Here is a 60,948-nt window from a genome sequence, read left to right as displayed (position 1 = left end):
TGCAGACACATATAGGACTTGCATAATATTTTCCGTGTATTTTCCACTCCTTTTATAGGAACCTCATCTACCATCATCTACAGAAGGGGATTACATCAGACACAGCCCACCGTTTGAACAATGGTCTGCTATTCTCAGCAGCTCTGATGAAAGCCTGAAGTTTGACCCTGTAAATTTACACTGCGTGCTGGTGACCCCACACACCGATTGCTACCTACTACAGAGCAAACAGCCATTGTGATAGCCGGAGGTGGCACCCGACTCAACCCAGCTGTCCTCCTTGTGTTACACGCATCAATGTGACAGTCGGGAACAGATTTGTGATTTAACACGCTTCAGCATCACACGCGGTACCCCGCACAATTTTTTATGAGTTGTGCGATATTAATGAGACATCGACGGGGAAGCTGATATTTGGTTTGTGAGCCAGCGCTCTGGAGAGATTGTGCTGCAAGTCAAGAAAGTCCACCGCCAACATGGCTCAGCTGCGCTACGCCAAGGCGGTCGCTTGCGGCACCGCGCTAACAGCAGCGGGCCTGGCCGGCTACTACCTCTATACGCGGAACAACATGAAGCGGGCAAAGATGAAGGCAGAGCTGGAGGAAGATAGAGAGGCGGTGGTTGTGGAGAATGTCGGCAAGGGGACGCAGGCCATCGAGGACAGACTGAAGCAGGAAGCTGAACAGGAGACGGCAGCAAGAAATCTTGCGCAGAGGGATGATAAGAAATGCGAGTGTGACGAAAGCAGCTCCTGCACGAAAAGCTGCACCCCGGACATTGAAACCATTGAGAAGGTTTTAGAGAAATTGAATCACGCTGACGAGGAAACGAGAGAAACAATGAATAATGAAAATGACAATATAGAAAGAGACAGACCCGTTGAGGACACCATAGCAAATGTAGTTGATGAGTTCATGTTGGAGTGCAGTATGGACACGAACGCATCATCTGGGTCCTCGCTGAATGTATCAAATGAACACATTGTGGATGACCTGCAAACTGTGGACGAGAGCGTTCCCACCCCTGTCCAAGAAAGCGTAGTCTGTGCAAAGCCCCAGCCGGTTCAGGAAGCCTGCATCCCAACGAAACAGCAAACCCTCCAATCCTCACCCCCTCCCCTGGACAATGCAATCCGTAAGTCGACAAACCTGTCAACCACCAATGCGTCGATAGCAAACGGTAATGTGCTAGACAATCAGACATCCATCAAATCATCCTCTACCAATGCCAAGTCCGGAAAGAAGGGCAAGCAGTCCAACCAGACCAATGGCAAGGGGTCGGCGACGACAGGTGGCAAGGGATCGGCGACGACCGGTGGGAAAGGGTCATCGTCCTCAAAAAAGGGAAACAAGAAGAGCAATGACCTTCCAAAGATTCAGTCTGTGGACTGGGCATCGTCCGTGCTCCTGGAGGAAAAGGCCCATGGCTCCAGTGCCATGCCCCCTCTTGGAACCAATGAAAGGTGAGTGTTGAAGTGCGACTTTTCAGGTGTCCAGTGTAGTGGTAATCTCTGACACCTGTTGAAAATATAATTCCTTAATGTTTTGAAGAGAGAATATATCATAGTGAGAGAGACACAGAAAAGAAAATTATATTTGTAATGAAAGTAAGCATGAATCATGCAAATGCTGCAAATTATTCAAAAAGTTGTGAAATTAGGTACCGACAACAGTGCAGCACTTTTGATGTAAGAGAGGCATTATAACATGGGCCACTGTGGCATTCTCCTCACTTCTGTTCTAAGCTGTCTTTGTCAAGTAACGAGTCTTATGTCTCAGATTCTATTTCTATGAATGTTTTTACTGAGTGTTACTAATTTTTGTTTAGAAAAACAACAAAAACAGTGAAGTGCATTCCAATTATCTGCCTAAAACTGCCAAAGAGTTATGTTCATTTATATACATTATATAAAGTGGAAGTTACGTATCAACAATTAAAGAAATGACTTTGTATCATTCTATCTTTTCTGCCCTCATGATATACAGGTATTCAGACTGCCAGAATGTGATTTTTTTTTTCATCATTATTAAATTTCCCATCTTTGCTGAAAGCCTCACACGTATTCAGGGTGCGCGCATATACGTACGTCGCCATATTGATTATGACGTAATCGAACTTGACAACATGAACAATTCGTCGCTGATGAGCTCTGCATTTTTAATTACCCCTGTTTTGAATGGCCATTGGAAAAATAAAAACAGAATAAGGGTGGAAAGTATAGGTCTCCTCACTTCATGCATATTCATATGTTCAAAACACTACATTCGTAGTTGCAAGATCTTAATAAAATTTCCATATAAGTGTACATTTTCGTAACCCTAATTTTATGCATTAAATATGAGTTTATGCAAATTATTTATGACCTATCAATAACATGTCAATAATAATTTTTTGACAATTTTTTGTATCTATTCCTTTTAAATTTGAGTGAAAGAGGTCATGTCTACCTGTTTCATGCAGTCGGCTTCCATCCTACAGTTTTTTGCTCATTGACCCATCCTCCCGATTTAGGGGTATAATAAGGTTTCGTGAACCCTAAGGCTACTGAAATATGACCTGTTGCGTTGCCAGCGTCAGATTTTTATTATATTGAGGTGATATATTCATGATCTCGTGTCAAGTTATTGTTTCTGTTATAACGATCAAGTAGACTGCCCTTGGTATTGCATTTTTTCTCTTTGGCGGAAAAAATATTACATTCTTTCCTGACAAAATAGCCGCAGAATTTTATTTCTATCGGTGTGGCGCTCGCGCTTCCCCCTTGTGCGTAGGCGCAGCGATTTGGTCCCACGTCGTCTATTGTTCGATGCGTGAACGTGCATTTTGGGAGTTGGCGCATGCCTGTGGCCGCTGCATTATGTCGTGCTATTTTGCTGGTTTATAGGCTAGTTTGCATGCAGAATGCATGTTGTACTGCATGGTTCATTGGTCAATAAGTTTTTATTATTAAAAATAGACCAGAAAGGACTATGTTCCTATGTGTAGCCAGCTAGAGTGCTAACAATCTGACAATCGCTACATTTTAGTCAGACAGCAGTCTGTCGTTGTTATAGGTCTAGACGTAATTTAAATCGGATCATCAGTAATAAAATAGTCGCCCTACATATCAAACCTATGGTTTTAATTCGTGCATTTACACATTGGCTTTGCAATATCTTGTCTTATATTGAGTGTAGTCTGTATATAAACTAGTAATAGTATTTATTTTGATAATAATATATCTACTAGACCCTAACAACGCTGATAGATCTACGTGTAGGTTGCTACGGGCAATTTGCAACACATGTCTAATAATATACTTGCCATACATGGTGCATATCATGTGCCAAAAATGAAATAAAAAAAAAAGTACCTGGTACATAATTTCTATATCAAATAGACATGATACGTTACGTGATAATCTGTGTCTAAAGTGACAGTGCATGCGGCGGTTGTTTACTTTGTATCTTTGTTGATGAATTTGACAAAATGCACAATAGTAATGTGACGTGACCTGAAAAAGTACTGGTATTAGCTACTGCTATAGTGATGTATTGACTTTCCATCCAGTGCATGCTCATCAAAGATACTTTTTTATCAGTGTTGCTCAGAGAGATGTAATTTCCTGGTTCTTTGTTGAAAGTACAGATTTTCGCGCTGCAAAACCATGCAGTTAATGCAATGAAAGTTGGTCAAGTTTTTTTTTTCTTTTTATTCAGCGACCAAAGTAATGAAAGGTGATGGTGTTCACTATATTATATAGGGGTAGGAAAATAGTGGGGTACCCAGTGTTGAACAAAAGTTGCTTCTAGCAAGCTACTACCACACAAACAATCACAGTCAATGGGTTCAAATGATATTTGTAGCATAGTCAACTGTTCATAAGTTGTTGAGATATTACTACCACACACAAACAATCACGGAATCAATTGGTTAAAATGACATATTCATGATATTTGTAGCATAGCCAACTGTAAAAAGTTGTTGAGATACTACTACCACACAAACAATCACAGAATCAATGGGTTCAAATGACATTCATGATATTTGTAGCATAGTCAACTGTTCATACGTTGTTGAGATACTTCTGCCACACAATCATAGAATCAATGGGATCAAATGACATGACATCTGTAGCATACTCAACTGTTCATAGTTGTTGAGATGTATGTACAATATAATGTGCAGCAACAAACAAATAATTTGAACTAGGTATACTCCTTTGCCAGATGAAATTATATTGCACTGTATCTATTGATAAACAAATTAATCAAATGACAGCTACCAGTATTTTCTGCTTTCCTGTAAATTTTCTGCAGTCTCAATTTGATAGTGATGGTAGTGGTACCTACATATCACTTGTATTGTGATGACAATGATAACAGCATGGCAATAATGAAGTTATGATTTCAAAGTAGATTTCACTTGCAGAGTACAGAGTTGTGCAGTCTTGTATAGTGTCATGTGCAATCCAGTCTTTTTTAATTGAAGGAAGTTTGATTGATTGTAAGCTTGTGACGGCAGTAGCACAATATAGGAAGTAGTGTAACGAATATTGACACACTCCTTTGATCCATCCTCCCCGGCTCTGCCTGCCCGCGCCCGGCCCGGCCCGGCCGCGCCCAGCCCCGCTCCGCTACCCCGCGGGCCCGCATGAATCTGCACAACCCGTGTGGGGCGTGTGAAGCAGAGCCCGCGCGCGGTGACCATCTATTGGATTTGCCGTAAGCGTGAATCGATAGCTCTGAGCAGTAACACAAGGTCAAATGCAAGGGGCATAAATGATTAACAAAAAAACTGTAGGATGAACAGAAACCACAGATAATTGTCAGAAATGTCCTAAATGATGTCAAAAAGACGATCGCATTTCACAAGAAATTGCAACTTAAGATATGAAAAAGTCAAGAAAATGTGTTGAAATCTGATGCTAATTACGATCCTGTCTGTGTGTCCCATGGGACCGACTCATGCATGTTAGCGACACATGGTTAAAATATCGAGCATTGTGAAGTGAATGTTCAGCTAGGAACGTTCTGATTTGTTGTGAGAGATCGTGTATGTGTTGCTCCTCTGGAATTTAGTTTTAATATGTTTGATAACCACTCTGAACTTTTTTAATGACGTCAGATATTGAGTCATCATCTTCCGTTAGTGAGTAGTTTCGAACGGAGACCGAATCAAAGTATTTTTAATGTAAATGCTGAAGTGAGCCCTCTCTCGACGGATTGCACAATGGCCGCGCTCTACGTACGGCGATGAAGCGCCTATGACGACCCCACATACGTGCTCAATCACTGCTTAATTTGTATTAGGGGTCTCAATGCATTTTCAGAAAGCAACACTGAGATAAATGTGACCCGCTACAACAAAAAGGTCCTAAAGTCGCGCACTGTCGAAGCCGTGAAAATAGAGTTTGAAGTCAGAGCATTAAAATTGTTCAAAACTTACGATTTTCTGATTTTGATGTATTATTGGAGTCTAACATGTCTTCTATCATCTGTCGAAATTTTGAAGCAAAATGATCAAAGGAAATATAAAAAAATAGCGTTTTTCTGAGCCATGTTTTTTGGCATTTCAACGAAGCAGACACTGGTTCGAAATTTGGATTGAGCGCCACAGATGGGTTCCGCCCCTAACAACGACCAGAGTGATCTCATTGGTCAGTTTGCTGCTTGCTGCTAACCGAAGCGTGAAGCTCGCACACGGCCCAGTCGACTGGTGCACGTGCGGGCGGGGTGCGCTATGCTCAGCCGCTTCTCACATCCTGGTCACTGATTGGTTGGTGAGGAGACCGCCGACACTGATGTGCTTGAATGAACTCTTCGGGGGTTGCTAGGGCCTACCTTCTATTGTCCAGAGGTGAAAACTGACTTGCGTGTCCCTTGATCGTGATTGCGTCGAAAGGAAGACTTTTAGGGCGCTTTTCTCGAAACAGTGCTTTTCCAGACGTCTCGACATGCTCTCTTTTAAACATCGATATCTCCGCAGCCGATTATTTTTATAAAATGTGTTATATATCAATTTAAAGCAGAAAGATAAGGGGATTATATCATGCAATTTTCACATAATCAACCTCGCCCGACTTTTGGATCATTTTCTTGTAGCGGGTCACAAATGCATCTGTGAAGTGCCGATAACTCTTTATGCTTTTTGGGAAGATATCTCTTACCGGGCCCTGCTCTAATTTGCACAGGAGACATTTGAAACTAGAGAAGCATTCGGAGAGCGCAGACCTCTGCCAAGATGCTAATTTCCTCCACTGATCAAAATTGTTCTTCCATAGAGATCAGTGATTTCCACCCATACGTGTGCATGCTGAAAATTGCCCGAATTTCCAATACTAGTACTGTAGTATTGATCAACCCTTAGCTGCGCGGTACACCTCACCCACGCAGAAACTAGAGCACACATTTTCGTGCGCATATGAAAACCTCCAATAATGTGCAGCTTAAACTACAAAGTTCATTGACCCTACCTGCCAAAATATCGAAAATACTTAATAAAATCCAGAGAAATTACCGGATCACTACCAAAATCTAATCATATGTTCCTTGTGTCATTCTAAAAGTTTACTGAAGTTTCATCCAAATCTGTTCACAATTTTTTGAGTTATTTTGCACATGGACAAACGAGAAAAACCAACGGTAACATAAACATAACCTCCTCCCTTGGCAGAGGTAATTGTCAGAGAAAATGCAGTTCATGTACGGACATTGAAAAGCATTTATAGCCAAAATGCTGCCTCTGTTAGATGGCTAGGTAGGGTGGGTCTTGCATTGTCGCAAACATGGGCACTCTGATCATGATGGTTCAGTCTCAACTTCCCTGGTCACTCTGGCGCTGACCCATAGCGGACTTGACCTCTAATTTGTGACATCCTTCCCACTGCCGCTGGATAATAACATTATCTGGAGAGAGTGTAGAACAGGCTAATGCAGCTCATATCATGTATTGTTTAGGAAACTAAAAATCAACGCTTTGTGGACTGCAAGATGTTGACATCATCTTGAGAGCTGTAGGCATGTGTCATATCTTTCTTCTTTTGTTTGCTACCATCCTGTAAATCAAAACCACCATAGTCATGTTCAAAAAATGTTCTAAATATAAAAAGGATATTTAATGCTTTAATGTTTTGACTAGATGTTAATTTTGTGTTAATCACAGGGTTTAAGTGATGATCTTTAGATTTCCCATTTCACTACATTTGTGATAAACAAGACACGAGAGGAAGGAAAATTCATGTTAAGAAGTGATCTCCATTGGAAGCAGTCCTCCTTTTAGAACCCTCATTCCCCACCCCCACCAACCAGAAAATCATTCTCAATCAAATTAGGCATGAGGTTTGAATGTGATATCAAAATCACTGCGGCAAATTTCATTTCAAGCTAATTATGCATATATGCCAGCATGAGGCTGAAAACACCAAAAATTCACTCTCCTGCATACAGCAAAAAAGCTTAATGCGTGCATCTCGTCAAATGTGTGAATGTTGCACAAGCAGTGTAAAGCATTGATCATTGTGATATCTCTCTCACAAATCCGCCTAGGCTACATTATCAGTACAGACCCAGCGGTGTCCTTCCAATTGGGGTTTCTAATATGTAGCTAATTAACCCTTTCTCTACTTTGTTTACCGATTGGCTCGCACTCGGGAGTGCTTTCTTCAACAACTAGCGCAGATATGTGGAAGCTGTAATTATCATTGAATAGAGATTACACTGTACCTTATCCCCTAATACATATGTAGTCCTTATTGTGTCACCATTACATTCCTGTTGGACTGAGACACATTGCTACATCTGAGTGTGCTTGCTAACTTTACAACAAGGTCAAGTTTAGAGTATAAGTGAATGCTAATGAAAAGGCTGGGCAAGCGATGCAAAATGCATGGGCACATAAAGGGTTAACAGGGTTGGTGCTCATGATTATAGTGGCCAAGCTGTCTGATTGTAACATTCTAGCCATAACCTTGACAGCATCTTACCTTGTACTGCTAGACTCTAGAGAATCTGAGATCAAAAAGTTGGATTCTTGGTTATCCTGGAAGTTTGCATTGTGTATGAAAATCATATTATCGGCTGTCCTTGTTACATTGTATGTTGTTCAGCATAGTTCAGTGGACCACAAGTGAGCTACATTTATAAATGTGACTTGTAAGAATCATAATGAGAAAGGAGAACAAATGAGAAATTGTGGCTGAGCCTCTGTAACACACCCAGTCATACCATTAGTCTAACCTTCGTAGTAGTACAGTAGTCGTGTCGAAACACGTGCGCACCAGCAGTAGTGCACACTACTCATCCAGGGGAGTACAGAGTTCAAGGGTCACCATTCTGTCCTAATTTGACTTCCTACCAGACAAAGTGGAGATCATTTTGTGAATGGAAAAACACTATCAGCCTGGGCGCTCCAAGGAGACCTGGCAAGGCAATGATAAGATCTCGCGTTCAAGGGGCTAGTGGTGAATGTGGACTTTGGATCTCTCTAGCTTCTTGAACTAGTGATCAGATAACGGTCATTGTAATAGAGAAGGCAGAAAAATAAAGTAGGAGTTCTGTATGAACTTGAGGTGGAAAAAATTTGGAAAAACCTTTGATACTGTACTTACTTCAACTAATATTTCAGACAATACTTGCAGTGCTTTTTTTCATAGCTATTGATTGTCTGCTAGTGATTATATGAATCAATGTTTACAAAAAAGTAAGGAAAGTATTTTCACATTTTTCATCCTCTTGCTGGTATCACAGAGTACAAAATGCAGGATAATACCCAAGCCACAAATTATTCCTTGCTTAGCGTAAATTACATTGTTGTGTTTAAAGGACAAGTTCACCTTCATAAACATAAGGATTAAGAGAATGCAGCAATATTAGTAGAACACATCAGTGAAAGTTTGAGGAAAATTGGACAATCGACGCAAAAGTTATGAAATTTTTAAAGTCTTGTGTTGGAACCGCTGGATGAGGAGACTACTAAAGCTCGTGATGTCATATGAGTACAACAGTATAAAGAAAATGTAAAGAAAATTCAACATATTTTCACTTTTTTCGCATATCAAAAGAGCACTTGACTTGCCTCTTTCTAAAGGCAATGGGAATAATATTACCCATAACATATGTCAGTAACGAGTCAAGGGAATGTGTACTTTTTTCAAGAGATGAAATTTTGTGAAATTCTCTTTATATTTTCCTTATATTGTTGTATGCATGTGACATCATACAGTGCAGTAGTCTTCTCATCCAGCAGTGACTGCACAAAAACTTCAAAAATTCATAACTTTTGAACGGATTGTCAGATTTTCCTCAAACTTTCAATGATGTGTTCTACAAATATTGCTACATTCTTTCAATCCTTATGTTAACGAAGGTGAACTTGTCCTTTAAACCCAGTTTGCAATTTCAACTGCACATGAGGGGCAAAGTCCATTAACGTCAAACAAAAACTACTACCACACACAGGTCCTGTCTATCAAAAGGAAATGGAATAGAGGTTGCTTTTATTTGGACTCCAAAATTTGATGGATATTTCAATACAGTATGTTACATTTCCTTTTTGTGGGTTATTAGGGAGCTTTTAGATTTTAAACACGCGGACGTTCAAAGGGAAAAAAACATGGTCTGAGCGTGCGCAGTAACTTGATGTGCGCTACTGCGCACGCTCAGACCATGTTTTTTCCCCTTTGAACGTCCGCGCATCTAAAATCTAAAGCTCCCTATTATAAGGGCAATCACACTAAGTTGCTTTTAACAATTCTATTTCTTCATATGACATACTATAAACTTGTTATGCAGTCTTTTTTTGTGTGGATATGATGTAGATTTTGTTTATGATTCCTTGAAGGGTACTAGGTGTTCTTGTTTCTCTTTTTATCAAACCATTGAAAAAAATATGGATTCTTGTCTGTGAAGGAAATATTGGTACCTGCTGTAAGATCACCTGATGTGTTCACACAAGACATCTGCTTTGTATCAGTATGTAATACCCGATAGCTTTTACTACAGAAACCTGCAGGACCAATGCCTCAATAGGCGCATTGGTTGTTGATGTCCGACTTTCATGAAGATGCAGTGTGTGTACATTTCAAGGAGTGTGTACTGAAATGTGACACTCTGCTGCACATAACTTCTGGCAATTAAACCGTACATAAAAGCAATCATGTATTGATTCTGAAATGATGTGCTGCACGTTATGTGACAGCTGGTAATTCAGGAGTTAGAATTGGCATGTGATTGAAAAGGCATTTTCACATCAGCCTGATAAAAATCCAAGGTCGAGATATTTTTCGCCATCGCAAATTAGCGTGCTACACGTATTTCGTTTCCTATTCACATCAGCCCGAACATTATCAAATAGCGCGCTAGTTCGCATTAATTATCCTGCTATTTCGGAAATTTTCCGAGTTGGACTCGAGAAATTTTCTCGATCAATTCGCGCGCTAATTTGTATTCACATATCAAATAGTGCGCTATTTCGTGATCGGGTTAATTCCCCAAGTCAGAAAATAGCGTGCTATTTCGAAACATCAGGGGGGCGTTTCATCAACGAGTTTGTCAGAGATTTCACCGACAAATTTGCTATCAGCCAATCAGACCAAGGATTTCATTAGCTTTTAACAGTTGTCAGTGTAAATCCTTGCGTCTGATTGGCTGATAGCAAATTCGTCGGTGAAAACCTCCGACGAACTCGTTGATGAAACGCCCCCCAGGCTGATGTGAAAACGCCTTACGATGACTGAAGTTGGGGTGGGAAGTAGGATTTAAGTCATGTTTGTAGTAAGGGAGGAGGAAGGAACTTGTACACCTTTACCTACTTTTGCTAGTAGCCCACAATGTGTGGAGGTGTGAGTGAACAATCCATGTTAAGGGGGTGACATTGAAAGGAATGTTTACTCAGGAATCTGAGGTATTTGTAGTCGATCATGCATGAATGGTATTCATGTTTGTTCATACCCGCCTTTGAATTGTTTGCATATAGGCGTGCATGATGCTGATATGTAATGAAAGAGAAACATGTGTTTCCCGTGTCAAACTTCTATCAAATGTGCATTCAGAAAAATGACATTTTGAATTTGGTGCTTTTCACTGTTGGATTGATGTCAGTGAACAAGAAGAATGTGTGAAATATTCATACCAGTTTTTTCATATGTGTGTATGTGTTGTGTGTGTGTGTGTGTGTGTGTGTGTGTGTGTGTGTGTGTGTGTGTGTGTGTGTGTGTGTGTGTGTTTGTGTGCCTGTGTGCATGTGCATGGCATTTTATTCAACAGGTGTTTTTAGAGCAAGCAAACTTGACAAAAGCCTGTAGATTTCAGACACATTTCAGGGATGGCATATTTATTGTCTTGCACACTCAGTCCTTGGTATGGAAGAGCTATAAAATGTTTGCATGGTGTCTAGTGGGTTTTACCACAAAATGGTGAGCCAGGTTCACTCTCCACTTATGTTATCAGGTGTATGAAGCCTGTTTGGGAGTCCCTGTGTAAACTTGGTACACAGAAATTACCCCGGACCTTTTGCTTTTGTGGTGTTTGACACCGTTACGGCCTATAGCAGACAGGAATAATACATCAGTTGGAGATGTAACGAGGCTGCAAGTGCAGAGCGAGATAAAATGATCGTCGTTAACTGGTGAGAACATAATTGCTATTAGTCTTGTTTATCTTTCTTCCTTCAGACTGAATAAAATTGACGGAATCACATGGCGAGGCAGTCTAATGAGAAATCGATGTCAACATTTGCATCTGCAGTTTTGAGTCAACTGTGCTGGAAAAAGTGATTTAAAACTCAGAATACTAGTTATCCTGAGGTAATATGCAGGGAGGGTGATTTAAAACTCAGAATACTAGTTATCCTGAGGTAATATGCAGGGAGGATTTAATGAGTAGTGTTTGAACTGAAGACTTTACATTACTGGTAAATGTTACCGGAAATTCAAGAGGAACTTGTCTGACTCCGATGTCCTCTTTTGTTGTGTCCTGGTGATATTGTCTGTATAAACATCTGTTGTCTTAGTTCCAAAAATTAAATAGATTTACATCTTGGCAAAATTGAGGGACAATGTTGCAAGCTGAACACTAAAAGATGTGTGCAGTGCAATTGCTGAGGGAAATCCTTGGTAGTCCCATGGTAGTCCCAACCCAGTGTGAATATCTCCCAATCTTGATTCATATAGTGACCCTTGGTCCAACTCAAGAGAAAAAAGAAAAAAAAAATGAATAAAAAGTAAATATTCCTTCCTTGAATGCCAAATATGGTAAAAACATGGTTTGTGTTCTTGATATCTTTCATATCTCCTCATGGTAAAAAGATAAAAGGTCTATAAAGACTTGTTGCTTTCATGCAAGTCAGTGTAAAAGAACTTGGGCATCACAGCTTAAGTCTGCTATGACACATGTTATTCAGTGTTGAATTTAGGATGTAGGATCATTGCAATGTATTTTAGCCTTTGAGCTATGATTTTGCAAGTTTTTACGGAATGAACCATTCCAATTTTAAAAAAATTGAGTAACAGTAGGGTCTCTGTTCAGAGTAATGTAATGAAGTGACTATTTGTAGAACATGACATGTTATGATGTAGCAGGGAAATTCTACTCATAGAGGTCAAGTAGATAAGGGTGATAAAATCAGATAATACCTACCTGCAATCCTGTAGTCTTGATTTGTCTTTTTTGTTTAGCTTTTGTTTTTCATATTAATTCATATACTTATTAATTCATATACTTATCATATATCCTTATTCAAGTTATATGAAAATATTCCTAATTTTTTTTCTGTAGTTATTTTTAACATATTTATACAGACATGTGTGTGTGTGTGTGTATCTGTCTATTTATTTTGTTAGTTATTTCTTCATTACTTTTTTTGTGTGAGAAGTAATACAATGTATCTAAAACAATATAGCCAGACCCAGATACAATACTGTCATGCAGCATCTTATAATACCTTGCAGCTTGGTTACCATGGCGCTTTGCATCAATACCAGGGAGATGCAATGAGAGGGGAAGAGGTAGTTTGCAGACACAAACCCTTGTTGGTCGTAAAGGAGTCTGCGCCAAGACTACTATATGCACCACTTTGGCACTGTCCCATAGGCCCTGTGTTGTAGCTTCTGCAGTGCAGTGGTGCGTGTATTAGTCTTGGCACATGCAGACTCATAATACCACGAACAAGGGTTTGTGCCTGCAAACTAGGGAAGAGGTGCATTTATGCATTCTCTGGCGAGACAAGACTAATCTTATTTACCAGGCAGGAGGTGTTGACTAGTCTTCTTCAGTAGGCCCAATCTACACAACCATAACGAGACGCACAAAATATAGATTTGTCACTTTCACATGGAAATCTTATGTGACGTCTGCTTTCACTGAAAAAAGAAATATGTGAATCAACATTGCCACCATCATAGAGGCAAAATGGCGAACTGAAGTTGTTTGCATTGCATCTAGTTTACAGTCCAAGGCACTGTCCCCCCTTCCTCGGGTCATGGTCAAGTGCGTGTGTTCAGCCGGGAGTCTAGAAAGGAATTCAAAATAGAGAGTGGCATCAACTTACATGGAGCGTGCTGTAGAATGTAGCCTGAGCTATAACCTTTCTCTACGCTGAAGATTCTATGTCATGTAGTCTTGTTTACCAGAACAATAATTCCTTTGTAAATCTTGCCCTTTTATGGAGCTTTTACAACCTACACCCTTTATATTTTAACAAGAAACCTAAGCCAAGTCCACGCAGCAGTTGAATAGTCTGAGTAATAGTGGTACATGTGTATCAAGTGTTTAAAAGGAAAGAAACTTCTTTGTTGTATCAAGTGTTTGTTGTAGTCCATTAGATTAATCTCTATGCATGGCACTGACATTTCTCATGTGCACAAGTTTGTTTATTAAAGAACCAGCTATAGCTTCTTTCAAATCTCAGAACTGTACTTTGTACTTGCATGTCCAGTCAGTGAAAAAGTATGTTGATAATGGTGAACTTTGTCAATGCAAATTGCTTACAAAGAACAGATGGAACTTTTTTTTTTTCCAGTTGAGTGCTATAAAACATTAATCAGGATTTGGTCATTCCTTGGGATGCTCAGTGTTGAATGGCATGCAACCTAACCTCAATTGAATAGATTAGAAATTGAGAGAGAGAAAAATAAACCAAGAGCCACTTTACTGTCTGTAATTGCAATGATGCAATTACCCTATACAGGTTATTGTGCATTACAAACTGTGTGTAAGTATTGAGTCCTCTCTGAGGGTTGTGATAAGATTGTTTACAAATCAAATAGACTGTTCAGCTGAATACCATGCTTTTAAGTAGCTGAGGCACAAGACAAATTAAACTCTACAATAAGTGATGCAGCTTGCAGGTATTGTGGGTAGCAGATTTTAATGCAGTGTGCAAAGGCTCTGCCCTACATTGATCACATGAAAGATTGGGTTTTTTTTATCAAGAGATTCATAAATCTATGTTATGTCTCTTCAGGGAAATGATGTTAATTTGCACAAGGATGCAGAATGCTGGGAGATTTTGTAGAACTGAACTGTAAAAAAAAAAATGAATTAGATAAGTGTCAGAGATACTCTTGATATCTTGGAAGTATTTGCTCATTGAAAATTGACAGTCAAAAAACACAAGATACATTTGTATTATAGGAGTCATTTCAATCTAAGTCATATGATGACATCTCTACTCAGTCATGGTCAGTATGAGGAGGGTAGGCCTACATAATAAAGAGAGGAACTTCAACTGTCATTGGTTTTTTTTTTTTATCTTCTAACAACACCTTCATTGTCAAAAGAGAGCAAGAGGAACCTGACAGAACGATGTGATTTCCCATTTCGTAGCAGGGAGGAAATTTGCTCGTGAATATCAACGTCTTGTGTCGTTTGCCCTCTCATGATGATTATTGGATTGGATTGGCTTGCAAGGGAGTGAGTTTACCTCAGACAAGCCAGTAGGTGGAGAATGACAGACCGTCGTTCAGATGTATGTCTCCCTTGGCTAGATGGATCCCCTTAAAAAAAAAAAAAGACACACACCTCTGCGGTTCTAATTATAGGTAACCCATTTATGTTGTGAAGGGTATCCCTTTCACCCTGCTCTAGCTGTGCATGACATGGCTGATTCCATCGTTGCTTGCGGCTGTGCCGATACACACACCTATGCGCTGCTCTCGCTAACGCATGCAGGGCTCCTCCACTGCCCCGAAGGTTGCGAGCGAGTGCCGACCAAGAACCTTAAACGGGTCTGGCTGGCGAGGAACATAAATTGGCCCATCTCGCATGGCTGGACCAACGAAAGGGCATGGTCGCTGGCAAGAACATTCCGCCTCAGCTTAGCTCCTGCTCCTGCTTCCTGCTCGTACTCCTTTCTTCTCTCCACTCTTGGTATCTTCCCACCCTCATGACCCATTTCCACCCCTCCCCATCCCCCTATATCCCCCATGCCCCACCCCTCTCGTCATTGTCGGTCAACTGCTGGCGTTGCGAAAGATGATACTTATTGGTTGCTTTGAGAAAATCTGTGAACCAAATTTATTGTCTGTCAAGTCCTTTTGAAAATCTATTCTATTATAGACTTTTGCCAGGAAGCATCAATGGTAATTAAACAAAGTTAACCACATGCATCTTAAAAAACCCAAACAAACCCAAACAAAAAATACCTGCATTTTTTCTCCTTTCATGGAAGTTCCATGTGAAATTAATTCAATCAATCAGATTATGTGTATTCTTCTCAGTGTCACCAAATCCTGTTCACTTATGGGCAGTGGTTTAATTTCTCTTTGGATCAATGTTTTGATAAAGAGTGTTGTGTAGCATATCCCTCCCTTTACAAAAACTGCTCTTGTGTTTGTTCAGGATCTATGTTTAAAACTGGATCTCTCTCATTTTTACAAGTCATAAAGTATCTAGCTTCAAAATCAATGAGTAGCTTGTAGCAGCCATTGTCCATTTTGTTGTGGGCAAACTTGACAAAGATGCCTCTGACTAGTCATGTGTTTTGACTGAAATACCATGATAGTGTTTTTTTTGTTGTTGTTGTATTAGACATTTGAGAGGAATATTGGGGTACTGTATACGCTGTTATTTTCGCGTACAGATATTTTCGCGAATGAGGGGATCACAGACATCTTTGCGAGATGTTGTTTTCGCGAATTGATGCACAGATCTTCATAAGCGCACTATTACCGTAGCGCATGGTGGCATTTTTGCGTGTTGTTAAATTTGCGGCCCATGTGTGATTCGAGAAATTTGCGAAAATTAAACCCTCACAAAAATAACAGCTTATAGAGTACATGTGCTGGAATATTTTCAATTCAGTAGGAGTATTGAATAAACCCTGAACATGCACATAGCAGAAATGAATATATGAAAAAGAGAATGATATTTGATATCAGAGGAATGTAGCTGAGGCAATGCGTGTACCATCAGTATAGTTTCGCATCTCAAATTGCTCCAATGGGTCATCGCTGTTTCTTCCACTGCTCAATGCATGTTATCCTCTAGGCTGTACATCTCACTGCACACTCACTGCCATTCTCCAACTCTGGATCCACGGCATAGTCTCGCATACCTCAGACCCGTTGCCTCTGCAGCTTCACACCTTGTGGCGACCCACACAATCACATCCGTCATCATACACCAAAAAATGAAACAAAACAAAACAAAACAGTGCATTAAAGGAAAGAATGGTTGTGTGCAAAAAGCAATCATGTGAATGGAAATTTGTCTGGAGGGCAATGCCTCCTGGCAGCAAGCCAAATGAAGATGTTGTGGCAGCTGACATTAGTGCTTGTCCTGGCACACTCATTAAGCAGGGGGCACTTTCCGTTTTGAAAGTCCCTCAGAGAGAAAGGTGAGATCTGCATCATATGGTGGCATTAGGGATGCCTAAAGAGCATGAATGCCCTATTGATGATTGAATGTAACGGAAGGTTAATGATATTCTCATACCGCATACCATTGTTTGAATTCTTCATTGTGAAGATACTCAATCATGCGTCCAGAACCACACAGTGATAATCATTTGGCAAGAAGCTTTGTGGGAAATGTTTGTATGGAGAAGTGACTTGAAAAAAACAAACAATACTCGCAGCCACCAACAAACAAAACTGAACGTGTACAGGAACAGATCCTGTCTCTATTTTTATGTACCAGCTATAAAAATATAGTGCATGTATAGGAGGCTGGGAGAGGATATTTCTTCATAATGGAAGGACTGTTGCTTTTAGCGGATATCAGAGAGTACAGGTGTTTTGAGCACATTGATAAATCTACTGTTTCCTATATTTCATTGTTTTCCATCAATGGTCTGTGTATGCAGACTATGCTTTACCTGGGAAATATCTCAAGTTGATTGCTATGCCTCAGTACTGACAGGCCATGTATACCTGTAATGCCAAATTGTGCTGTGTGAAATCATCATCTGTGTCCCAGACTTGGCTCAGAAACATGGAATGACAAGAAAATGAATATCTTTGTAACAGGAATAAAGAATAAATAAATTAATTAAAAAACAAACAAAAAAACACTCATCAGCAAAATGATTGCTTTGTGGTTTAAGCATGATATGTTTGCATTTAAGATGATACTAGTAAGTATGCGTATTGACATTAAATTGTACAATGTTAATTGTACTCTTATAAACTACAAAATTGTACTAAGAATTAGTAGATGATAATTTAATTTAATTGTTGATCAATAAAGCAATGATGTACATATAAAAATAATAATGTCACCCACTCAATTGATCCATGGTATATTTAAGTCCTTTGGAACTTTGATTACCTACAAATACATGTGTGCAGTCAGTCATTGAAGACAAGAGTACTTTCCCCATGCAAGCTTTCAATGCCTGTAGTCAGCAGTAACAGTAACAGTAGCAGTAGCTGTGGCTGCTCTGGTTGTTAAGCTGCAGAGAGCCGCTCTACTGCAGCGAGCATGTTTTGTGATGGGGTGGAGGAAAAGTATGCGCCGTGAATGCATGTCCTTTAGCACTCGAGGGTCATCCCACGCAGGCGCCCCATTGCCAGAGCTCATCCTCGGCTGCGAAGAGATAACAAGGTGTACGGTGCGGTCTGGGCTGTCTTGATGATGGGGTGACTTGAAGCATGTGGGCGATGTGAAGTGTACCCGCTCCCAACCCAGTGAATCCTCAATTTGCCAATTGGTGGGGATAATTAATGTACTATTTGTTTTGGGAAAGCCACTTAAAACAAAACACACCTAACATAAAACACTGTGTTGTATCTATATACCTGCCTGCATTTGAGACAGTACTTGTGTCTCTGTACCTCATCTGAAGGAGCAAACACTTCAGAAAGTCATTTTTTTTTTTCATTGTTGTGGAAAGAACAATAGCATAAGATTTGAGCAAAAATCAATAATACATGTACTTGAGCGTGGCAAAATGAAAACTGAAGAAAGTGCAGTATATAAATGCCAGTAGAAAAGCAATTATCTTAAATACGATCTTTAAAGACCATAATGAGCCATCTTTAATGCAGCTGATGATGCTACCTTTGTGTAACTCCAGATTTTTGTGTTAGTATATTACTAATGTTACATTTATCGGAAAGAATCTATCCTTATCATATCCTTATCCTTATCTTCTTGTTTGTGATCATTGTCAACATAATATCCTGATATATTATCTATGATGAATGCCTAAGTCAAATGCTCTTTCAGATTGGTATGGAAATATTTTGATTTGAATTTCTGTTCAATTTTTGTTTGATGCACATGAAAAAAAAAAAAAAAACATGAAAAAGATGTCATGATTGCATAACTGAGGCAGCTGTTTTGAGATTCCACAGGAAGCCTTCTTGATGATTTACCATTGAACCACATACGCTGTTCACTGTACAAACTTAAACAACCAATGTATACCTGTACTTCATGTAATGTGGGATTATTTCATCATAGCTCCTGCAATGTTTATGTGTCCGACAAGTGCAAAGAAGTGCTTTAAAGGGGCATTCCGGACGATTTTCATAATTTCACATCATGTAGTACATAAATCAACAGCTTCATGTATAGATTTGTAGAATTTATTGTGGTTCTTGAGCAGTGAAACAGTACTTTCAAAAACCATAAACAAATTACACTGAACAAAGATGATGCCATAGGAGCCTCACATACCTCAGAAATGTAGCAGTGTCATTCCTTTACAATACCGCATGCTTGCAAGCTCACCTGTGTGTAATCTATGCATGCCTTCTTCTTTTGTTCTGCTTCCTTGAGCCACATCTCATGCATTCTTATGGTGAGGCTGCCATGTCATCATCCTTGTTCATTGCAATTTGTTAGAAATTCCGAAAACATTCTTATTTTTCATCCCAATCATTATAAATCCTGAAACAAGTCTGTACCCAGTATAACTAATTTATATATATTATGTAAAAATTTGAAAATCATCCGGAGGTCTCCTTTAACAACCAACTGACTGCATGTGATGGATCTTTACTGGGAGTATCTCCTTAGAGCCCTGTCAGTGTAGTGTTGTTAGTGATTACATACACACACACTGCTATACAATGTACCAAATAGAAGAGAAAGAAAGAAATATCTGTTCTTATGTGTCATTGCAAAAGTAGAAAGTTTAATTATAGCACGGTTGTTCTACATCCAAGGTCCAATAAAGGAGTTCAGCAGCGGTTAGTTTTGTGAACATTGGACTTCCTTTCAGTACAGTGGTATATCAAGTCGTGTATGAAGCATGCTTGGTAGTGTGGGGAGGTTGCATGGTGGGAAGGTTGGCCTGCTTGAATCTTCATTCTTTGACACAGAGGTACATGAGAAAACCAGGACTACTGCAGGCCTGCTAGAATTGAATTGCCTGTAACTAGTGTCAGCAATTTTTTTGCACTGAAGCAGATGCTCATTGGTAACATACAACCCCAGTTGACATTTTTAGGCTGTGCACGTATAAAGCTGTATAAAGCTGTACGCAGTTTATTATGGGGACTCCCTAATATGATACGTCCGAGTCAGGCCAGCCTTCCCATTACATGGTCACTACTGGGTCTTTAAAGATAATAACCCCATCCTTGAACATCCATCATCAAATTTTTCCCAATCATGCCATTTGGTACAAGATTTAATAGTGTAAAGCACAAACTTCCCAGAGTTTTTAATGATAACAATTCTAAGGCTTCCCAGAAATGCATAGCCTATTCCTGTCACTTTTAATCCTTGCTAAAACTGTTGAAGACTATTCACCTGGATTCAGATTCAGACGCAAAAGGCAAAGCCCTGTGGTTAATGCGGAAGCATCGCTGCTGTAAAGGTTTTATGCAGACAATAACTCAACTAACATTTTCAAGTGGTATAGAGTGCAGCTAAAGTTTTGCACGTACGCACGTGCATGCACAAGAAATTAAAGCCCCACATATGGTATTGAAAGTGAAAATAGTGTTTGGAGAAGAATGTTCAAGCAAGCTCTGTCATCGTGACTCATTGAACATCCATGTTTACATTCCTACATTACACGGGCAAGCAGAAATTATACCAAACCAGCAGAAACTTGATTAAGATCTGCGTGGTGCAAGTTATTTCTTTTTCCTGTGGTGAGATGACATACTTGTACTAATGCTGTCATGTAGGTCATGATAGTAGCCATCCTGGTTGCATATGTATGGATGAATCTTAATCCAGGGCATTTCCAAAGATATTTTACCCACTTACCAGACTGGACATGTAGGCAAGGGGCCCCAATACCTAGAAAGCAAGTGCCCATTTATATCATGTTGCCCCACACAAGTGGGCAAGTGGATTTGTCACACCTTGATAAGCCTCCATTTCATGCAAAGTGATGAGAGTGAAATTGATATTGAAAGGGGAATGAATGATGGTGATCATGGGTGTTAATGATTTCCTAGAATGATAAGTGAGGGTGGTTCAAAAACCTGCCCTGCTTATCCAGATGTTTTCTAACCAGCTTCTGAATGCTCCAGTGTACACCGTACCTGTCCCTACTACACACTATTCATCCCCACTTCCTATTCATGCTTATTCCACTGCCAACACTAGTACCCATCCACATTTCTTCCTGGTCACTGAGCCTCTTTGCCGTGTTCGGGAGATCCTGCGTGGATCAGACCGGGGATCGCTCCACATCATCAGACACTCGTGCGGAGGACATCCCGTTCCCATAGCGCGCATTCCAAGCCATCGCATGCATCCCGCGTTGCCATTTACTAAATGAGACTTATTAAAGAGTGAGGTCACGAAGAACTGTCCCAGCAGAATGGGGTTTGTTAACAGACCTCTCAATGTGCATCTACTGTCCCGCTGGGTTTGCCATTCTGGTTTCTAATAGCGGACTCATTCTGCTCGCCTGAGAGTAAAAGATGAAGTTCTAACAAACTAGCACATTTCATAGATTTATGAGAGCTGTCCCATCTATAATTGGTCTTCTGTACTGCTCAAGGACCAATGTACTGCTGTAATGTCGAACTCTTTGTGTGGTTTATATGGGGACAGTACTAGAATCAAATGTAGTAATAAGCTCATGGAAAAGACAAAGATGAAACTTGTGACTGTGTTGACAATTTGATGACATTAATTCACAAGCTCAATCCAATTCAATTCACTTTCAGTTTTATTGTAAAAGCACCAAATATAAGTCTGAATATTAACCATACTTGGTTTTCATTTGTGTAAAATTTGACAGCAAAATAAATAATTCAACTTTACAGCAGGGAGACACAGATAAGGAAATACACCAAACTGACACTTTACACCAATAATTCATATTGAACCCTCCACTAAAAAAAAAAAAAAAGAAAAAGGAGAAAATTGAGAGGCTTACAAAGCAATGTCTGAAGTACTAGCTAGAGTGGTAGTGTATTAGAGATGAATTTACATTTGTTAGGGCATTGAAGTAAAGTAGAAATGTGTAGTGCTTGGACAAAAAAAAAAAAATTAGATGAAGGACCTTCACTCAATATTTCTCGGTAGGATGATTTTCTGTTTTCTTTTTGTTTTGATTTCACCAATAAATAAATTATGTCAGCAAATTATATCAGCACAGAGAAAAAGAACAAAGTTACAGTGTTTGACATGGCCCAACAGCTAGGAGGAATAGAAGATTTTAATGTCAGAATGGATGCCTTCCTTTCAACCATTTTAAATCAAGTTTCCTAATTTTAGCTCCTTTTTGACCTTATTACAGATTCCTGTTTCTTGTATTCTTTCCTTTAAAGGGAAGGCAAACCCAAAAAGTAATGTGGTGTGAGTGAAAGCAGCAAAATTATTAAAACACATCTGTGAAAGTTTGAAGAAAATCGGACGATCCATGCAAAAGTTATGAATCTTTTAAGTTTTGGTGTTGGAACCGCTGGATGAGGAGACTACTCGAGGTTATGACGTATGAGAGGACAACAATATAAAGAAAATATAAAGAAAATTCCACAAAAATGCATTTTTTATGAAAATTACAAATTCCATAAACTTGATACTGACATATGTTAAGGGTAGCAATTATTCCCCAGGCTGCTTTCTGAAAGCGGTTAGTCAATTGCCTTTTCATAATGCTAGAAAAATCAATTTTTGTTGAATTTCCTTTATATTTTCTTTGTATTGTTGTCCACTCATACGTCATAACCTCTAGTAGTCTCCTCATCCAGAGGTTCCAACACCAAAACTTTAAAAATTCATAACTTTTGCATCGATTATCTGATTTTCCTCAAATTTTCACTGATGTGTTCTACTAATGTTGCTGCTTTCACTCAATCCACATTGCTCTTTGGGTTTACCTTCCCTTTAATGTTAATATCAAAGAAAATGCATTGCACATGTATTAAAATTGTAGCATTCTAAATCTGAAACAAAATGTTCCTGAATTTTTCCTCAGAAAGGTTAAGAGGCCTGAGAACCCCAGTATGTTGTTCTTTGATTCTATTTCAAGGACCTGGAAAGGTATTTGATGTTTAGGATTTAGACTTTGCTTTCTCCTTGTAGTGGAGAAAAATCAGCATCACAAAATTAATTCTCTGTCAATACATAGAACACTCTCGGTATCCATTAATATACATCCAGCATAATCAAATGTAATGTTTTATGACCCCGTTGGTGTACATTGGTTTCTTCTTTTCATTTTATGTGATGCAGTAACTCGGCAGGTTATGATGGTGGATCAGAGGTGAACAGTGAGGGCTCATCGATAGACAGTGGGCATGGGTCCAGAGACTCCGGGGCCAGTGCTAGCCCGGCTGCAGTGCCCCAGGTGCCCGCCATGAAGGAAGCCCCCGTGGTGTACCAGTTTGAGTTCCCAACCAAGCTGTGTGGAAGGCTCATTGGTAAAGCGGTAAGTGGTCTAGGGCCATGTTATCAGAGAGGCCAGACATAGATACAATGTAGTCTTCTGTGCATACTTACAGACATCTTCAAATAGCTATGTAGTTTGAATTGAGACTCAAATTAACAAAAGATATCTCTGATAGTATAGTTAACAATTGGCAAAAGATATCTCTGATAGTATAGTTAACAATTGGCAAATACCCCAAGAAAAAACAACAACAACAACAAATAATACAACTAAAAAAAACACCCAAAAGGATTTGCATTTTTACTAACCCTCATAATTTTGATAGGCACTCTTTTGCCATAAAATTGCAAAGATCTGCTTTGATTCTTGTGTTTTTTAGTCACAGATATTGAATTTTCAGTCATGAGGCTTACATACAGCTAAAGAACTGAAGTAATTTGTTTTCATGATCTTTCATTCAAGTTTTGTCAGTGGTAGCCATGTGCTATCAATGATGCCACCAAACTGATAGTCTTAGTAACTATGAACTGAGAAATAGTGTGCACTCATGTCTTAATTTAAGGAACAGGGTAAAGCGACTTTTCATTTTTCTTTGAATGTCAGTACTGAAGAGCATGAATATGTATGTAAAAATTTAATCACACTGTGAAATATTCTATTAATCAGATGGTGTATCTATGTTGATAGTAAATGTGTCTGGCATCTATCTACCCATCAGATTCCTTGAACATGAGTCATCTTTTAATCAAACTACTTCACATTGTGAAAACACAATCTTCATATAACACAGGTTTTTATACTACATCCCTTTCGTGGAATGCAAAATCAGAAGTGATTGAAATGAAAATTAAAAAGCAATTAAAAAAAAACACCATACGTTAGTTTCTGAACCATTGTTGTTAGCAATGCACGTAGCACAAACTCTGTACTCTAAACCAAATTGTTGTATGTTGTGTTTTTCCTCTGAAGGGCAAGAACATTCGTGAGCTGAAGGAAAAGACTGGAGCCCGCGTAGTGTTGAAGAATGTCCCATACTCAACTACTCACCAAATCTGTGTTGTGGATGGCAAGTTGTTGTTATTTATTTTTTAAAGAAGATCTCTCAATCTGTAGTGCAGAGTTTGAAATGCCTTACCACATGAATTAGATGTTGGGTTTTTTTTTTTGTTTTTTTTTTCTCTGTGTCACCACTCTTCTAACCTGTCATTGTAATAATATTCTGGTCAAACCTTTGTAAGTGATTGACACAACCTTCTGGGTGTTGCATCTCGTGAGGATGGGCTTTGTGACCATTAGATTTGTGGGGTAGATTTCTTTGCTGCTCTGTTTCTTTTTAACCTATCATGTCATGGGGAACTTTTCTTCTGATGCTATCATCCTTATTCACTTGGCATCTCTGAATTTCACTGCATATCTTATATCAGAGAAGGGTTATATGGAAACAGTGAAATTCATGAAATCTGCATTACGTATGAAATTAATAAAAAAAAAAAGGATGTCATTATTGATGTTTTGAGAAAGAAACCAGAAGTTTAATCTTGCAAGGTGTGTATGATGCTAATATAAGAGTCAGTTGTATATCTAGCACTTATAAAGCTTTTGAAAATTCTCTGATTGAAACAAACAGTAACATGAACAGCAAAGGTTGGAAATACAGGATTTTATATTCCTCGTTGACCAATCACTAAAGATGATTAGTAAAAATGAATATAAAAAGATGCAGCTCAAGACCGTTGAAATATGGTTTTTGGGATTTGATAGGTATAAATTGATATGTTTGCTGGCATTTGCAGGGATGCCAACTGTTACCTTTTTTTTGCAGTATTCAACCTGCCCGTTTCATGGAAAATACCGTTAAGCATTTTCAAATGGCAGTACTGCACATGTCGATTACAGGAAAGGTAAAAAGAACTGCTTTTTGACCAAAATACACTTTTTCGGCCATCATAATGCTGCAATGCCTTTGTTTGCAAGGTTGATATCCATACATTTGTGGCTTTTGTGACCATGGTGTAGCTTACCTACAGTGTATACGTTTGTAATCTGTGCCCTTGATTCACTGAACAGTCGCTAGCAACTCTTCCAAGCGCAAGGGAGAGAGTCCTCTTCGCTGATGTAATGAGGAAACTAAAAGGTGTGGTTTCCGTAATTGGCTCTTGGTTTCCAAACACTCATTGATACAAAATGTCTTAGATCCCACACACACATACACCACGTGGAGAGACCTCCTCAAATTACGCTCATTGGATGGCCAACACTCTGCACGTAGCCTGCCAGTCACAATGGCCAGATGAAGGCAAACAAAATTGATATATTGACTCCAAAGTTCACAGCGAGTAGTTTACATGCTCAATATTTGTGCATCTGCAGTCTGCTTTATTAAAGAGATGTCCTATTAAAGTGCTCATGGTATTGACATTATTTGGTATTAGTGATATTGGATTTCAACATAGCTAATAGCAAGCAAATGATACAAAAAGTCAATGGATATATTGCACCTTTGAATCCATTTCCTAGGGTTCATATTAAAGGGAATGTTGTTTTTTTCCCATGCAGCAACAAAGTATCAAACTTAGTCCAATTCTTAATGACTTTCACCAGCCCTTCCTCCTTGTAGTTGTTTGTATGTTACCATGGTAACCACACATTTCATTTCTAGTTTTATTTTGTTGTTGTTGTCCATGTCTGGATGCAGGTCTTAGGGGTGAGGTGGATGCGGCCCTGGTCTACATCAAGAAGAAGTTCCCCAGTGCCGACTTGAACAGGAGAGCCAACACACAGCAGCAGAGGAAGGCAAAGCCCCCAGAAATGACCCAGGTGAGTGGCCTTAACAGTTTCCCATTTCATTTCATTTTTCCCCTGCGGAAAGGGAGAGGGGGCTCAAAATGCTATAATGTGCAAATGCTGTGAGCAAATGTCTGCGATTCAGTCTTCACCCTGGTGAACATATTGCTATCAGGTGCTGTTTTCACGGCGTCTGGTCGGACTAGACTATCAATATTTTCAGTTGCATCCTGCTTTGGACAGCCTCCAAGTTTTGTTACGGCTTATTACGCGCCGCCCCGTTTTGTTACATTCAACCCGTTTTATCGCTGCATGTAAGATTCCTCATTAGCACTAGGACTGCGGTGGCAAATTTTTTGACAGTCTAAAAATCTGACACGGCATCCACGGCAATCATGTTGCATTTGCCTATCCCGTCTCAAGGCGTTGTTTCATGTCCATCCTGTTTTGTTCTTCGGTGGCCTGAAATGGAGCTGCCGGGGTTGCCGGGAACATGGTGTAAATGCAGCTTTAGGTGGATAATTCTTCAGCAGCTTGTTCCAAATGAAACAGCAGTTTATAACATGTGCAGGGCTACCATGAGATGCTGTCCTCTGTCATGCTGTGTGAAATGTGTATTAAAAAACAGAAGAGAAAAACATAAAATGAAAGTGAACACTTTGCTTCAGAAAATTCCTAGAGATGAAAAGGAAATGAGTTATCCTCTGCTAGGAGATTACTGTAAAAGTGGATATTTTCGCATGAGTAATATTTTGCACTTGGCCGGGTAAGATGAGTTTCACATGTTTTATTTTTGCTCGGGTTTTTAGTTGTGCAATATGTTTGAAAATTTACACACTGAAAATTTCCAATTGTACAGTTTGCAATGGCTGCCACCTAAGCACCAGGGATTTCTGTGCAGTGCTGGTGAGATGGTGCTTTGTGGCTAAAATGAATCATAAGGGGTTAGAGAGATACTACTTTTTAATTTTTTTTTTCTCTGATTTACACATCTGACTGACCCTCAGCTCCATCTGCCAGAGGAGGTGACCAACGCAGTGCGAATCTCCAGCGTGGTGTCCGGCGGTCACATCTTCATCCAGCAGCCGACGCACCAGACCTTCCAGGGACTGGCCGTCCAGGACAACCTCATGACCCAGATCTACCAGCAGGCTGACATGACGCCGCAGCTGCCCAGGCCCATCGAAAGTGAGTTTTCCCTTTCCACCACTGGCCTTCTTCTGAAAGACATGGGATGGGGCCACAGTTTGATGACCAGTCCAGTTGTCAGAGGCATCGTCATCTGACTTTGTAATAGCAGTTTTCCACTATGATGAGCTCAAAGAACTTTACAGCATAGTGAATTACTATGGCCTCTTGTATCCACCCACTCCCCCCCCCCCCCCCCCCCCCCCCCCCCTGGTCTTGCATCTCCTCTCCCTGGGGCAGCGTTTCAGCTAGGGAGCCATCTTTGTTGGGCACAGGTGCTAACTCCAACAGCAATAGCCTAACTTCCTTTGTGATTCCCATTTGTACAGAGCCATCTAAGTCTCCCAGATTCTGCAGGAGACTTCCTGAAAATTTGAAAGTCTCTTCCTCTCAAGATAGGATATTATAGATATCTTCCTGATACATGAATTATTAGGTTGTTTTGTGAATGATGGCAGCCCTATTCATACATCTGGGGTAGAAGAGCATTGTGGGTAACATCTTATTGTCGAATACAGGGCTGCTACCTAGGCTTGAACCCTGATCTCTCCTTTTGTACAAACCACTGAACCAGACAATGACACGACATTTGCTCCTGCTCTTGCTCCTGCGACACTCACTCCAGTGTTGTTTTATCCAAGGACCTAAGGTTAGCATTGGGGTTGTGATAGGGTGAAGGTTTAGTTTGATGTGAGGATTAGGATTAGGGTTAGGGTTATAGTTGTGGGTAGAATTTATGTTTGGCTTATCATGTAAATATTTCATGGGAGCAGTTGTCGCGGGAGCGTCATTGAATAGAACTTAGATGCCTCTGCTGTTCTGTGGCAGGCTTTTGTTCTAGCACTCCTCCAAGTGAAAAGAAGAGAATTCCACTTGCCACATTGACCAACCACTGTCTTCACTCTCCCCTGTCCGTCCAGATGGTGTCATCTGTGCAGCTCCCGTCATGGACGGCTGGTATCGCGCCCAGGTCGTTGAGGTCAGCCACGAGGCCGACGAGGTCGATGTCCGCTTCCTGGACTACGGGGGCTATGCCAGGCTGGAGGGGTACACTCTGCGCCAGATCCGCTCCGACTTCCTGGGACTCCCCTTCCAGGCCACCGAATGCTACATGAGCAACATTGCTCCCCTACCAGGTAGACTTTGCACGTGTGCCTTTAGAAATTGATTAAAACTCATGTGAAATTCTGGGAAACTAAGTGCCTGGTACACCTTCCACGAATGCCATTAGAATGTCTTTAACCCATTGAGGACAGGTTGATTTTGCTACAACGCGCATTTCCCATTGACACTTGCCCGAGTATACTCGGGACTTGTCCTCAACAGGTTAAAGGGCAGATGGAGTTTTGGGATTCAGATATTAAAACTTTATTGTTATCAGAATTTAAACTTCAGCTTTGCCAGCTGCTGCTATGCAAACTGAATTCCCAAAGTCTGTGATATTTGAACACTGTCAAAAGACAGACATTGCAAAGTAGAAAGTTTGTGGACTCAGTTCGGCAAGGGAAACTTAAGGCTAATGAGGAGATTAATCAATTCATGGACTCATATGAACAGTGATGTAGGAATTTGTGAGTGTATGTAAACTACTGACTTCAGAGGACACATGTATTAATATATGTGAACTGTTACATCAGCAGCAATAGTCAAATCTGTCTGTATACATGATCCTGACCTAGCACATTGCAATTGCAATGGGGTCTAGGGCAATTACCCCCTGGACAATTACTCCAGACCCTTCCCCTGACCCCAACCCTAATCCTGGAATTAATCCTAACGGTTTACCCTCACCCAAACTCTAACCCTAAACCTAATCCTAACCCTAATCTATTCTCTAGCCTTATCTGAACACTAACCAGTATTTATCTTGTAAGGGGTATGGGGAGGGGTAATTGTCCTGCTACGATAGCAATGCACTGTTGGAGCTGTATGGTACCTTGTCTATAGATGGTGCTTTACACACAGAATGATGTATGAGGTTTTGTAACACGGCCAATAGAATTTTTATCCATTCTCACAATCACCCTATCTCTGTTGGTTCCCCTTGAAATCTTGTGCCGTATAACAGGTGAAGTTGACTTCAACGAGACGTGCAGGGTGTACATAGAGCAGGTCGCCCAGAGCATCGGCATGATGCAGGCAAACATCACTGGCTACTCTGTGGACGGTATTCCCTTCATCGAAATCTTCTTTATCGACAGCTATGGCAAGGTGAGCTTTTTGAACAAGGTGGTCTAGCACCAGGGGAGCCTGATGAATATTTGAATATTTATATACAGTATGTCCCCCAAAAAATTGCAATTGGATTTTCATATTGATAACTTCCAATATGATTTAACCATCTAAATGCTACTTCAGGGTTTTAAAATATAACATCTCAGCTATATTATGCAGAATGCAGAAACCCCCATTTAATTTGGTTGAGTGGTCATAGAGATGTGTGAATCATTGTAACGCATGTCATCTTCCAAGTTAGGCACTTGCATGCTCTCGGAACTGCATAATGTATGAACACAATGGACAGAACTTGGAGAAAAGGGATTCCTGACATGCTCTACAAAACTACTCATATCTCTTTGACCCAGTTGCTTTGACCACTGAAGCAAATCGGATGGGGTTTTCTGTAAGTGGGTAATAAGTTATGGTTTCATACCCTGAAATTGTATTTGGATTGATTTAGTACTTGTAGAGTTATCTTTATGGAGGGTCCCGTTGTAATTTTTCTTTTGACATACTATACAATAAGTGAAAAAGTCGATAAAATGGATAAGTGGATGATATATCTTTGTTGATTGTGACATGTACAACTTTCTCTGTTGGCGTAGTTTCTTTTCACTTTTTTTGTTCATGTCAACTTAGTATGGAGGGGAGTCTCAAGTTGCACTTTTATTTTTCCTTTTAACATCTGTTCCCTTCTAATGCCATGTTTGCTATCTCTTTACTATACAGACGCAATCGCTGAACAAGCAACTAGTGAGCCAGGGTCTGGTATCCTGGTACGAGGGCACCGAGATGCTGGAGCCCGCCATGGAGACGCTGCCTATGACGAATGGCGCCCTCTGCAGCTCAGAGACTTCAGTCAGACTGAGCTAAGGGAGCCTATAGCAAGAAACTGCAAACGGGGGTTAGCCCCCACGCAGAAAATTGAAATGACAATGAAACAAATAGACTCTGTGAGATGACACGCCAGCTCTGTCAAAGAGGGCATCTTTTGATGAAGTAACCGCAAGGATGGGCCTTGGGGCCATGTGAAACACAGTGAGAGGTTGAGAAAGAAAGGTGTTTTCGGACTCGCTATTGCATCAGCTACATGCACATTGAGGGAAATGAGTGGACTGAAGGGTTTTCATTTAGGCGTGCATTTTTTTTTTTTTTTTTCTGTGTGCGTGGTTCTTGTCGGAAAGCCCTAGCAAATGCATTTGGCAAATGGTATCTGGCCATAGGTGTCGTCACAGACAAAGGCGCTGCTTCGTCTTCAGTTCTTTTAGGATATTTAGTAGATGATGCTTGCATAGAAATCATATCTACAGGTCAATCTCGATTTGTTTTGTGAACAACGTGATTGCAGAATTGCAAACAGAAGAATTTTTTCGTCGTGAATCCTCCAGCAGGGCGGCAGCAGCAGATTTGGCGACAGATGCCAGGGTAATTTCAGAACTGATGCCACAAGTTGGTATCGACTGGGCAGCAGGCGGTTGCTCCCTATGTATTTGTTGCATTTTGGGGGTGTCCGTCTCTTACACAGCAATTGGTAGATCCAGTGTCTTCAACCCCAGCATTTTTAAAGTGTCCATTGTAGGACATTGAGCGTGATGTGATTTGGGAGGAATGGCTTGTTTTGTGTTCACACTTCTGTACCAAGTGAAAATTGAGACGGTGACACCATATATGAGTAAGGATAACTATTATTAGGTCAGTTCAGCATTACTGCAGAGTCTGAACACACTGTGTTCTGCCAAGACGACAGTGTGAGACTTGCTACCTCCTTATCCTGAAAAAAAAAAATAAAGAGCTGTAAACTTTAAAGCTTGAAAAACTGCAAAGTTCAGAGATTTCCCTGAAAAATGATAAAATTAGATTTTTTTTCCCCTCTGTTTTTGGTGAGAAATCAAAAGTTTGATCAACTTCCTCCTGTCCACATTTCACATTCTGAGAATGTTTCTTACCACAAGACTTCTTGTGTCGCTGAAGACCTCTTGAATTGATCTGTTGTAACTTAATTCCTGATCCCCGACATCCTCAGAGACATCTAAGCTTCATAGCCAATTTTCTTAAAACTAGATTACTGGCAGCCGGTCAGAATATGGCATGTTGTTTGAAATCAAGTGGGGTGCATTGTATATCATTTGCAAACTCTATTTTGTCTGTAAACATTTTAAAAGGTAACAGAATGAAATTAATGCTTGGCAACTTTATGAGTATTTTGTAGTGACAGGTGATGAAAATACCACCAAACAGCTGCTTCAAACCAACCTGCCAAAATTCACATGCAACTGTAAGAGATGCAAATTTGTAAAATGTGAGGAGTGTTCTGTTCCTCAGTCCTGCCATTTCTTGACACTGCATGTAGTTGTGAATTTAGCATCCAGAAAACCGATTCATTAGGTGAGGTCTCTCCTGGACTCTGACAGCTATTGAAGGTAGAGTGCATGTTGGCAAATCGCCGGAGACGATGAGGAGTCATTTATTGCACATGGCCTCTCCGTTGGCTTGCGTCGGAAGAAGTGAAGCCGCAGTGGAGATGCTATGGAGCAGGAAGAGCTTTTGTGTCTTCTTTGTCATTAACAATGCTATCACAATAGCATCTACTGCTGTGACTTCATGGCTATGTGACTGGTGGAGAGGCTCTCTGTGCAATGTGAGGATATGAATGAATGAATGACTCGCAAGCATTGCATGCCGTTGTCCATTTGATGTGCAACAAAACAGACCTTGACAAACATGGACGCTCTTCTGCTTGCCCAGTTGGACATCAGGGCAAGAGCCCCATGCTCCTTCAGATCTGCTAAGTCTCCCTGATTTTGCAGGAGTCCCCCCTGAAAATACCACCATTTCTTCTTGACTGACAAAAGAATGTAAAGACCTTTTTGACTTTGGATTCGCCCTCACCCATTAAGATGCACTAGTATTCTTCCAATTGCTGTATGGATCAGGCATGATATTCTGTTGATTTAAGTCAGATTTCATTTTTTCCCCCTTAAAGTGTGTCCTCATTTTGCTATTCCCATGTTTTGAAATCACCTGAAAATTTTGATTTTCTTATTTTTTTTTTCAAACCTCAATATGAAGCCAGATGGATTCTCCCTGACGAAGCTGTTGGAGCACTGACAGCCCAGCTCTCAGTGGGCAAATTCCCCAATATGTTTAACTTGTCCTACTGTGAGCTGAGGTTGCCTTGGGCAAGTTGTCTGTGTAAGCACCCTAATGAAATGAAAAGCTATATTCTTGCATGACTGGACATTGGCAAAGACACTTGGACCTACCAAGTTACGAAGTACCTTATGATGTAACTGCCGGTACTCAGAAATCCCTGTATACCAAAGTGTAGAAATAGGAGATAGTGAAATGGCAGCAGATGTATAACCGTATAGAAAATGGCACTGTACACAGCATGAGGCAGTTTCTTAAGGATTTGGAAAGATTGATATTGCACAGGTTTAAATAATAGCAAGACACAGCTAATGTTTGTTTATCAGAATTTTTTGCGACATTCATAAGTTGCATTTGTTTGAGTTGGGCCCGATGTATAACATGGCCGCAGAGGTGTTGCTTCTGTAAATGCACCGTTTGTTGGACGTAGATTATGTTGAGTGCTGACAAGAGACTACACGTGTCGTAAAGGTGGGAGCTGTTTGCAGTGTCAAATCACAATTGGTATATTGGAATGCAATTCTATGTCAAAATGTAAAGTACCACAAGATTGCATTGGACTAGATGGTTGGTTAGAGGGAACAATGTCATATATATTTTTTGAATGATATGTGCAGAGAGGATCTAGGTGAGCTTGTTATGTAAAAAGAAGAGAGTTTTAAGTTTTTGGAGTGTTCAAGAGCTGTGCTGTATACTCTTGTTTTTTTGATGCTGAACTGGAGAAGCTGTAATCAGTAGGGCAGGTGTTGAGAGTGATACTGGCCTTGCTGAGGAGGTGGGCACTAGGGTTTGCATGATTTATCTACAATGGTGTATCTTCTGTGTATGATTTTTTCTTTCTTTTTGTCTTTACCACTTTGTGAATGAGGAGAGGGAAAGTTTGTCTCTCATTTGTAGGTTTATTTTTTTCATTTTTTGCATCATTAAAAAAAGAACGAAAACAAAACATGACTTACGTGTAAGAAGTGGTTTTGGTGGAAGGGTGCATGGGGCTGCTCAGAGTAATGCAAAGAACATATGTACAGGGCACCAAAGATTGTATGTCTCAGAGCGTCTATTTGATAGAATGACTAGAATGTTGGGATGGATGCATCAGGTACTCGGTGATTTCTTCAAAAATTAGAAACATTGACAACATATACATCAAGAGTTTGACCTGCCTTTTGCTGTAAACTAATGATAGTGATGGAAATTGTTCTAACTTGTAAAGATGTCCATGGTGCCGAAATCTCACCTGTTTTTCATATAAGCACAATGCCGTCTAACTGCGAGGGAAGCAGTCGTGTTTTATCCATCTTGCTCTGTCCTGCTACCTGTGATCGATATGTCAACATTCTGCATAAAATATATGTGAATTCCTCAGGGAATATTGCAAATGCCCATCAAAGAATGTAGGTCTTTCCCCACGTTGCACTGTGAGTGCCGGAAATGTCCATTTATATCCAACTTACCAAATTTGTGAAAACAAACAAAAACAAAACAACATTCAAATCTCAGAGCATGAGCCATAGCAGGATTTTTTTTTTTTTTTCTGTCTTGGGTCAAGACACAAGACAAAAGTTAAAGAGCTGAGGCAAAACAAACATATAAATTCATGAAAGATTACCACTAACTTTACTTATCAGTAAAAAAAAAAATGAAATAATTAAGGACTATCAAAACAAGAGTAACACACATAGTTCCTTATAAGTTTAGCGCTGACTTTTTGTTTGGTTTTAAAAAAAAAGAGGAAAAAACATAACCAAAAACTTGGAAGGACAAAACAAAACAGTAAAAATAAAGTTCAAACATCCTGAAAGGACAAAACAAAACAGTAAATATAAAGTTTGTCAAAGATTAACATTGTTGAAGTTTTTTTTTTTTTTTTTTTGCCCACCTTGCCATGTTGCCAACCTAAATTTATTTGTGGTTGATGGCCTCTTGGATCTGCAAAGGTCTTTTTTTGTTGTTGTTGTAGTCTGCATTGGCTTACATTTACAGTGGTGTGATTGTTTGTACATGTAGATTTGGTTTTGCATGCCTGTGTGGCAGAGGAAGGTCATTGCAGTGTCCTGTTGTCCAGGGGCCAGTTGACAAAAGGGCTTGGATGTGGGAATCTCACATTTCATTCTCATGAGTATTCCCTGCTTGTATATAGCTGATTGTCCTCGCAGACCACTGATGAAGTGTTGGGCTGTTTCTTGGCGAGATGGGAGGTTCAAATTATTCTCTCACGCGTGGGAAAGATCTGATAAATTTCTGTTTCTCTTAAAGTGGGGAACACAACACTGTCAAGACAGTAAGGGGCTCCATCTTCGTTTATTTCGCAAGTCGATATTTGAAATTTCTGAACTAGTTAGAGGATACAGCCAAGATATTAAATAATGGGAAATAAAGCTACAATGTATATTGTTGCCGAGATGGGAAATTGATCACCACACTTCTTGAAAAGGAAAGATACTTCTCATGTCAGTCGCTGGTATGTTGGATTGTAATTTCAGCCACTCGCAAACTGTCTTACCCAGGTCCAGATTTACAAAATGTGCTTGTGAAATGTGCCAGCAAAATATAGAATGTACAGGGGATGTGTTTTATCTGGGATATGTAATGTTGTATGGAATGAATGAGTACAGGTGTCCCCAAATTTTGTAGAGCTGTTTTGGTGTGGTTTGCATTCGTATTCGATCAGTATTGCACGTAGGCCCTATGTTTATCTCGAAAGACGCTGCATGGCAATTGCCAAATAAGCAGCACTTGAAGACTAGATGGCAGTTAGTGGTGTAGATGATGTTGGAAGCAGTTTCCTCCCTCTGGTTTATGTCTGCGATTGATGCCCTCGCCAAGTGAAGGAGCACATTTTGCTAATTTCAGGTGCAGCAGGTGCAGTGCCGCTGTGTGCTTGGTGTCCGAAGTTAGCGTCTCGAAATAACGGCAGCCTCGGAGATGAAAGTAATGAGTTTGGTAATCGCTGTCTGGTCCCACCCATGATGATGGTCAGTAGTGTGCCATCCCCACAAGTGAAGTTGTAAATAAGTGGAGAGATATCTTGGTGTTTGTTATCTGTCTTTTTCCCACGAGTACTTATATATACAGACATGAGTACTGACGATGTATTGGGTACGCAGTGTTAAACGATTTGAGCATGGTCTGTGCATTACATAGGGCAGTTGTATATAGGCAGTGATATGTTCCGGGAGAGTGTTTTGAGAATTTTTATATACCATAGACTTCAATTGTCTCCCAGTGAAAACTTCACAGAACAATGAGAAGAAGCTAGTTCACATATGCAACTTCAGTTAATGTTAGCCCAGCTTTATATTAAGAGAAAAAGTATTTGTTCCTCCGTCTGCAAGATGTATTCCACTGATAAATGCAATTATATTTTAAGGAGAAAAGTTTAATGGATAGGAAGAAAATGGATTCTGTTTACAGATTTGAATGCTATGTAGATGTTCATGAATATGATAGCAATATATACAATGAAATAACCAGAAGAATGTGCATCTTTCTTCCAATGACTTCGATATAAATAGACATTATCTTAATTGGTGTTTACTTTTCTGTGTGATTTGGCATAGGGGGCATGCCTTTCAGCCTGGTCAATCACAAGCGAAATGTTTTCTATCTACATTAAACACACACACACACACACACACACCCCTACCTTAATGCCTCATTGTGACCACCACCACAAAGACAGGTAGAGGTAGATACTCTACAGGTACCTAGGCCATCACAGACATGGGGGAAGCGTTAGTGGGTTTACTTGTCTCCTTAGTTTAATTTTCAGACCAAAAGGAGTTATTGCCACTAATGAAGGGCAGTGATATTTGTATAATATTGACAATCCTATCTGTTTCACATTAGTTGTACAAAAGTGAGGGATCCTCTCATTTTATCCCAAGCTTTATTCATGTGATATAGGCCCAGAGTTGGACATCCATTTTACTGTCTTATATTTGTTACTGTTTGTCATTGATTCAAAGAGCTGATCACCCATTAGATCAGAATTGATGCTGCCCAAGATCACAGAATACTTTTTGGTCTGGCCACTTGTATTGGGCATGTTAAAGGGTCATCTAGGTCTCTCATGGTAAAATGGACCACAACAAAATGCACAAAAAGTAAAACAGACACCCGAGTTTGTACCATATGATACCAACACTGTGTCCATCAATGTGCTCCTTTTTGTTATTCAGTGAAAAGTGCACAATTTCTTACTCCATTGTCATTCTACCTTCCTGCCCCCCCCCCCCCCCCACGTGTATGTATTCGCTATGGACAAACATAATAGTATGCACACATATATGATACACATGTACATGCAGATATTTACAAGGGTAAGCCTTTTATAGCTCTCATGATGAACATATATTGTACTGGGTGCAGATGACTTTTGATTAGTAAGACAGTTGAAATCAATGCAGTGTGAGAGGTAACAGTGCCAGTAAAATGAATTTGCATCAGTCCGTGGGTGTGACTTTGGCAAGCCATATGAAAATGAGAGGAAAGTTGAATATTTTTTCCTTTTTAAGGGATGATATTGTTTTGGTTGAGATGGACTTCAGGTTTCCAACTTTTTTTGTGTGTGAGATAATGAGAAACCTCTTATGAAATATGAAAGAGTATACAATTCTAAAAAGAAATCAAATTTTGTTTGATGAAAATACTTGCTTTTTGAATGTCTGAAATATCCAAAAACGAGGTTTTTATAAAAGATGGGACCCATCTTTAATCAGGACCATTTTATTTTGTGTTATTTTTGGATATCTTGACCATTTCAAAACAGATTTTCATCAGATAAACCTTGAATTCCTCACAGAATTTTTGTAATTATTATTTTGAAAGGGTTAGAGAGCTAAACCAGAAAGCTGCCCATAACCATGATTCCAAACGACATCTGCACTCATTTTTAAGTCACAACCCCCTCTTTTTTTTTTTCTTTTTTTTTCTTTTTTGCAGGCACTGTTCTGGCACTTGTGCCACACCAAGCCGTTTCAACTAGAATCAGTTATTAGAAGTTACGATTGAGTGAAAGCCCTTGCTGAAATGTGTGCCATTGCCAAATTGCACAAAGTTTTTTTTTTTTTTTTTTCCATTTCTCTTTCTTATGAAGAAGTTCATTACCATTGTAAAAAAGTGTAGGAGGAAAGTGTAGATTGTGCCTTGTTCTGAAAATGTCAAGTGATGTCAAGTCCAATGTCATCCTGTTCACGGGTTATGGATGATCATTAAAGGTCTCGAAAAAGAGGTGGATCTACTTTGCAAAAAGTTTGTGTCAAAATCCTGTATATCAGTAATTGTTTCTACAGTATATGATAATTATAATGTCCATGCGCTGTGTGCAGTCTGTTCTTCCACTTGAATCTTGTATACTAGTATTTTGTTCCCTCTGTGAAAGCTTGTAAGTATATTTTAATGTACCAAAGTTTCACCCTGTTCTCAACTCTAAGTTATTGTGCCAGTTTGTTTTGTTTCATATCTTGGATTCTTTTGTGATGAGAAGTGTAACTTCATGGAGATTTGTTTCAAGTAGATGTGTAAGATTTTTATTGCTGTGCCCCCGCCCCGCCCCCAGCAATATTATGCTGACTGTGGATTTGTACCCTTTTACTAACGTGACCGTGACAGAAGCTAATAGCTAAAATCTAAATCAGATACACAGAGAGGATCCAAGATAGGTTTTTAATGCATACTTGTTCATTCAGTAATTTGTGGAATGTGTCCCAAGTTGTATAAGTAGATTTATCCTGCTTTGACACTTAAAGTTTCCATTGAAAAATCAGTTTATTAGACCATTGCCTAATAAATTGAGGATTTGTACACTCATATTAAGCAATGCGTAAGTCTTTTCATCTTTTCCTTTTGCCAAATTAATGGTTCCTGTATCTGTCATTTGTTCTCAATATTTGTATTGTGATTGATATTTCCTTGCACTCGATTAAAGAATATTTTCTCTTTCTTTGTTGTATAAAAAAAAGAAGAAAATGCATGGATTGACCATTTGTTGATATTGTTTTAAAGTCAGTTTGATATGTGTGTGTCTTTTTTTTTTTGTAATGTATGTATTTTGTTTGATTTCATGTAAACTAGTAAGATGAGACCATGATGCAAGTTGTTGTATTCAATTTAATCCTTTGAATAAATCTAATATAGGCCTTTCCCTCAGCATTACTGCTTCTATTCTTTCAGGTTATGATATTACCCAGGACACTGGTGCGATGTTTGTCAAATAGGATAACACCCAGATTCAATGTGACCGAGTATAGAAAGTAGTCGTATGTCCTCACTTATGGTACTAAAAACCTCATAATTGTAACTGCAATCAATTATAAGAATATAAAATGCATATTTAGTGCTTCATTCAAAGGAAATTCACTGTTGCATTAGCCGATCATCTTGCGTAAAGCAAGAATACGTGCGTATTGTTTACAATCTGATCAATAGCAATACATTGTACACTTGCAGATTCTTTGTATAGTGGATTATTAAAGAGACAGATTCTCAGTTTTTTTAATTTGCTAGATGTTACCTCAAGATGAAGTGGGAATTATCTCCTTTTTGTTGTGAATTAAAGATTTTGTTTGATTTACCTGTTACTTGCTGTGTTGTGAACTCTTATGTATTCACTGTTTTTGTTCCATGTATGAGTAGATCTCATGCATCTTTTCAATATATGTGATTGTGTGTGTGTGTGTGTGTGTGTGTGAATATTAGGCAAGATTTGCAGTTACCTGTATTTCTGTTTTCTTTATTGTTTTGTGTGGGGCTGTTGGCTATCCGTTTTTCTGTCGTAATATGCTTTTTCTCAGTAGAAGTTTGTAAAGGTAACATTGATTTCGATGTACTCTGTACTTCGATATAGCCCATCGGAATGTTCTCTCATAACATCATATAACTAGACATGTGCACGTTCCCTTCATGGACGTGTCATGCCCACTATGAGAATAGAAATCATGGTGTGCAAACATACTTGTACTGTTTTGAGGAAGATTAGTTTCAACAGAAGTATCAACATGGAAATATACACACATACATCATACAAATGCAAACAACACTATCAGGGCCCCATTTCATAAAAGGTTGATATGATAACAACTCTTGCTGTTGCTATTGGAAGTTGCCATTCTAGCAAGAGTTGCCATCGTAACATCTTTTATGAAACGGGGCCCAGAAGACTCTTATGAAATTATGCATGGATTGTGTGTATGTGTGTGTGTAGGTGTTTTATCAGAATACTCGTACCGTTTGTAAGACATTTCTTCGCATGCATAATTATTCACGACTCCAATAGCAAATGCACTAATGCTATTACAGTGTACTTTATAGACATGTAAACACTGCAGTGTATGCAAAAATGTTTCGTCAAACACACAAGTGAAATCCACATTACCAACATCAAAACATTCTTAACCGTGCATGCAGCAAAGTCGTGTGTTATGAAATTCACGGCATTTACGGCATACGTGTATTGTGGCGGTAGTCGTGTTTTGATGTACAGTGAAGTTCACCAATGTTGAAACTTTTTTTTTTAGGCACTCTCCATGGAAAATCCCGCCAACTGTGCTTAGACTGTTGGAAGTCCGAGGGTCGTTGAAAGTCTCGTTCAGTTATAACATGAACATCACCTTTCAAATGCCTAGTTATATGCAACATGTAGGTGGCACCCGGATCAAACTAGTGTGTCGAACTTATCAGTGTGTAAACCAAGCGGAAACATTGTGTATCGACAGCAAATCGAATTTGAAATTACAACACTATTACGATGAATGTTACTAATATTGACATTGCCTGGAAACGTTCAAGTTATGCTCAGTCTGTACAGGCCAGGGGAAGGTGTATTCCAATGTATTTTGTTAATCGTATTGAGGACCTCAGCATTGATTGACGGATGATGTCATTGACAGGATCTTGGTCTGTAAGTTTTTGTTTTGTTTTGTTTTTCTTTGCCGTATCCAAGTAATTGAAGAAAAGTTGAAAATTATGATAAGATATTGGCACATACATACGTATTCAGATTTTCTTTTGGCCATACATGTGACAATCAGGATATTATAAATCAGTAAAAGTCGTCACGCGTTTGCACTGCATGTGTCCTTTGGCTTTTAGAGTGTGTCCACTGCATACTTCAATACAATCTCTGATATAGATTGATTAGAGCATTTCGAACAAAAAATTGCATTCTATGCAATTTCTCAACCCAATGTGTAATCTCTACCACAGAAACGTTCGCCACAGAAGTAGTGGGTCGTTTTATTCATGATCTTTCTGCAACTTTGTTGCTACTTAACACCAGTTACTAATATGGCAGCCTTTTAAAAGACATTCAATAACTTCATGTTCAAATTGACTTTAACAAGAAAAGATAAATCCAATAAGCAGAATAATTAAAGTTTCGTTGAAATCTATAGAAAATTAATGAAAATCATTGTGTTGAAATTTTGACTTATCAAAACAACTCCGCCAAGTAGTGCTGGTCGCGGTCATATGAAAATTAGGTGAGGTTTCGAATATTATGATCCCGTTTACAGTGCGGGGCTGGGCCGAGCCGCGGCCGAGCCCAGCCTCAATTGCGAGGCCGGGCCCCGCAATTTTGTCCGTTTACACTGCCGGGCTCGGCCGCGCTTTTGATTCAAACCTTTCAATATTTTGTCGTAGTGGCGCTCTGCTTGTAAACAAACGCAATTTGGTATTGGCTGGTTTTCAGACCCTTTGCCAAATGAATTCCGTGGCGACGAAGTCGCCGTTCGGGCAAAGGCATTTGACGAAGAAAAAAAATCCTTTGCAGGACAAAACCACCTTAAACTATACTAGTTTCGACGTTGAGGGGGTTAATATCCTGAACAGCGATATAGTACAGGCAGAGGGTTTAGAAACCAGACTAAAATTGGCCGCGCATTTGGCCCAGTTTGCCTTTACACTGAGAAAAGGCCGGGCTCGGCCGCGGCTCGGCCGTGGCCGAGACCACCTCCAGAGGGTGGCCAAATGCGAGGCCAATCAGTTTGGCCTCGCATTTGGCCTTTTGCGCGTTTACACTGAAATGAATGTGGGCTCGGCCGCGGCCGAGCCGCGGCCGAGCCTCGCACTGTAAACGGGGTCAATATGACTATTATGCCATAAAATGCAGTCTACGATAAAAGTGTTCAATGCTGTGTATACAATATATCCGAGTGATACCCTCGTAGTCCGAATCAAACTTCAGAACCTGTACGTTCTTTGTTCTTAATGTGAAAGCAGTGGTACATGTATTGCCTCTTGTAAAGACAAGTTTACATCGCATTCGTGGATAAATAAGCTTCAAATGGACATGACCTGTATGTCAGAACGGTAATTTGAAAAGTGTAGAAAGTGAAGAGTAGTGGGTCGTTTTATCCAGGATCTTTCTTCAACTTTGTTGCTACTAATATGGCAGCCTTTTAAGAGACGTTCGATTACTTCATGTTCAAATTGACTTTAACGTTAAAAGATAAATCCAATAAGCAGAATAATTAAAATTTCATTGAAATCTATAGAAAATTAGTGAAAATTATTGTGTTGAAATAATGACTTTTCAAAACAGCTTCGCCAAGCATTCCGTTGGTCGCAATCATTATTATATATGAAAATTAGGTGAGGTTTCGAATACTCAGAATGACACTACATGTTCATGCCGTATAATACAGTCTACGATAGTAACTGTTAAGTGCTGTGTATAAACGATATATCCGAGTGATACCCACGTGGTCCGAATCAAACTTGAGACCACTGCTTTGTCACCGTCCTGTACATTGTCTCACATCGCATTTGTGAATAAATAAGCTTCATAATGACCAGCATGTCAGAACTGATATTTCAAAATACTAAGATAGAATATGACTGAATAGAATAAATACAAAATCTCAAGTAGCTCTGTACACGATAGCTAAATATTCTAAGTTGAAATGATCATCTTCGTGAATGGCTTGCCTGTCTTCACATATGAAGAATATGATTTTCCCTCTTGGAGGTTAAATTGCATTATACCGGAAAATGAGTTACACGCAATGCAGCGATATCCGTAAAGATTAGACTAAAACAGAGTAATGATGATAAAATATTAATAATAGTAGTAACGTTTGGATGACCCCCAGAATATCTGCCCTGATTCAATACAAAGTGGGTACTGTAATGACAACAAAGTCTTTCACAGAAAGTAATTATACTCAATCAACATAGGAAGGCAGCTCACACCATAATGCTATCTGCATTTCATAGCATCAGTGGACGGTATTTCATCTTGCGAAGTAAGGACTTTCTCAAACGTTTTGCATTTTGAAGGTCGTTGAGAGAATAAAGGACATCATGATAAAAATTGAATCAAAGGGCACTCGACGCACAAAGGGCTGATTTCACGGAGCACGCGAACGATTTGCGAAGGACGCGAATGGCAAAATGCAGCATTCGTATTTTAGTCTGCAAAAGATTGCCAAACGGGGGTTCGGAAGCATCGTTAATATATTGTTCGCGCATGTTGTTTTTACTTCGGCGAGAATTAAAAAAAATGTTGCATTTATTTGCGAACCTTTTCCGCACATCGGGTCGTGATTTGCTCGTGATTTGTTCTCGAAAGTGTCTTTAAAGCCTCGTCATATGCACAAGACCTTCGCAAGACGTGCACAATGTCCGCAAAATCTTCGTAAAACTCCAAACAGACCCCGAAACTTTGGAGAATATCTAAAGTACGCCAAAAATATTTGAAACTTAAGATAATGTGTGGGGAAACCTGCAAAAATCAAATGCTTATGAGCGTAGGTCCTCAGAAAACTGTCGGCACACACACACAACAGAAAAATGAAAGGGAAAGAAAGGAGAAATACAGGAAAGAGAAAAACTTCAACTCTAGACAGCTATCATCTCTCCTTGGAAACATTTCCCCCATGACTATTGAAAAATTTGCGTTGTTCGCATTTCCGTGGCGTGTTCTTCGTGTACGTCACTGCCATCAGCAATGGTACACACGACATTCGTATGTACGCCGTGAGAACTTCGCACAAACTGCGTAAGAATGGTTTTCGGCTTCATTGTTGGAACACATTCGGAGAAAAACTTTTCCGGGTGTTGGATTTTGCCTTTGCAAATCGTTCGCGTGCTCCGCGAATCAGCCCTTAACTCGTGATGATTAATAAAATACACTACAACTTAGTAGAGAACACCCTCTTATTGTTTCATGCAAATTACCAGAATTTATCTGTCTTTTTGCTTTATTGCATGGATTATGCAGTGGCTTCCATGTGGTGTATCGCATTGGTATGTTCGATGCAGTCATCGGACGCACAATCCGAAACGCAATATCTCCTCGCCACTTCGGCGGCATCAACCCGAGAAACAGCCGAGAGAACACCCACGAGCCAATTGACGTCGAAACATCGCCTTTGCGCCTCGTCCAGCAGCGTGTTCGTCGGAGAGGGTAGTGTTTCCAGCCAGTTGATGCGGCTGTCCATCTCCAAGCTTACCGCCAGGGCACGCCAGTCGTTACCCAGCGGGTTGGGCGGGTCCAAAATCAGGCCAAGCTCTACTCTGAGGCGATGTGGGAAGAAGCGGCAGGACTGGTCTCCTGAGTTTGGCAGCACGTCCAGGGGATTTGGCGGAGGCTGAACCCTTGGCGTCTGCCAGTATTGTAGTAAGAGCAATATGTAAGAGCAAAGTAAGAACAATGTGAGAGCATGACTGCGCAAACTGATCAAAGGGATAGTACATACTCTTTCTCTCTCCCGAAACATAAGTCAAATTCTCCCTAAAACAACCATGCATGTACTGTATCTGAAATTAACGAAACAAAATATTGATGACATCAATAATAATTATAATGCATAACACAATAGTGAGCAAGGATGAGATTAATGTGCTAGGAGAAGATAACAGCACTTACAACATTAATGATGATGTGCGTGGGACTGCTATGCGACGGGCCTGTTCGATGTTGCATGCAACTTGAATATCTCGCGTCGTCTTGTTCGGTTGGTCCATCAGACGTTGTTGACCTTTCCTCGTCATCGAGTTCATGTGACTCGTCGCCTAAGTCGTGTAATGAAAAGCGGTCAATTTCACGAAAGTCCTGGAGATCGTCGCAGCTTTCGGCACCATCCTCTGTGTCGTTGAGTCGGGAACCCGGCTCTTTATGGTATCTTTCGATGACCACAGACTTAACAGAAGTTGTCTCGGAATGAATCCCGCTGTCACGTCCTTCCGTCGCCAGATGATGTCGGGCATCGTGGGCAATGACGTTGACGTTTGTAGTGTTGCGATGGACATGTTGAACGTCTTGGAGCCGCCTTAGTTTCGGCATCTCCTTCATTATCTGCATTGAACGTTTCTCGTGTTCTTTATCCTTTTGAAAGACATCGACGTTGAAGTTGATATCGCTCACGGATTGGTTCTCATGTTTGAATACGAAGGACACGCAGTTGCATTTACCCTGCCAGATGTCTGGAAATAGTCCTCGCTCTTCCAGCTTGTTCCCTTCGCACGTCCACCCAACGCCAAGGCGGCTCAGCTTGAAGATCAGGTCACCTCCGAGGGCGTCGTATAGAAATTCCAGGGGACATCTCAGCGGGACAGAGTTGTACTCAGCCTGTTGCTGAGTTGCAAACTGCAAGGCGCACGGTGTGTTGTTGAGCATGTTGGTGACACTGAGAAGAATACACATAATCTGATTGATTGAATTAATTTCACATGGAACTTCCATGAAAGGAGAAAAAATGCAGGTTTTTTTTTTTTTTGGGGGGGGGGGTTTGAAGATGCATATATATGTGATTTACTTTGTTTAATTACCATTGATGCTTCCTGGCAAAAGTCTATAATAGAATAGATTTCAAAAGGACTTGACAGACAATAAATTTGGTTCACAGATTTTCTCAAAGCAACCAATAAGTATCATCTTTCGCAACGCCAGCAGTTGACTGACAGTGACAAGAGGGGTGGGGCATGGGGGATATAGGGGGATGGGGAGGGGTGGAAATGGGTCATGAGGGTGGGAAGATACCAAGAGTGGAGAGAAGAAAGGAGTAGGAGCAGGAAGCAGGAGCAGGAGCTAAGCTGAGGCGGAATGTTCTTGCCAGCGACCATGCCCTTTCGTTGGTCCAGCCATGCGAGATGGGCCGATTTATGTTCCTCGCCAGCCAGACCCGTTTAAGGTTCTTGGTCGACACTCGCTCCCAACCTTCGGGGCAGTGGAGGAGCCCTGCATGCGTTATCGAGAGCAGCTCGTATGGTGTGTGTATCGGCACAGCCGCAAGCACCGATGGAATCAGCCATGTCATGCACAGTTAGAGCAGGGTGAAAGGGATACCCTTCACAACATAAATGGGTTACCTATAATTAGAACCGCAGAGGTGTGTGTCTTTTTTTTTTTTTTTTTTTAAAGGGGATCCATCTAGCCAAGGGACACATACGACAGTTTGTCATTCTCCACCCACTGGCTTGTCTGAGGTAAACTCACATCCTTGCAAGCCAATCCAATCCAATAATCATCATGGGAGGGCAAACTACACAAGACGTTGATATTCAAGAGCAAATTTCCTCCCTGCTACGAAATGGGAAGTCACATCGTTCTGTCAGGTTCCTCTTGCTCTCTTTTGACAATGAAGGTGTTGTTAGAAGATTTAAAAAAACAACAACAATGACAGCTGAAGTTCCTCTCTTATGTACCCTCCTCATACTGACCATGACTGAGTAGAGATGTCATCATATGACTTAGATTGAAATGACTCCTATAATATCTTGTGTTTTTAGACTGTCAATTTTGAATGAGCAAATACTTCCAAGATATCAAGAGTATCTCTGGCACTTATTTGATTCATTTTTTTTTAAACAGTTACAAAATCTCCCAGCATTCTGCATCCTTGTGCAAATTAACATCATTTCCCTGGAGAGACATAACATAGATTTATGAATCTCTTGATAACCCCCCCCCCCCATATTTCATGTGATCAATGTATGGAAGAGCCTTTGCACACTGCATTAAAATCTGCTACCCACAATACCTGCAAGCTGCATCACTTACCTGCCTCAGCTACTTAAAAGCATGGTATTCAGCTGAACAGTCTATTTGATTTGTAAACAATCTTATCACAACCCTCAGAGAGGACTCAACACTTTAACACAGTTTGTAATGCACAATAACATGTATAGGGTAATTGCATCATTGCAATTACAGACAGTAAAGTGGCTCTTGGTTTATTTTTCTCTCTCTCGATTTCTAATCTATTCAATTGAGGTCAGGTTGCATGCCATTCAACACTGAGCATCCCAAGGAATTACCAAATCCTGATTAATGTTTTATAGCACTCAACTGGAAAAAAAAAGTTCCATCTGTTCTTTGTAAGCAATTTGCATTGACAAAGTTCCCCATTATCAACATACTTTTCACTGACTGGACATGCAAGTACAAAGTACAGATTTGTAAGAAGCTATAGCTGGTTCTTTAATAAACAAACTTGTACACATGAAAATGTTAGTGCCATGCATAGAGATTAATCTAATGGACTACAACAAACACTTGATACAACAAAGAAGTTTCTTTCCTGTTAAACACTTGATACACATGTACCACTATTACTCAGACTATTTGACTGCTGCATGGACTTGGCTTAGGTTTCTTGCTAAAATATAAAGGGTGTAGGTTGTAAAAGCTCCATAAAAGGGCAAGATTTACAAAGGAATTATTGTTCTGGTAAACAAGACTACATGACATAGAATCTTCAGTGTAGAGAAAGGTTATAGCTCAGGCTACATTCTCCAGCACGCTCCATGTAAATTGATGCCACTCTCTATTTTGAATTCCTTTCTAGACTCCCGGCTGAACACACGCACTTGACCATGACCTGAGGAAGGGGGGACAGTGCCTTGGACTATGAACTAGACACAATGCAAACAACTTCAGTTCGCCATTTTGCCTCTATGATGTTGGCAATGTTGATTCACATATTTCTTTTTTCAGTGAAAGCAGACGTCACATAAGATTTCCATGAGAAAGTGACAAATCTATATTTTGTGACGTCTCGTTATGGTTGTGTAGATTGGGCCTACTGAAGAAGACTAGTCAACGCCTCCTGCCTGGTAAATAAGATTAGTCTTGTCTCCCCAGAGAATGCATAAATGCACGTCTTCCCTAGTTTGCAGGCGCAAACCCTTGTTAGTCGTATTAGGAGTCTGCATGTGCCAAGACTAATACACGCACCACTGCACTGCAGAAGCTACAACACAGGGCCTATGGGACAGTGCCGAAGTGGTGCATATAGTAGTCTTGGCGCAGACTCCTTTACGACCAACAAGGGTTTGTGCCTGCAAACTACCTCTTCCCCTCTCATTGCATCTCCCTGGTACTGATGCAAAGCGCCGTGGTAACCAAGCTGCAAGGTATTATAAGATGCTACATGACACTATTGTATCTGGGTCTGGCTATATTGTTTTAGATACATTGTATTACTTCTCACACAAAAGAAGTAATGAAGAAATAACCAACAAAATAAATAGACAGATACACACACATACACACATGCCTGTATAATTATGTTAAAAAATGACTACAGAAAAAAAATTAGGAATATTTTCATAGAACTTGAATAAGGATAAATATATGAATTACTAGAAATATCACTGAAGGTGATTAATACCCCCGCCCCGTGACGACAGTCTTACCCAAGGAATGATCTTTCCTTGATCTTCTGCCATTTAAATGCCGTTACCATGGCAACGCAGCTTCCGACACGTCCGAAAAATATGTCTCGCACATCTTCCCACCAAGACTATTGTGTGTGCCACATTTCATAAGCTTTTGTCAAAAACTGAGGAAGTAGTTCAATCCACAAGATCTTTCCTTGATCTTCCGCCATTAATATGCCGTTACCATGGCAACGCAGCTTCCGACACGTCCAAAAAATATGTCTTGCACATCTTCCCACCAAGACCAATGTGTGTGCCACATTTCATGAGCTTCAGTCGAATACAGAGGAAGTAGTTCAATCCGCAAGATATTTCCTTGATCTTCTGCCATTTATATGCCGTTACCATGGCAACGCAGCTTCCGACACGTGACTTTAACATGAAAAGATAAATCCAATAAGTAGAATAATTAAAATTTCATTGAAATCTATAGAAAATTAGTGAAAATTATTGTGTTGAAATAATGACTTTTCAAAACAGCTTCGCCAAGCATTCCGTTGGTCGCAATCATTATTATATGAAAATTAGGTGAGGTTTCGAATACTCAGAATGACACTACATGTTCATGCCGTATAATACAGTCTACGATAGTAAGTGTTAAGTGCTGTGTATAAACGATACATCCGAGTGATACCCACGTGGTCCGAATCAAACTTGAGACCACTGCTTTGTCACCGTCCTGTACATTGTCTCACATCGCATTTGTGAATAAATAAGCTTCATAATGACCAGCATGTCAGAACTGATATTTCAAAATACTAAGATAGAATATGACTGAATAGAATAAATACAAAATCTCAAGTAGCTCTGTACACGATAGCTAAATATTCTAAGTTGAAATGATCATCTTCGTGAATGGCTTGCCTGTCTTCACATATGAAGAATATGATTTTCCCTCTTGGAGGTTAAATTGCATTATACCGGAAAATGAGTTACACGCAATGCAGCGATATCCGTAAAGATTAGACTTTCTTCAACTTTGTTGCTACTAAATGTTAGTTAAGTATAATATGACAGCCTTTTAAGAGACGTTCGATTACTTCATGTTCAAATTGACTTTAACGTGAAAAGATAAATCCAATAAGCAGAATAATTAAAATTTCATTGAAATCTATAGAAAATTAGTGAAAATTATTGTGTTGAAATAATGACTTTTCAAAACAGCTTCGCCAAGCATTCCGTTGGTCGCAATCATTATTATATGAAAATTAGGTGAGGTTTCGAATACTCAGAATGACACTACATGTTCATGCCGTATAATACAGTCTACGATAGTAAGTGTTAAAGGGAAGGTAAACCCAAAGAACAATGTGGATTGAGTGAAAGCAGCAACATTAATAGAAAACATCAGTGAAAGTTTGAGGAAAATCGGACAATCGATGCAAAAGTTATGAATTTTTTGAAGTTTTGGTGTTAGAACCGCTGGGTGAGGAGACTACTAGAGGATATGACGTATGAGTGGACAACAATACAAAGAAAATATAAAGGAAATTCAACAAATATTCACTTTTCTACAATCATGAAAGAGCAATGGACCAACCGCTTTCAGAAAGCAGGGGGAATAATTGCTACCCTTAACATATGTCAATATCAAGTTGATGGAATTTGTAATTTTCATGAAAAATGGATTTTTGCAGAATTTTCTTTATATTTTCTTGGTATTGTTGTCCACTCATACGTCATAACCTCTAGTAGTCTCCTCACCCAGCGGTTCCAACATCAAAACTTTAAAAATTCATAACTTTTGCATCGATTGTCCGATTTTCTTCAAACTTTCACTGATGTGTTCTACTAATGTTGCTGCTTTCACTCAATCCACATTGCTCTTGGGGTTTATCTTCCCTTTAAGTGCTGTGTATAAACAATATATCCGAGTGATACCCACGTGGTCCGAATCAAACTTGAGACCACTGCTTTGTCACCGTCCTGTACATTGTCTCACATCGCATTTGTGAATAAATAAGCTTCATAATGACCAGCATGTCAGAACTGATATTTCAAAATACTAAGATAGAATATGACTGAATAGAATAAATACAAAATCTCAAGTAGCTCTGTACACGATAGCTAAATATTCTAAGTTGAAATGATCATCTTCGTGAATGGCTTGCCTGTCTTCACATATGAAGAACATGATTTTCCCTCTTGGAGGTTAAATTGCATTATACCGGAAAATGAGTTACACGCAATGCAGCGATATCCGTAAAGATTAGACTTTCTTCAACTTTGTTGCTACTAAATGTTAGTTAAGTATGATATGGCAGCCTTTTAAGAGACGTTCATTGAAATCTATAGAAAATTAGTGAAAATTATTGTGTTGAAATAATGACTTTTCAAAACAGCTTCGCCAAGCATTCCGTTGGTCGCAATCATTATTATATGAAAATTAGGTGAGGTTTCGAATACTCAGAATGACACTACATGTTCATGCCGTATAATACAGTCTACGAAATATAAACGATATATCCGAGTGATACCCACGTGGTCCGAATCAAACTTGAGACCACTGCTTTGTCACCGTCCTGTACATTATCTCACATAGCATTTGTGAATAAATAAGCTTCATAATGACCAGCATGTCAGAACTGATATTTCAAAATACTAAGATAGAATATGACTGAATAGAATAAATACAAAATCTCAAGTAGCTCTGTACACGATAGCTAAATATTCTAAGTTGAAATGATCATCTTCGTGAATGGCTTGCCTGTCTTCACATATGACGAATATGATTTTTCCCTCTTGGAGGTTAAATTGCATTATACCGGAAAATGAGTTACACGCAATGCAGCGATATCCGTTAAGATTAGACTAAAACCGAGTAATGATGATAAAATATTAATAATAGTAGTAACGTTTGGATGACCCCCAGAATATCTGCCCCGATTCAATACAAAATGGCCCGAATTCTCAAAGCTGGAATAACTATTCCGCGGAATAGTTATTCAGGGGAATAAGTTATTCCACCTTTGATAATAGATTCCGGGGAATAAATCGCGTCATTTTACGTCACGAGGGCCTGATTTGCATAAGAGGCGTAATAAGCGGTGTAATAAAGTTATTCCACCTTTGAGAATTCGGGCCAATGGGTACTGTAATAACAACAAAGTCTTTCACACAAAGTAATTATACTCAATCAACATTGGAAGGCAGCTCACACCATAATGCAATTTTATCCTCATTTCATAATATCAGTGGACGGTATTTCATCTTGCCAAGTAAGCACTTTCTCAAACGTTTTGCATTTTGAAGTACAGTGAACGTTAAGATAATTAAGGACATCATGATAAATATTGAATTTTATGAAAGGGCACACGCCGCATAAACTCTGATGATTAAGAAAATACACTACAACTTTGTAGAGAATAATCTCTTACTATTTCAGGCAAATTACCCGAATTTGTATTGCTTTATTGCATGGCTTATGCAGTGGCTTCCATGCTGTGATGTATCGCATTGGTATGTTCGATGCAGTCATCGGACGCACAATCCGAAACGCAATATCTCCTCGCCACTTCGGCGGCATCAACCCGAGAAACAGCCGAGAGAACATCCACGAGCCAAGTGAAGTCGAAACCTCGCTGTTGCGCCAAGTCCAGCAGCGTGTTTGTTGGAGAGGGTAGTGTTTCCAACCAGTTGATGTGTCTGTCCATCTCCAAGCTTGCCGCAAGGGCACGCCAGTCGTTACCCAGCGGGTTGGGCGGGTCCAAAAGCAGGCCAAGCTCTACTCTGAGGCGATGTGGGAAGAAGCGGCAGGCCTGGTCTCCAGAGTTGGGCAGCACGTCTACGGGATTTGGCGGAGGCGGAACCCTTTGCGTCTGCTAGTATTGTAGTAAGAGCAATATGTAAGAGCAAAGTAAGAACAATGTGAGAGCATGATTGCGCAATTGATCGAAGGGATAGTACATACTCTTTCTCTCTCCCGAAACATAAGTCAAATTCTCCCTAAAACAACCATGCATGTACTGTATCTGAAATTAACGAAACAAAATATTGATGACATCAATAATAATTATAATGCATAACACAATAGTGAGCAAGGAGTGCTGGGAGAAGATAACAGCACTTACAACATCAATGATGATGTGCGTGGGACTGCTATGCGACGGGCCTGTTTGCTGTTGCATGCAACTTGAATATCTCGCGTCGTCTTGTTCGGTTGGTCCATCAGACGTTGTTGACCTTTGCTCGTCATCGAGTTCATGTGACTCGTCGCCTAAGTCGTGTAATGAAAAGCGGTCAATTTCACGAAAGTCCGGGAGATCGTCGCAGCTTTCGGCACCATCCTCTGTGTCGTTGCGTCGGGAACCCGGCTCTTTATGGTATCTTTCGATGACCACAGACTTAACAGAAGTTGTCTCAGAATGAATCCCGCTGTCACGTCCTTCCGTCGCCGGATGATGTCGGGCATCGTGGGTAATGACGTTGACGTTTGTAGTGTTGCGTCGGACATGTTGAACGTCTTGGGGCCGCCTTAGTTTCGGCATCTCCTTCATTATCTGCATTGAACGTTTCTCGTGTTCTTTATCCTTTTGAAAGACATCGACGTTGAAGTTGATATCGCTCACGGATGGGTTCTCATGTTTGAATACGAAGGACACGCAGTTGCATTTACCCTGCCAGATGTCTGGAAATAGTCCTCGCTCTTCCAGCTTGTTCCCTTCGCACGTCCACCCAACGCCAAGGTGGCTCAGCTTGAAGATCAAGTCACCTCCGAGGGCGTCGTATAGAAATTCCAGGGGACATCTCAGCGGGACAGAGTTGTACTCAGCCTGTTGCTGAGTTGCAAACTGCAAGGCGCACGGTGTGTTGTTGAGCATGTACACGAAGACCTGGAAGAGTCCCCCATCTGTTTGCTTCCCGCCAAAGGCAACTAGCTGAATCCACTTTTTTGTTTCCGTACCCTCAGCCAGACAGGTATACAATGAAAAGTGTGACAAATAGATCTGGCATTGGTTCGCCAGCAGATCGTATTTGTTTTTCCCGCGACGTTTTTTCCGTCTCGAAATTGGTCGCCAGTCCTTCGGATGGGTGAGATGCGTTTCGCTGGACATAACGACGATATCCTGGACGTCTTCAGCACAATGCATGAAACTCAGCACGGCAGGTTTTGAGAGCCTCAGGCCGTGAGGCCCGCAGTGAACGACGGGGCTGATGATGGTCTGGCTTGGTGCCATCGACGGGAAATCACTAAGATCCCAATCGAGAACAAGCTGAATAACTTCCTTTTGACCCTGAGGAATGGCACACGGTGGTACGAAGAGGGAAATCCCCATTTTGTCTAGGACAAGATGGCCACCCATGTGGTCGATCTCACGGGAAATAAACACGACTACCTTTGAGTCCACCTCTGATCTTTTACTCTCCTTCATGTTCCGTAATCGCAGCTCACTCAGCTGGTGGTCATAGCGACCACTCAAGCAATTACTCGGTGACAAAACTTCGGCATCATTCACAGCGTTTACCTCCTCGTCACTGGTGGTGTCTGTACAGCATGTACCGACTTGCTCGTCCTGGAGTGGAGAATCGATTTGGAATTTTTCAGTCTGCGCAATCCCCACATCGTCGTCGTCGTCGTCGTCGGGCACATATGCAGGATTGATGAGTGAACTGACAATACCAGACAGGTGTTGTGCACTGTGTTGGTGAGGGCATCGCTGGCACTCCACGTCATGTTTCCGGAAAGTCTCTCGGTATTTCAGCAGGAGGATGTAGATCACCAGTATCCCCACTATGATTGCGAGAAGGAGAATAACGATGCACAGGATGACTGTGTGGGCGACTCCTCCTTCGGACATTTTGTAGGTTTGGGTTTTGTTCTGTTTTCTTTTGTTTTTCAAGTCAAGCTCTCTGCATCTCATCCTACTCAAGAATGACTGCTGTCTTGTGCGAAATCAACCCCGGACATTTTTAACCATCAGACGTGCATGCGCTTTCTTTGACGCTAGTTTCATGCTCATGGTTAACATCTGACATGAGCTGAACAGTACTGTACTAACCGCGTGACATAAATAGCTCACTGATAAAAGGAGATTGGCTTGAGAGAACTATACCTTGATCTCTGAACTAATGATAACCGCGACATTGTATTTTGTCTCAGTTTAAACGTTGTCATTCAGCATTATACAGGAAGACTCTTTGGTGGATTGGTGATGACAAGCTTCTCTGGGATTTTGTCGTGATGAGAGCGTGACGTGTTGGCATCAGATAAAACGGTCACTTTCCGGGATGTGTCTGCAGGACATAAACCAAAGATATGATAGCAACGCGTTAAGTGAAATAGTGTAAATGATAAAAAACATCCATACACCATCTTCTCTGCACCCATCATTATATTGTAGCACTAAGATAATAAACATCGCTCCCCTTTCAACAATGTTGCGGAGTTCCTGTCTCGCAATTAAATGCGTGAAGTTAAATCTCGCAATTAAATGCTGTGAAGTACTTTTAGCGTCAAAGAGGCTTTTCTTGTGGAGACTAATGTCTGCCAGGTAAGAACGGAGATAAGGCATCTGATCTTTGAGTCATCAACCACTATATAGGTATAAGGCCTACAAATGCGCTACTGGCAGGCCCTATGTATGTAAACATTGATAAAGCGTGTTATCTGTGCAGCTGTGATGGTAATGTTTATACAATTCAAACGACAGAGTTTTCGGGTTATCAAAGTGATTTGAAATAAGATATGAAATAATTTCTTGATATGTATTCATCTTTCAAAGGACCCAGTAGATTGTACAGGTTCCGTTTTTATGAGAATCACTATAGTATCACAAGCGGTCACCACATATACGTAGAGAATGAATGATTTGTCGCGGTAAGTTCTACCTAACTTCAAAATGGTACTCCTCTTTCTGTTCTATGAGAATCTCGGTGGTAAAATCATTTTCGTAAACAACATTGTCGTCATTATCCCTGTCATCGTTACTATATCTCACACGTATGATGATCACTTCGTTATAATGCTTGTTTTTTTTTTTTATAATCATCGTTGATCTCAATATCGTTATCAAAGTGTATGCAAATGGATTATTATCATAATCATCATTGCCATCAGAGTATACAATGTGGTTCCATGCAAGATATTAAAGGGAAGATAAACCCAAAGAGCAATGTGGATTGAGTGAAAGCAGCAACATTAGTAGAACACGTACACCAGTAAAAGTTTGAGGAAGATCGGACAATCGATGCAAAAGTTATGAATTTTTAAAGTTTTAGTGTTGGAACCGCTGGATGAGGAGACTACTAGAGGTTGTGACGTATGAGAGGACAACAATACAAAGAAAATATAAAGGAAATTCAACAAAAATTCATTTTTCTAGCATTATGAAAGAACACTTGACTAACCGCTTTCAGAAAGCAGGGGGAATAGTTGCTACCCTTAACATATGTCAGTATCAAGTTGACGGAATTTGTAATTTTCATGAAAAATTGATTTTTGTAGCATTTTCTTTATATTTTCTTTGTATTGTTGTCCACTCATACGTCATAACTTCTAGTAGTCTCCTCATCCAGCGGTTCCAACACCAAAACTTTAAAAATTCATAACTTTTGCATCGATTGTCCGATTTTCTTCAAACTTTCACTGATGCGTTAAATTTCTACTAATGTTGCTGCTTTCACTCAATCCACATTGCTCTTAGGGTTTATCTTCCCTTTAAAAAAAAGATGCTCCTGCGCCAGTGGCTCCCAGGCACGCTAAGCCAAACATAAATTCTACATACAAACATATAACTCCAACCCTATATTCCTAATCCGAACATCAAACTAAACCTAAAACCCTATCACAACCCGAACCCTAACCTTCAGTCCTTGGACAAAATACGACCAGAAAAAATGTCGCAGGAGCAAAATGTGTCACCTGGAAGGTAGCATCAAAATTACTTCGTGGCATGATTTCATAATTATGTAAATCATCATCATTTCATCGCATTCAGTCGTTGCAGTTTAAAAGTGTTCTCATCATTATAAATTTGCTTATCAGATATTGTTATCAGTCAGTGGAAAACCGGAACTATGTTTGCGTCAGTTTCTCTAAGTGGCACCGGTACAAATCATGGTCTAGTTCCCATTTTGATTGCATACCATATCGCTGCTATCACTAATACATCGTACTCCACCTTCTCTTCCCCAATAAGTGCTCATGAATTTCCAGCAATACAACAAAAATGCTATGCCACTTTTTGACGACTTCGTGAAGTTTTTCATGCAGTACAGCGATTATTATTATCATTATTATTATTATTATCATTATTATTCATTCAGCATGCATTGGGTTCAAGATTTGGCCGGGCAGAATAGAGATTATAGCCTTAAATGTCCAGTTTACCTTTGGGAGCAGGGATTTTAAAAAGTGTTCAAGATATCACATTTGATGCGTATGTGTAGGTCTGTTGTATCACAAAACATCCTACCATATAAAGTTTTCGCAATAAAGCCTAAAATATAAGGAGATATCAGTATTTTTCTCAATAAACCGTAACTGTGGATGGTTTAGTCTGGAAGCATTCTTATCATAACTATTGTTCATATTTTGTGTATCACATAGCAATACTTAACATCGATTATACGGATTCAATTTTCTACAGTGGTTGTTTCTATCCCTAGCTCACATTTTAGAACTATTTTAAAGCACTAATGCTGTGTTTTTGTTTCATCTGCAAATTAAATGGTAAATTATGCCTTTAAGTTTGCAAAGATGGAAATTTTCACACCATGCACTCGTCTCGATTAACGGAAAATTTCAGGTAGGCAATATCTATTTCTTGTCGTTTTTTCTTTTCCTGATCAACAAAAGATACAAAATCCCCTATCAGCAAATATCGTAATGTAGTAATTCAATGGCACGTTGCCAGGTCATTGAACAATACTATCAAAGGGACGGCTTTTGCTACCCGCCTACCTTTTCTGACGTAGGTATGTGAGCGGTCATGATTGTGTGTGTGCTAGCGAGAGAGAGAGAGAGAGAGAGAGAGATGGGGGGGGGGGGGGAGGGAGAGAGTCATAGTTGCAGCAATTCTGCCAACTTAAACGGTCAATTTAATGCTTCACTTCTACAGAACTTGAGGCAGAAGGTGAGAAAGAGAGGGAGAGGGAGAGATGAAGCGTGACATGTATAACAGACGAACTGCACCTGACAGACAATGGGGAACAGTAATAAACAGACACACGTGTTGACCATCGGACATGGTCTATTCACACGGTTACAGCTCGTTATTCCGAAGGTTCATTATTCCGAAGGCTCTTTATTCCTTTGATTCGTTATTCCGAAGGTTCATTGTTCCGAATTTCATTGTCGGATTAACCAATCTTCGGAGTAACGAACCTTCGGAATAACGCCACAAATTTTCGGATTAACGAACCCTTTTTCATTTTCGGATTAACGAACCTCTAGGTATAGGGAATTTGCGTGTTTCGGATTAACGAAGCTTCGGAATAACGAACCTTCGGAATAGCGAACCTTCGGAATAACGAACAGCACCCATTCACACACCATAAGAAATATGCTAATAGCGATCCCATCACCGAAAGTTAAGTGACCAAAGCAAAACGTAAATGGAGAAAACGATTCGTACCTCGTAATCAAATTGAAGTCAAAATCATTAAGATGCAATCGTTTCTGATAGTACGTCTGTGGGAAGTGGCGATCTACGGCACGCGTCGTCTGCTACATCTTCCTATATATTGTTCAGTGATTCCTGCTGCTCAGGCGGACTAATATGGAAGAACCTGTTGATAAAATCTGCATTTGCTGTGGTTGCTTTCATCTCATAGACCTGAGTAGAAGAGTCAGGAATATCAATCCAACCAGAGACATCTTCATAGCAAAGCTCTCAAGACGATGGCAATGACGAAATGCACCGAACGCTCTCTGGGCCGACACTGTTTGCGAGTCAATAGGTGCAATGACTGGGTAAAGTACCTAGTACGTCTATTATATCAGAGGCCTTACATTGGTCCAGAGAGCACTCGTCTGGAAATAGCAAAGTTTGCTGCCCTAGACCTATTTTGCCGTAGTCTGACTTCCAGACCATCTTCCTGTACTATTTTGGGTCCCGGGATTTAAACGCCCTCTCATTGAGGAAAGAAATAACAAGTTGTGCTAAATGTTCGCAGCGACTGCGTTGAACTTCGTCGCCGCGGAGGGCCTATTTTGTGGGAAGGACTTCAGTTGACAAAGGGTCTGGAAAGCAGATTAATTTCTCCTGTTGAAGTGTAGCGTACAAAGTCGAACAGAGCTCCATCGATGCGTGATATCGTGCGTGTGTATTGTAATCTCATGACATCATTCATCAACACAGCGTTTACATGATTTGTTTTGATTGGATTTATTTCCACATTCAATCAAATAAAAATTGAATACCCATTTTACAAGCACAAAGTCAAAGAATAACAAGTGCAGTGAAATAAAGTGATAATATAACAGTACACAAACAGATTTAGATACACATAAGAAATTGCATTGAGTAGTATAAACATAATTGAGCAGTATACATAGAAATATAAATGTAAAATAAAAATATACAGTATTTTTCAGTGAATAACAGAGATAATGGAATACAGGAGACCGCCACATGCTACAAGGATAAAAGCCAAAATACAAATATTCGTTAATTTTCATTTGACTCAAGTGAACACACACACACACACACACACACACACACATTGATCCATAATACACACAACTATACACAACACACAGACACATAGTATATATATATATATATATATAATATATAAATGGAACAAGGGTCATGCTGTATTCACCAACAGTTTATTTCTGTACACAAATTTTCGAGCGTTTCACTCTTTTTCAAGTGTTGATACTGAGAAAACAATAACAATTAAGACATAACAATATATTGCAAACGTGTTACCAAGGATGCGTGTTTTAACGTATAGGGACCCGTTGAATAAAAGTTACAATAATATGGTAACTTTGCCATCCAGTGGTAACTTCCATGGAATTCTAGAACGTGATTGGCTGTTGAGTATTGTTGCCATGGTAGTTACCATTGGATGGCAAAGTTACCATAACTTTTATGCAACGAGCCCTAGAGATGTTGTGCATCCTATAGCACCCAGCGCGCATCTTAGCAACAGCGTTATATTACGTCATAATACAATGACAACGAGAATAAAAGCATACCTAAAAACTTGGGAATAATCTCTGAATAATCTGAGATAAGCTTGATTATGAATAACATGAAGATTCGAATTTTGAAATTATTCATGTTATTCACAATCATGCTATTTATAATCTCAGATTATTCAAAGATTTTCTATACACCAGAATGGAAGCTAATTTATGTCTATGTTGAAGGTTGAAAGAAATAATATACTGCTTGTACATCATCACCGCAGCTGTGTCTTCAGAATTACTTTATCAATCGTGCCAAGTTTTTTATGCATGCTTTTATGTACTCGTTGTCATTGTATCATGACGTCATATAACACTGTTGCCAGGATGCGCGCTGGGTGCTAGGATGCACAGCATCTATGCGTTAAAGCGCGCATCCTTGGTAACGCAGTTGCAATATTGTTATGGCTTATTTAGTAATTGTTATTGTTCTCTCAATATCAACACTTGAGAAAGAGTGAATCGCTCGAAAATCTGTGTGCAGAAATTAACTGTTGGTGAATACAGCATGAACTTTGTTCCAGGTATGGTATAACTTTTACAAATTGTCTGAAGATCTGGATGATGTTTTGGAAACTTGGAAGTATATTAGGATGCTTATATTTTCGATGTCCAATTGAGAGTCGAAAACAGAAAACAAATCTGGATACCATCCCTTATCATTTTGCACATTTTGTAGGCGTTTACCTGACATGGTAATTATCACGATTAAGTAGAACTTACCCTCAAATAATCATGACGGTTTAGGAACCTTCAAAATTTGCTGACACAATCCAGCAGTCAGGCTTGGTGATTGTATTTTAGCCCATTTCATACCCACGTGTAAATTGTACAGCACGCCGCCGTTATCCGTGTCCTATATAGCTGTGTATTATGGAAGACGAGTGTATCAATGACGCAATGTTAACCACACGGGGGACATCCCCGAACCTTTTTATCGAGCAACGCCTTCTTCACCGTTCGACCCTTTTGTTTGGCGGGTGAGCGGCGGTACGATCATAGACAGATTGACAAACTAATTCTTGTCTTTCCTACTCCTTTCCTGTGAGCTAACCGCCTAAAAATGTGCAAAGCAAATGTAAATTACGAAAAAGAATTTCAAATGGAAGAAAATGTGGACGCCCTATCTAAATACTGTACAAAGGGAAGCGTTTGTATCGTCCTTGAAATTCTTACAATCATGGTGTGAATATCAGCAGATTGACACAGAACGTGCACATAGCTCTTTGTAATATGCGTGAACTATTAGACCCTATAAATATGTTCTTACATTATGTTTGCGTTGCATATTCTACTGTATTTCCATATCGTTCGCAGTGATCAGGGCCTGATCTTGACCAGGCTTGATACACGAATAAGAGCAACAATAAATTCCATTCACAAGAGAATATCAAGTAGTAAATGGAAAATCTCAATAAACAGACGAACAAATAAAACAAAATGAAGGATCACGACTTCATACTGTATAGATCCACAATTTGCCAACCTTCCTATATAGTTCCTAGTGAGGACACAACACAGAGGCACCCTCCTAATAAACTACTGTATATGTTTGTGTATTATGCATCATGTGTGTGTGA

The 60,948-nt window shown here is 40.0% G+C and overlaps 2 protein-coding genes across 2 annotated transcripts; one reads left to right on the top strand and one right to left on the bottom strand.

Annotated features, from left to right (window-relative positions):
• Window positions 1-395: 395 nt before the first annotated feature.
• LOC140226809 (uncharacterized) lies at window positions 396-31,164 on the top strand. The gene is made up of 8 exons (XM_072307233.1): window positions 396-1,462; window positions 23,070-23,265; window positions 24,196-24,292; window positions 25,922-26,043; window positions 27,018-27,198; window positions 28,119-28,334; window positions 29,267-29,409; window positions 30,148-31,164. The coding sequence occupies exons 1-8, from the start codon at window positions 477-479 to the stop codon at window positions 30,289-30,291; spliced, it is 2,085 nt and encodes a 694-aa protein (XP_072163334.1). The 5' UTR covers window positions 396-476; the 3' UTR covers window positions 30,292-31,164.
• A 20,486-nt stretch (window positions 31,165-51,650) lies between these two features.
• LOC140227448 (netrin receptor UNC5B-a-like) lies at window positions 51,651-54,026 on the bottom strand. The gene is made up of 2 exons (XM_072307853.1): window positions 52,299-54,026; window positions 51,651-52,049 (listed from the first exon to the last, which is right to left on the bottom strand). The coding sequence occupies exons 1-2, from the start codon at window positions 54,024-54,026 to the stop codon at window positions 51,651-51,653; spliced, it is 2,127 nt and encodes a 708-aa protein (XP_072163954.1).
• Between the last annotated feature and the right edge of the window lie 6,922 nt (window positions 54,027-60,948).

This window comes from Diadema setosum, chromosome 4 (assembly GCF_964275005.1).
Source record: "Diadema setosum chromosome 4, eeDiaSeto1, whole genome shotgun sequence".
Lineage (NCBI taxonomy): Eukaryota > Metazoa > Echinodermata > Echinoidea > Diadematoida > Diadematidae > Diadema > Diadema setosum.
The sequence above is the reverse complement of the archived record's forward strand: the minus strand, read 5'-3'. Positions and strand labels throughout refer to the sequence as shown.

What these genes read in the sequence shown, in the direction of transcription:
- LOC140226809 (XM_072307233.1), top strand. Translation starts at nt 477, where the DNA reads ATGGCTCAGCTGCGCTACGCCAAGGCGGTCGCTTGCGGCACCGCGCTA. An exon ending in GCTGCCCAGGCCCATCGAAA is followed by an intron (nt 27,199 to 28,118) that starts GTGAGTTTTCCC and finishes CTGTCCGTCCAG; the next exon opens with ATGGTGTCATCTGTGCAGCT. An exon ending in TTATCGACAGCTATGGCAAG is followed by an intron (nt 29,410 to 30,147) that starts GTGAGCTTTTTG and finishes TTTACTATACAG; the next exon opens with ACGCAATCGCTGAACAAGCA.
- LOC140227448 (XM_072307853.1), bottom strand. Translation starts at nt 54,026, where the DNA reads ATGTCCGAAGGAGGAGTCGCCCACACAGTCATCCTGTGCATCGTTATT. An exon ending in CGCACATCATCATTGATGTT is followed by an intron (nt 52,050 to 52,298) that starts GTAAGTGCTGTT and finishes CTACAATACTAG; the next exon opens with CAGACGCAAAGGGTTCCGCC.